The 71,488-nt window shown below is 37.0% G+C and overlaps 1 protein-coding gene across 1 annotated transcript; it reads left to right on the forward strand.

The window, feature by feature from the left end:
* Positions 1 to 37,098: 37,098 nt before the first annotated feature.
* On the forward strand, positions 37,099 to 60,493 carry LOC139710123 (uncharacterized). Its single transcript, XM_071622056.1, has 7 exons — positions 37,099 to 37,758; positions 40,386 to 40,443; positions 45,139 to 45,254; positions 56,663 to 56,752; positions 57,704 to 57,772; positions 59,397 to 59,489; positions 60,296 to 60,493. Exons 1-7 carry the CDS (start codon positions 37,687 to 37,689, stop codon positions 60,491 to 60,493), a joined length of 696 nt encoding a protein of 231 aa, XP_071478157.1. The 5' UTR covers positions 37,099 to 37,686.
* The last annotated feature ends 10,995 nt before the right edge of the window (positions 60,494 to 71,488 follow it).

The following is a 71,488-nucleotide window of genomic DNA, read 5'->3' on the forward strand; positions in this document are numbered from 1 at the left end:
TCTACACATGCGCAAGCTGCAACTCGGAGAGATGAAAAACGACTAGAAACTAGACTGGGGTCGATTACGGCTGGCACGGAAAATTACAACATAATCACAGTTTTTTGCAGTTATTTCATGAATAATTCCTCAACACACCGTAAAATCATGTATATATATGTTGTTAGAGATGTCAGCAAAACAATGGGATACATTGTAAGTTAAAATATTGTGCATGGTTACCATGGTAACCAGATGTATACAGGTGATTGATAATCAAAAAAATGCCTCCAACTGCTGCAAACTTTGGTATTTTTTGTTTAGTTTTTTTTTATGTAGATAGGTGAATTAAAAACAAACATTTCTATTGATTATTGTTCAAAAAAGTTTTTTTCCTGTTGCCATGGCAACCAGTAATATCCAATCAGGATTCAGCTGTCAATACTTAAGAACTAATGCCCATATTTTCAAAAAGCTCAATAAGCATGTCATTCTGCATAATTGTACCATTTACCGTACTTTTAACACATATTTGACTTCAAATTATAGGCAAATGTTGTTTCCAGCAATGTATGGACACAAAATTCCCTTCAAAATCTATGTTAATACAGAGAGCAAAGCCGACGATATTCTGACATTAGCTTTTTAGAGTATATGTGACAGTGCACCTCAAAACAAACAAAAAGTCGCCAGACATGAATTTTTAGTTAAGACCATATTCTGAAAGAGCAGACTTTAAGCTTTAAAATGATGTATAACTCAAATCAAATGGACTCTCCTAACCTATCTTAATATTGGAAAGAAAGCACAACCTCAGGAAAAGTGTGAACTGAGAAAAGAGGCTTTGAAGTACAGTGTCTATTCAAGCGCTTAATCTTTACCAAACCGTGCTGGCTGTGCGATGAACGGGACAAAAAACAGGAAGTAAACCACTGGAGTAACAACAATGAAGGGATTATCAGATTAAACTGAAATTAGGCATGCCTCATTAACACATTCTGTCCATAATTAATGCCAACTTTCAAAGCAGTAGCACTATTCTTTCAAAAGTTATTAGAGTTGAAAGTGAAGAGTGTGGACAAGGTTTTTCAGAAATGAAAAAGGGATTCTGAAGACACACCTAATCACACTATTCTATCAAAAATGTTCAATATATTTACAGAGAAATGGTTATTCCAAACAACCTTGGAAAAGAGCAGAAGAAAGCAATTGATTGTTCTTGTTCTTAAAGGAAATTTATTCAAGAATGCAGATAAATTCCTTTCTAAAGAAGGAATATACAAGTACACTGCATTATCCATCAATGGAATTAAAAGCGTACTTTTTCGTTGGTAATCTAGGGTTAAAAATAAAAAAAAAATAAAATGAAAAGTCATGACAAGTAAATTTGTATTAAAACGTGCAGTAATGAATTAATGCTATTAAGGAGAGAATGAGGGAAAATCTTAGGGGTCCTATCCGTTTTCTCCAGGTTAACTTTGTAGTGTTTAGGTGGGTAGTTTAACCCTATAAAGCCCAAGGGGAGGGGGGCACATTGTGCCCCCTACAATATCTTCATTTGCCGCTCCTAAACCCTTTACCCGATTTCAACCAAATTTGGTGGCTTTTCCTAAAATCTTATTACAAACATTTTGATATATAATTCAGGTATGTCCGATATTCCTGTTTGCTATGGCAACCGTAAACTGACAACCATGTTAGTCAGATTTTGTATGATTTTCTGTTTCAATTTCAGTTAACAATATAATTATGGATGAAATTGGGGTTTTCTTGGCCATAGTTTGCTAAAGGAAAAAAATGTGAAGTAATTATGGTTGAGAATTACCCTGAAATGGTCTTCTTATCATTTTCTTTATTTTCTATATAACATAGGCATCAAACAATATAGATATAATAGAAATAATCGAAAATACAGCGTTTTTCAAAGATTACCTTTTTATTTTGTGTTATCTTCACGCAAGCTTTGCCTGGAATATCATTTGTTTATCATAATATCAATCTGTAAACTTAAAATTTCAGTATTTTGGAAATATGAAATGTGATACAAATATATGCACCCATTCCAAGCAATACGTAATAGGTTTCATATATTTCTTTATATTGTAATGAATTACGCCCCCACATGTTGACCTTGAGAAATTTCAACCATAACAAGTAGTGAACATTGACTTGCTCTTCCTTTGTAGTAAATATGAAAATGATTAATATAAAATAACAACATATTTACTGGGGATAAAGAAATAGAAAGAAAAAACATGATTTTAGCATATTTTCTATGTATTTTTTATATTTTGGGAAATAGTGCCCTCAGTGGGTAACCTTGAGAAATGTTGGGTCATGTAGAGCATGAGTTGCTCTACCCATGTGCCAAATATGACGGTCATACATCATATAATAAAGAAGTTATGTAGTGGGCACAATGTGCCACCCCCCCCCCCCCCCCCTTGGGCCTGGAAGGGGTCAAAATAGCTTGGGCTTTATAGAGTTAAGACCCGACCTACAATGGGTGATCATGAGCACGTAAGGCAAAATAAACAAACGTGTCTGGATTCCAGATATTTTTTTTTCACTTTATCCTACTTTGTTGTGGCAAACTTATAAATGACTGTGGATAATAGAAAGCAATCTGAGCCCGAAATGTCCTTAAAATACCCTGATCCACAAATAAAATTGTCGAACAAAAAAGTTACAAAACTTGTACTGTAATGTATAACAAAGTACTGAAAGTCAGTCACACTGTGAGCTCTAGTAACAGGCATAACAAGAAATTCATATCTAACAAAGAACTGACGATTCGAACTTGGTTATGAAATATCACCATAAGTTGTCCAAATAATGATACCCTATATCGACAGAATGAATCAAATTTCGTGCACTTACAGTCCACGAAAAGCACAAAAAATGTATCTACACTTTAGATATAGCCTATAACAAACAGAATGATTCAAATTTCTTGCACTTACAGTCCACGAAAAGCACGAAAAAGTATTTACACTCGAGATATTTTTTGTTTCACTTTCATCGCACGCTGGTGTGGTACAAACATAAATGCTGATGGTATATTTGAGACAGAAAGTTGTCTGATTGTCTGAATTGTCTGACCCTGAGACGTCCTTTAAAATACCCTGATTCACAAATACCTCGATCCACAAGTACATAACATATTATGTAAAATGGGATTTCAAGTTCGAGACATTATAACTTCTGAACCAAATACAATACTGACCTCTTATTTTCTCCAAATATTGATTATATGGGAAAGATGTTAATTTCTGCATGGTTTTCATAAACATTTTTGATTTTTTTTTTTTTTTACTTTTTAGAGAAATATTCGTGGTACATTCTGAAAAATGTCTCCATAAAAACCTAAGATGGTTTGAAATGGCATTAAAATGTTCAGAGTACATAAAAACCATATGAATAGACAGCAAAACAGACAAAATTGTATCAAAATCGAAATGATACATTTACTTTGGCGCAATACACTATGTCAGCTTTGATGGCCTGCAATCTTGAATTTTTTGAGTGATTGACCCAACTTTTGTTTTAAACTTTCTATAGCAAGGTTGTTTCAAGCTTCTACCTCTATTTGAAAGATATGGTTTGCTTCATCTCATCTGCTTCAGAACAATCTACTTTGAAATAATAGCAATCAGCGTCACCTGAGCTACCACTTGGTATGAAAAGTTAGTTTGCAGGCACAAACCCTTGTTTGTCAAAGAAAAAGTCTGCGTTTGTCAAGACTACTACACGCACCACTGGCACTGCTACAGGTGCGTGTAGTAGTCTTGGCGCGCGCAGGTTTTTTTTTTTTTACGACCAACAAGGTCTTGTCACAACTAAAGTGGCCATTTTTACATAGTGAGTTTTCAAGTTTGAGACATTATAACTCCTGAACCGAAAACGGCACTGACCCCTAATTTTCTTCAAATATTATTCATATGTCAAACAAAATTCTTGAAACGTTTCAAGATAATCCTTCAGTCTTTCTTTGATTTATGCTGAATCAAGCATTTTCATGATTTTCCTTTTTTCAGAAAAATATCAAAAATGAGTGTTTTTTCCTTAAAATCTCAATCCAGTTATCACAATAACCCACAAAAATGGTAGCAACTTGTAGAAAATTTTATTCTCTTTCACATGACATCAAATTTGTTGAAATCTGATTTTTCAATCAAATTCTATCTTTCAAATAACAAATTCAGTAAATATGGCGGCCATCTTGGACACCATCTTGGATATGGAGGCTTTCGCAACAAATTTTTTGAGGTAGACCAGTGGAATGTTGTTTGTTACAATAAAAACTTGAAAATAAGCATGGTCTACTTAGTATGTAGAGAGAGTGCAACTCACTCGTTAACTAAGCGACTTTTTGGGGTTTGGCCCTCCGGTTATACGTGTGGGTGGAAATCACTGATCACTATGGAAGAGCAATATCATCGGTGGAAAGTAGCTGCTTAGCGGATGTCTGCGCTCTCAGGGTGTTTTTCTAGTTAGTAAATACGATACGGGGAAAATTGAAAGTCACGGAGTCACCAGCAGCTCTGTATATCCTCTCGTTGAGAAAGCATTATTTATTTACCATTGTGGCGTCAAGTCCTCTGATGTTGACTGCGAGCTTCATTTATTATCTATCAACCTTATTAGCATTTTGTATAAAATCAATTTATCATTGTGAACTAATCAGTGATGTAAAATTTTGAAATGCTTAGTGGCATCAAAGAGTTGGTATTGGTGGAGATGGGAACTGGGCATTTAACTTTTTTTTTGCGAGAGAACCACCGGGTGAAATCGTACAGAGCATCGCATTCTACGAGGAATGCAAAGTTTATTTGACGAAAATCGGTTTTGGAAAGGCTGAGACATCCAAAAACAAAGTAAAGCAATGTGACCATAATAAAAGGTGGGTCCCACCTTTTACTAGGATTGCTCTGTTTTGGGTATCTCAGCTATTTCAAAACCAATTTTCATAAAACGTTGAGTTCCTCTTGGAATTACATGCTCTTTCATATTTCATAAGAGGTTTCTCATTATAACACCAAGAAATGTTAGAAACCAGATATCAGGTCTCAACCAAAACTATACGATCCCATTAATTCTCTGATAAACAGCATTTACCAAATGTCAATACTTGAAAAAACACATGAAATGATTACTATGCTAACTTGAAAATTGAAAGGCGTAATAATATGGATGATATAAAGAACATGATTTCAAATAAAGAACAAATTTGGAGGCAAGAGTGTTATAGCACTTGTGAAGTGTTTTCACGACAGCGGACTGTGTTTCATCTCAGTAATGCACGGACGATGGTATAGAAATATGAAACAATAATCTGCTCTGCGCTTTACAGACGCTATAAACTTGTCCCTTGGAGTCGTAATACATTATTAAATCTTCATAGAGAAAGAGAGAGAGAGAAAGAGATAAACACACACACACACACACACACGCATACGTGTGTGTGTGTATATACGTGTATCGTCGCTACTAACATTTTACAAGCTTTTTAATGAAATTGACAGGGTGTCTTACAATTTCTTAAATTAGTCAAGGCGCTAATTCCTGTACGGGCCTTAATTAAGGAGTTCGTTCAACCCACCCCGCAGAAAAGGTTTGACCACACAGAGTGGTAGATGGGACCTCCAGGAACACCCCCAGGTAGTATGTGAGTCGAAATTGTGGTATCAATAAAATTTTACAGGCCATTTTAGTTGCGACAAGACCTTATTGTTCGAAAAAGAGTCTGCACACGCCAAGACTACTACACGCACCACTAGCACTGCTACAGGCGCCAGTGCCAGTGGTGCGTGTAGTAGTCTTAGCGCACGCAGACTTTTTCCTCGGCAAACAAGGGTTTTTGCCAGCAAACTCTCTAGCTGAGGTCAGTGTAGTTTAGTTTCTAGCCGTTTTTATTTCGTGTATATTTTTTCCGAGTTGCAGCAAGCAGAGTGAGGTTGCATACCCAGTGATTGTGACCCCAAACCGTTCGAGCGTCGCAATCACTTGGTATGCGCCTTCGCTCGGCTTAGCACAATAAAGTGGGCTTCTACACATGCGCAAGCTGCAACTCGGAGAGATGAAAAACGACTAGAAACTAGACTGGGGTCGATTACGGCTGGCACGGAAAATTACAACATAATCACAGTTTTTTGCAGTTATTTCATGAATAATTCCTCAAAACACCGTAAAATCATGTATATATATGTTGTTAGAGATGTCAGCAAAACAATGGGATACATTGTAAGTTAAAATATTGTGCATGGTTACCATGGTAACCAGATGTATACAGGTGATTGATAATCCAAAAAATGCCTCCAACTGCTGCAAACTTTGGTATTTTTTGTTTAGTTTTTTTTATGTAGATAGGTGAATTAAAAACAAACATTTCTATTGATTATTGTTCAAAAAAGTTTTTTTCCTGTTGCCATGGCAACCAGTAATATCCAATCAGGATGCAGCTGTCAATACTTAAGAACTAATGCCCATATTTTCAAAAAGCTCAATAAGCATGCCATTCTGCATAATTGTACCATTTACCGTACTTTTAACACATATTTGACTTCAAATTATAGGCAAATGTTGTTTCCAGCAATGTATGGACACAAAATTCCCTTCAAAATCTATGTTCATACAGAGAGCAAAGCCGACGATATTCTGATATTAGCTTTTTAGAGTATATATTTACAGAGAAATGGTTATTCCAAACAACCTTGGAAAAGAGCAGAAGAAAGCAATTGATTGTTCTTGTTCTTAAAGGAAATTTATTCAAGAATGCAGATAAATTCCTTTCTAAAGAAGGAATATACAAGTACACTGCATTATCCATCAATGGAATTAAAAGCGTACTTTTTCGTTGGTAATCTAGGGTTAAAAATAAAAAAAAATAAAATGAAAAGTCATGACATTTAAATTTGTATTAAAACGTGCAATAATGAATTAATGCTATTAAGGAGAGAATGAGGGAAAATCTTAGGGGTCCTATCCGTTTTCTCCAGGTTAACTTTGTAGTGTTTAGGTGGGTAGTTTAACCCTATAAAGCCCAAGGGGAGGGGGGCACATTGTGCCCCCTACAATATCTTCATTTGCCGCTCCTAAACCCTTTACCCGATTTCAACCAAATTTGGTGGCTTTTCCTAAAATCTTATTACAAACATTTTGATATATAATTCAGGTATGTCCGATATTCCTGTTTGCTATGGCAACCGTAAACTGACAACCATGTTAGTCAGATTTTGTATGATTTTCTGTTTCAATTTCAGTTAACAATATAATTATGGATGAAATTGGGGTTTTCTTGGCCATAGTTTGCTAAAGGAAAAAAATGTGAAGTAATTATGGTTGAGAATTACCCTGAAATGGTCTTCTTATTATTTCCTTTATTTTCTATATACCATAGGCATCAAACAATAAAGATATAATAGAAATAATCGAAAATACAGCATTTTTCAAAGATTACCTTTTTATTTTGTGTTATCTTCACGCAAGCTTTGCCTGGAATATCATTTGTTTATCATAATATCAATCTGTAAACTTAAAATTTCAGTATTTTGGAAATATGAAATGTGATACAAATATATGCACCCATTCCAAGCAATACGTAATAGGTTTCATATATTTCTTTATATTGTAATGAATTACGCCCCCACATGTTGACCTTGAGAAATTTCAACCATAACAAATAGTGAACATTGACTTGCTCTTCCTTTGTAGTAAATATGAACATGATTAATATAAAATAACAACATATTTACTGGGGATAAAGAAATAGAAAGAAAAAACATGATTTTAGCATATTTTCTATGTATTTTTTATATTTTGGGAAATAGTGCCCTCAGTGCGTAACCTTGAGAAATGTTGGGTCATGTAGAGCATGAGTTGTTCTACCCATGTGCCAAATATGACGGTCATACATCATATATAAAGAAGTTATGTAGTGGGCACAATGTGCGCCCCCCCCCCCTCCCCCCCCCCCCCCCCCCCCCCCTGGGCCTGGATGGGGTCAAAATAGCTTGGGCTTTATAGAGTTAAGACCCGACCTACAATGGGTGATCATGAGCACGTAAGGCAAAATAAACAAACGTGTCTGGATTCCAGATATTTTTTTTCACTTTATCCTACTTTGTTGTGGCAAACTTATAAATGACTGTGGAAAATAGAAAGTATCTGAGCCCGAAATGTCCTTAAAATACCCTGATCCACAAATTAAATTGTTTAACAAAAAAGTTACAAAACTTGTACTGTAATGTATAACAAAGTACTGAAAGTCAGTCACACTGTGAGCTCTAGTAACAGGCATAACAAGAAATTCATATCTAACAAAGAACTGACGATTCGAACTTGGTTATGAAATATCACCATAAGTTGTCCAAATAATGATACCCTATATCGACAGAATGAATCAAATTTCGTGCACTTACAGTCCACGAAAAGCACAAAAAATGTATCTACACTTTAGATATAGCCTATAACAAACAGAATGATTCAAATTTCTTGCACTTACAGTCCACGAAAAGCACGAAAAAGTATTTACACTCGAGATATTTTTTGTTTCACTTTCATCGCACGCTGGTGTGGTACAAACATAAATGCTGATGGTATATTTGAGACAGAAAGTTGTCTGATTGTCTGAATTGTCTGACCCTGAGACGTCCTTAAAATACCCTGATTCACAAATACCTCGATCCACAATTAAACTTGTTGAAAATAAAGCTAAAATACTTGTATATATATGTATATATATATATATATATATACACTGTATATATATATATATATATATATATATATATATAAAACGAAGTACTGAAAGTCAATCCATCACAATGTGAGCTCTAGTCAGGCTTAACAAGAAATGAAAAATTGAATTCATATTTAACAAAGAATTGGTAATTCGAACTTGAGTATGAAATATCACCACAAGTTGTCCAAATATATAGCTTACCAACGAAAAGTACGCTTTTAATTCTATTGATGGATAATGCAGTGTACGTGTATATTCCTTCTTTAGAAAGGAATTTATCTGCATTCTTGAATAAATTTCCTTTAAGAAAAAGAACAATAAATTGCTTTCTTCTGCTCTTTTCCAAGGTTGGTTCGAATAACCATTTCTCTGTAAATATATACTCTAAAAAGCTAATATCAGAATATCGTCGGCTTTGCTCTATGTATTAACATAGATTTTGAAGGGAATTTTGTGTCCATACATTGCTGGAAACAACATTTGCCTATAATTTGAAGTCAAATATGTGTTAAAAGTGCGGTAAATGGTACAATTATGCAGAATGACATGCTTATTGAGCTTTTTGAAAATATGGGCATTAGTTCTTAAGTATTGACAGCTGAATCCTGATTGGATATTACTGGTTGCCATGGCAACAGGAAAAAAAAACTATTTTGAACAATAATCAATAGAAATGTTTGTTTTAATTCACCTATCTACAAAAAAAACACTAAACAAAAAATACCAAAGTTTGCAGCAGTTGGAGGCATTTTTTGGTTTATCAATCACCTGTATACATCTGTATACAATTATTCATGAAATAACTGCAAAAAAACTGTGATTATGTTGTAATTTTCCGTGCCAGCCGTAACCGACCCCAGTCTAGTTTCTAGTCGTTTTTATTTCGTTTTCATCTCTCCGAGTTGCAGCTTGCGCATGTGTAGAAGCCCACTTTATTGTGCTAAGCCGAGCGAAGGTGCATACCAAGTGATTGCGACGCTCGAACGGTTTGGGGTCACAATCACTGGGTATGCAACCTCACTCGGCTTGCTGCAACTCGGAAAAAATATACACGAAATAAAAACGGCTAGAAACTAAACTACACTGACCTCAGCTAGTGAGTTTGCTGGCAAAAACCCTTGTTTGCCGAGGAAAAAGTCTGCGTGCGCTAAGACTACTACACGCACCACTGGCACTGGCGCCTGTAGCAGTGCTAGTGGTGCGTGTAGTAGTCTAGGCGAGTGCAGACTCTTTTTCGAACAATAAGGTCTTGTCGCAACTAAAATGGCCTGTAAAATTTTATTGATACCACAATTTCGAATCACATACTACCTAGGGGTGTTCCAGAGAGTCCAACCGACCACCCTATGCAGTCAAACCTTTTCTGCGGGGTGGGTTGAACGAAGTCATTTTTTCTGGGTCCCTGCGCCTGGACTAAATCATCAAGTACGCCAAGGAACAGAACGTGAGGAAAATGCCTTTTTGAGATTGTTCACTTCTGGTTTGTGGATTAAAGTGTTTTCAAAACCTCTTATTTCAATTATACATTGAGCAACACGAAGTGTGGAAACAGATAGGCGACGTCTCGCCTCCCTGGTAGAAGAGACCTCTATAAACTATAAAACGTTAATAATTTATATGTTTGACAGGTTGAAATGCTCTTGGACTTATGTTGAGTTGTTCAATTTATGATGGTGATGAAACTAATAACAGTGATAATAAGATACAAACAATAATAGTAGCAAGAGAAACTACAACCTAAGCCCCTACCCGTGCTCCCCATCCCCCTCCCCCCCCCCCCAAAAAAATAAAAAAACACACACACACACAAAAAAAAACATGGAGAAATTCGGGGAAATGCACTAAAACCTTCTTCCACATACAAACCTTCTGATGAAACTAAAGCTGTTGTCACAGCAATTATTGCACAGGCAACGAGTACAGATGACTTCTGAATAGAAAATGAGAAAAGTGAGGGTATAGTAGATTTTCGTTATCCCATTATGTCATTAATCTCTCGAAGAAAATATAAGTGAATAGGATTTGCAATATCATATACCGTATGTCCCCCCCCCAAAAAAAAAAAATTACAACGGTACCCTCCGCAACGATAACTTTAAGAATAATGAATAGATCCAAATACAATTTAGGGCATGAAACTATAACTCATTGTCCACATCTTACAAAAAACCTCATTCGATTTGCTTCAGTGGTCAAAGAGAAATGAGGAATTTTGTAGAGCATGTCAGAAATCTCTTTCCTCCAAGTTCTGTCTATTGTGTTCAACATTTATATAATAATAATAATAATAATAATAACTATTTCTTATTGAGCGCTTTTACAGGACCTGATCAAAGCGCTGTACATACATCAACAAACAACATTCACAAAGCATAGGAACATACTTAGTAGTTACAATTGAAATAGTTCAGTCTTGAGTTTCCTTCTAAACATTTCCTCTGAATCACATAGACGGAGTTGTTTTGTTAGAGTGTTCCAGACAACAGATCCAGCATATGAAAATGTACGTTCGAAAGCTTTGGTTTTTGCTTGTGGGATTTGAAAGACTGTCTTATCATTTTGTGACCGGAGTTGATATCTGGTGGCTGTAGGGGTGGTTAGTAGGTTGGATAGGTATTGAGGAGCGGTATTCATCATGCATTTATAGACAAGAAGGGCTAGTTTGAAATCGATACGCTCTTTGATGGGGAGCCAGTGTAACTGCTTCAGTAAAGGAGCACTCGGGGATCTTCTCTTTACACCAAGCACCAGGCGAGCCGCTCGATTTTGGACTTTTTGGAGTCTTTTCACATCACTGACATTCATATTTGCCAGCAGAGAATTTCCATAATCAAGCCTGCTCAGAACTAGAGAGCGCACTGCATAGTTACATGCATCTTCTGTAAGATACTTTCGAACATGAGATATGTTTCTCAGATGGAGGTTTGCTGTCTGGCACACTCTACTGACATGATCTGTCATCGACAGTATCTGGTCAAAATGAACACCTAGATTTTTTACAGTGTGTAGCCAATTATAAATGGGTCTCGACTTTTGAAAGCCAAGGATGATTTGAATTTGCATATTCTGTGTATAAAGAGGTGAGACATCATCTCATATTAAGTCTCACTTTGTCTGGAGACTGTATCGCAAATTAGTCTGGATTCAGACACACAGGGGATATAAGCCCAGACTGCATTGGCTAAAGGTTACAGCTAAGCCAGACCGTGCATGGTGATGGGCTCACACGGGTGTTTCCAAGCCGAATGCTTGTATCTCCCGTAGGGCGTAGTCTACTAGATGAGAAAACAATGCTTTGAGTTTTGTCCTCATTTAACTTCAGCATATTACTCGCCATCCAGTGCCTTAACTCATGGATGCATTCCTCCAGTTTAATCCGGGCTTCGTTCAGACTGGCAGGATTGCGTGGATCGAAAGTACAGTAAATTTGTGTATCGTCAGCGTACAGATGATATCGTAGGCCATGTCGTCTGATGATATTAGCGACAGGTCTGATGTACATTGTGAAGAGTTGAGGCCCAAGCACCGAGCCCTGAGGGACTCCGTATCTTACAGTATGAGGCTCAGAGAACTTTCCCCTAGTGACGACACGTAGAGAGCGTCCGGTAAGGTACGATGTGAACCATTGTAGAGCTGTGTCTCTGATCCCATAATCAGACTGAAGTCTTGCCAACAAGATCGAATGATCTAGGGTGTCGAATGCGGCACTTAGATCTAGCAGCACAAGTATGACTGCCTTCTTGTGATCAATCTCTTGCAGAATATCTTGCTTCACGCGAAGTAATGCCGTCTCAGTGCTGTGGAAGGACTTGTAAGCTGACTGAAAGTCCTCATGCAAATTGCAATCACGTAAATAAGATGTCAATCTAGAAGATACCACATGCTCAGTTACTTTCGACATGAAAGCGATGTTTGATACTAGCCTGTAGTTTTCCATGACTTTCTGGTCCAGTGACGGCTTTTTCAACCGAGGAAAGACAATAGCCTCCTTCAGTTTATCTGGGATTACACCGGAATTCATGGATGTGTTTACAATATGACTTATGACTGGTACGAAAACATCGACACATTCCTTTAGAAGCCAGGTGGGTAATGGGTCAAGATCACAAGATTTACTGGGAGCTCTCAAAATGATCTTCCTTATTTCACTGTCACTAACATAGCCAAACTCAGTCAGTGATGGCATATCCTCAGGACTATCTTGTAGGGTAGACATGATGGAACCAGTGGACGATGAGACACTTCCAGAGGTACTGGATTCAAGGGATTGTCTCATGCTAGATATCTTATCATCAAAATAGTCTGCAAATTCATTGCTCAGCTGAAGATCATCGTCTGAGGCATGTAGCTGTTGCTTATCTGCAGTTCCGAGCAGAGAATGGAGTGTTGTGTACAGACTCTTTGGATTTGACGAAAGAAATACATCAGTGTAGAAACTTCTCTTAGCTGTCTGGATAACTTGAGTGGCATGGTTTTTCTGTTTGACGAAGAGCTCGCGATCGCATGGTGCTCGTGTCTTCCGCCACTTTCGTTCAAGCTTCCGGCGTTTCTGTCGAGCTTCATGCACCATCGAATCATGCCAGGGAACGCAGGGTCGTTGCTTCCTTGTGCGCGTTGACGCTGGACAGTGAATATCGAGGACGCGTCTGATAGTTTGATTATATGAGTCTATGGCAGAACTGCTGTCATCTGTAGTCAAATCACTGATAGTCGTCACTAGATCTTGTCCAAATGACTTCCTGTCAAGTTGGCGGAAGTTACCAGAAGTTGTCGTTTTCTTCTGTGGATCTGGTTTCTCTCTCTTCAGGATGCAGCCCACATTGAAATGATCAGAAAGTGCTTTGTCACTCACTGAATATTTGGACACAAGACAACTTTCTTTTCGAGACATGATCAGATCTAATGTGTGGCCCATATTGTGGGTAGGTCCAGTTACATGCTGTTGCAGTCCTGCTGCTTTTACAGAACTCAGAAACTGCCTAGTTTCCCGATTTGGTAGAACATCAATGTGGACATTGAAGTCACCTACAACCAGTAGATCTCCAGTTAACATCGCTAAGCTGCCTAGGAAATCATCACTTTCTTCTAGGAAAGCCGTCACTGTGTAACCATTGGCTGCTGAAGGAGGTGGCCTGTAGACAGCAACAATGTTCAAGTTGTTTGAATCATCGCTGACACATACATATTCAAATGTAGTCGTGTGCTGATCTAGCTCCTTGATTTTGAGATGTAACTGTGACTTAAACAGGATGCCGATACCACCATGGCGGTCGCTTTCTCGAGGAAAGTTCATGAAGGAGTAGCCAGGAGGAGAAAACTCGCTAATGACAGCTGTATCTTTCTTCGTGAGCCAAGTCTCTGTAACCACCAGCATGTCGATGTCATTTTCCAGGACAAGGTCGTAAATTTCGAGAGTCTTGTTTCGCATAGAGTGGGCATTCCACAGACAAAATGACATGTCCGGTGTCTGTGTGGCGGTCCATTTGGTAATATACCTGAGATTGTCCCTGTTTGCACCATGCTGACCATTGACAGGTGTTCCACGAGGAGAGGAGAGAATTGGAATTTTCCTCTGCTTTCGGCTGCCAGCACGCTTGCCTCTGTGTGTTGGCAGGCATGAGCAAATACCAAGTTCTCTAACAGTTTTCCATAGATGCTCTGGTAATCGAGTCTTTCCATGCGGTTGAAGCTTAAGAATTTGGTCCGCATTGTTTGACCCACTTAATCCTCTCATGGCTGAAAAGAATGGCAGAGTACCAGTGCAACCATCAATGCCTGGGAGTGTATTGTCTAGTCCATGGTCAGGCAAGCCATGTCCCAGTACAACAGACTGAAGAAGCAACAGACCATGAAGTAGTGTAGACAGGATGGTAATGCCTACAGCCCAATGTACATGAGTAGCCATTTGGGAGACATTGAGAAAATCGCGAATATGAATCAAATTGCAGCAAGATTCATCTCAGCAATCGTCCAGGATGATCTATGAGTGATAACACAACTCCTGATACCAAAAACATGAAGACAGCTTTCCAAAGATTTGAGGTATATCACACAATCTCAGGAGCTCACAAACTTGTGTGGCAGCCTGTTAGGCGCTCACATCACACATATATGCATTTCCAAGAGCATCCAAGTGCTAAACTTGGAAGAATCAGACTTATGACATGCTTTGCAGCAATCCACATTTCTCTGTGACCGCTTGACCAAATTGAATGGGGTTTTCTTCAAAATAAAGCTAAGATGTTATATCTTAAGACCCTGAAGTAGCATTTAGACAGTTTAATCATATTGGGTGTTATCAATGCGAAAAGTGGATTGAAGTTTTTTTGAACGTACTGTACATGCACACACACACACACACACACACACACACACACACACATAAAATGAAATATGACACCTGGTTGAAAGAATCACGTTACAAAATTAGTTCATCATACGATCAGGGTAGCATTAGACTGTGTTTCGTCGATTGGATAACTAAATACCGGTACCAATTTTACTTTGAAATAAGGAGCTGTGTAGTATTGCAGCCAACCTTTTAAAACTCTTGAATGTATGATGTAGTCACACTGTGAAAACACTCAGGTTTTGACACCTGGGACAGGCCTATGCTTACATATGCCACCATCGCCTTCAAATATGTGTATACAGTTTGGACTTTGATCCAAAATCTAGCCAACTCCGCTATTGTTAGAATAATATGTTTGCAATTAAAGATTCTAAAAGACAAAGAAAACGAGAAAGCACTTCATATTTTGAATCACTACTTCAAAACAATCCTTGTTGCATTACAACTGAGATTTTAATGGAAAGGTTTAACTTATTTTGCTCTGCGGATGCTGATGGTGAACGTACTTAAGACTTTTTAATTAAAATGGCAGTTAGCCCATTTTTGGAAGAAAACACACAACAAAAAGCAATTCTATTTAAGGATGTTCAGTCAACTCTTTGAAACTGCAATTCAAATGAGATTTAATTTCCAATAGTACACTTTTGTTATTACAAGTTCAAGGAGAAAAAAAAGTACAATGTAATACATAAACGTGATACTTATGCTAAAAATAATTGTGTTGTTTAAAAAGAGAGGCCCACGTAAAAGACAAGCCTGAAGAAAGGTGGACCACTCGAAAAATCGAACTTGCAATACGAAAAAAAAATACAAAAAGGAACGAAATCACAAACACAGGTACAAGACGCTCATAGTAAACAAAGGCAAATGACAAACGACAATTTAAGGACAATGGGAAAGGGCAGGTTAGAGGGAGAAGGAAGGGAAGGAAAAAAAATACTTACCATATTGACACCGTCAAGTTTGCTTAAAAATCAGAAAAAAAAACACTTTTAAGTCTCAGTGCAAAACGGTTATCCGACATTCAACATCCCTTCCCGTCAGTAGAATCGGAACAGCTTCTAATTTCGCTCCGAAAGCCTGCGTTCGGATGATTACCACTGATTTAAACGAAATCCATGGCTAACTACACTATAGGTGGGCTCAGAAATTACGATTCAAGTACATGTAGTATGGTGTTCATGGAGACGAAGGTGACTGGATCGGGAAGATACACACGTTGATCTTTTTAGTCGGTATCATAATCATAACGCCTGAAGAGATCCTTGTCATTTGATTGGTTGTTTGACATTGATCATTTGGCCCATTTCACTATGACGTCATCATCCGCGCAATTGTGGCTCCATGTACTGTGCAATTTTGGATCCATACGATTTGCTCCACAGCACGCTCGCAGAGAGCCCGTCACACTACGCGTGTAAGACGCTTGCGTTTGCAGTGTGTGTATGCGACAGCGCGCTAGCGTAAAGCGCTCAGCGAGCACTTTCGCGATCTCTCTCTCTCTCTGTTTCTGAATTTGTAAAACATCAAATGACAAGGATCTATTGTAGGCGTTATATAAAACAAATAATAAATGTTCTTTTCATTCGCGCAATGGACAGAATATTTCATTCGGTGAAAGATGAAAATGTTTGATCCATTCAACTTGGCTACGCCTCGTTAGATGGGTCACTTCATCTTTCACCTCATGAAATATTTGGTCCATTGCACTCACAAACATTCATTATTTGTATACTGAGTAGTCCACGGGCAATATCAAGATTAAAAAAAAAAAAAAAAAAACTCTCCCTAACTTCAACTGAGCGTACACAGTAGACTGTATTCCGCGTGTTCCAATTTCCTTTCCCACACTGTGATCGCTCGCTCGTAAATCCAGCGCTAATAGCTTGGGTTTAAACGAAAGTAGCACTTTGATTCGTGCGTGGTGGATGCTTTGGTGTGATGATAGCAGGAAACTAGGCCCCATAGAAAGTGCGCCTAACCTTGTTTTTTGATATATACAATGCTTTTTGATGGTTTCTTGTCAATTCGAGGGTGCTGATTCCAAATCCGATTGATGCCACTTGCGTAACCTTGAGCATTTTTTGAATAGGCAAAATGCAAAAATCCAAAATGGCCGCCAGATATGCTTATTTGGCCGTGATAGTCCAAGTTATGTCAATTGTATAACCGGTTATATCATCAAACTTTTTAAAATATTTGCTCCTTAAATAATTCTTTTTGCACATGCAAGAAAATTTTCATTTGAAGTAGGTACATTCAGTATTTTGAGCTTATTTTCAATTCAAAATGGCCGCCACTCCTACACTCATGTACTATAATATGAATGGCAAAAAAATATGCATAGAAATAGCAGACGAATTTGCTGTATTTCCAGTCACATACCTATGCTGTTATCAAGTTTTGCATGTGGAATACAAATCTGATGAATGCCACTTGCAAAAAAAAACAACAAACAAACAGAAAATGTATCGTTTGTATCCTTATATTATATTCTTCTTTAAAATACAAAACTTCAAAATGGATGCAACTCAAAAACCCCTACACAATATGGACGGCAAAATGTACATGGAAATAAACACATTTTCTATTTTTTTTTTCTGATACGCAGCTACACAGTTTATTACTTTGGGTGCTGATCATACATCAGAAGGTTGTTACAAATAAAAAGCTGTTTTATTTGTGATGCAAACATCCAAATTTACTACCTCAATCTGGATTTTCCCTATAGGAATCGGGGGAAAAACCCACCAAAACTTGAATTGACGCCAACATCAAGATCTCTTATCAGAAATTATTAGATATGAACATTTGATGCTTATTTACCTTGAGATGTTCAGCATCATAATATTCACTCTGATTTAGTGAATCAAAAGACTGAATCTTAGATGATTACACAAATGAAATTTCAAAATAACTGTCCTGTTCTACATTATCTAAAAGCGATGTTATATACAATATTTTCAATCCCCTCATCCGAGAACGAACATGAGGCAGGGCGAAAGTGGAAAAAACAGGGACCATGCGATCTCACTTCCTCACATCTCACTTTCCCGTCAAATCTCTGAAATAAACAAAATGCCTTAAGGTTTTTCATGTTAAACCAGAATTTGATTTGCTTGAAAATGCAAATGACAGCCACCAATGACCACTGTATATCGTACATCAGATTTACCGCTGGTTCTGCGATTGCGTGATTTCACCTATTTGCTCAAGGCTGGTTAAAATGTAACAGCATGGACTTGTGTTTGGAGGATTACAAAGACTTTGGCAAAGTATTGATAGTAGTATCCACCATATTTTGTTTATTTTGTATGGAAACAGAAAGTCATCACACCACAGTAGTCTTATTTTGAATGCAGTCACTGTGCAATGGAGTTGACGCATATTTTGAATTGAATTGAACAGGTTTTATTAAAAATCATGTCTGGCAGCCAAAGGCTGAATTGCACATGTTTTACAATCACAGTTATAAAAATAGACAGATTATTTCGGTGCTCTGTACAAACAATGATATAACGACATGACATAAAAAAGAACAAATATTACAATGGTCACATGTGGTAAATCTCAAGAAGTGATCAATCTATGAGGGTACCATCCCAATCAATTCTAAAATTGCTCAAGCAAGTCCCCATGTGTTCAGCGTGTCTCTATGGGAAGATCACCCAGTGATCCCTAAATGTCTTGCATTATGTCTTGTGATGTCTTGTATTATGTCTTGTAATATGATGCTGAAAGACGCATAAGAGTGAGTCGTTGTCAGGAGCATTGCTACGTCCATCAGGAGAAAAGACAACTGTGGGAAGCGCCTAGTTACTCCTACTGAAACAGAAACATAAAATAGGCACCTATTATCACTCAACATGCTCAAAATACCATCAGGTACTCTTAATTCTGTGCTTGCCACTGTAAAATTGACACATTTTCTGTCTGGAGATGAGTACTTTGCTCACACCTTTCCTTCAATGATGAATTGTGGAATTATGGAATATTTACCAATGTTAGTACAGGTGATTCATGATGGATATACTTGTAATGGGATGGATCCATTTTAATCAAGAGGCTTATTTTACACCTGTTTGCCCCCACCTCTGCTGCTGCCCAGCCCTCGGTTCAGCGACCCCTGCAATCCTGCATTGCCTTACAATACATTTAGGGATCACTGGGTGATCTTCCCATAGAGACATGATGAACACATGGGGACTTGCTTGAGCACTCCTTTACAGATGATCCAAAGCCCAACCTTACCAGCAACCATCCACAGAGATGTCAAGGGAGCCTCTGAGATCTGTAAAGTGCTGCCTCATTCTGAAAGCAATGCTATAACAACTTCACACTGCCTTAATCTTTAATCTTCAGCACTTACAGATTCAGGATTGCTCGAGGGAGCCAAACCAGACCAGATGGCCTCCTCCAGGGTGGCTGTTATAAACTAACTCCACTCCTTTTTAACATATACATGGTGACATGACAATCACTTCATGAAGGATGTTTGCTCGTGCAGATTATCATGCCCTTACGTCTCATATAGAAGGTCCTTGGATGACATCGGCTGAGTTTTCTGACCCATCTCAAGACAACAGAGGAGTACTTCACCTTCTGGAGACTTTACCCCAACCTTTACAAGATTACCATCCGACCCATACCTTTCATTTTAGTAACTATCTTGCCAACGCTATGTTCAAGGTAGCCTTCTGTGGCAAGCCTTCCAAGTATAGGCTAGGGAAATCCACCCTTCTTCACTTGCTCTCGATCACTCTCCCTCCTCACGCTGGAAGGAAAGGATGGCAAGTGTCACCAGTGCCGTCAACGCACATCCTGACCTTCCAATCACGATAACCTGGGGCATTTCATAAAGCGTTTTGTCTGACAAATCCGTCTGCTCTCAGCCAATCAGATGCAAGGATTTTGATAGCTTATAACAGATTGTCAGAAAAAAAATCTGATGAAACGCTTCATGAAATGCCCTCCTAAACAACCTGCCATCAATGCGTCTGAAATCCCACAAGCCAACCTGAACTTCCCTCCCGTCATGGTCACTTAGAAGCTTTGACCCCAAAACAGGGTGGTGCAAATGCTGGTCTGATGTCATCTCTGATGCCTACCCAAGTTATCTACTTATCTAACACTGTCTCTGGCCTGGCAACAAAGCCAAAGGGCTTCAACGGGTGGTGAAGCAAGTCTTCATGTCTTCATCCTGTTTCTATGTCAAATAATCACCCTCTGACCCCTGAGGAAGTGCTGAACATATTCAGATGTGGTTGCAATTAAGGCAATTGCAGGACTGATATGCGTCTTCAGCCTGAGAATCCTATCACAGCCGAATTAGCATATCTGGCGGCCATTTTGGATTTTTGAATTTTGTCGAAAATGCTCAAGGTTACGCGAGTGGCATCAATCGAATTTGGAATCAGCACCCTAGAATTGACAAGAAACCATCAAAAAACATTGTATATATTAAAAAAACAAGGTTAGGTGCCTTCTAGCCTGGACAAGTACACATGTCATGATGTCGCATCACCTCCAACAAAGGTAAGGTTGAGTGGATGTATGTCGAAGTGACTAATAAGAAAGAGTACCACTGGATCCGCATTACTCTATAGTGCTGGCACGTGCAAATTCCATCTTCACCGAAACGCTTCTTATGCAAATTGATTTATAGATTTCAAAGTCATTCTTAAAGTACAAATAGCCGTTACATCATATACAGCAATTTCAGAGAAACGGCTGGGATTGATTGTTTGTTTGTTTATTATTCATTTGTATTATATGCAATTTGGATGCGAAGTAACTGTTCGATTTGCTATGTTTCTATAAACTGAAAAGTATATACGTGTATAATGAATGTTGTCATATCTCGTATTGTATTTTTGTCAAGCGCACCCACATCTTCAGAAGCTGATTGTGCAATCGATAAGAACATATTTATTTGTATTATAATAACCTTTTTCTGATTGATTGCTATCTAATCCTTGTTTTTTCGTTTAATATCGAATTTCAAATTTTCTTGAATTAGTCTTCTATCATTTTTCATACACCTATTCGGAGTCCATAGAAGGCTAAGCCAACTTACAAGTGTATAAAAAAAAAGTGATATTCTCTTGCTCTTTCTAGGTATAATACGTATTATTATGTAAACATTGGTTTTGATTTTGCACTAATATAACAACGATATCACAGTACCACCTGATCTCCTTATCTCATCCACGCAGTCTTACCACTCTACTGTTAGAATTCCTCTATTTGAGAGTGTTGCTTCTCCGTTACCATTATTTAAAGGGGCATTCCGGACAATTTTCATAATTTGACATCATGTAGTACATAAATCAACAGCTCCATGTATAGAATCGTGGAATTTATTGTGATCCTTGAGCAGAGAAACCAATAAACTGAAAATCTTAAACAAATTACACTGAACAGTGTTGATGACATCAGAGCCTCATATATTTCAGAAATGTAGCAATGTAATTCCATTACATTACCGCTTGCTCAACAAGTTCACCTGTGAAAAATCTATGCATGCCTTCTTCTTTTGTTCTGCTTCCTCGAGCCCGAACTCATGCATTCTTATGGTGAGGCTGTCATGTCATCATCCTTGTTCATTGCAATTTGTTGTAAATTTTGAGAACATTCTCATTCCTTATCCCAATCACTATAAATTCTGAAACTCTGTACTCAGTTTGACTAATTTGTAATTGTTCCAATGTAAAAGTCTGAAAATCATCCGGAGGTCCCCTTTAATCCCTGCTGTAGAGAACACAGTGTCCCACAGTGTGAACACAGCGTGAAATCTTTTCACACTGTCAGATTCAAGTGTTTTAACAGGGTGAACACCATGTCATGGGTCATCAATCCAAAGTGTAAAACAACGAACTGCATGTGAACACTCTGTGAAAAGCACACCACAGTGTGAAATCATCTTCACACTATCAATTTGAACGTTTTCACATAGTCGACTTTAGGCCGATTCTGTGACGCGCTATGTGTATTTTTGGCATGGGCAGCGCCATTACTGCGGTGTCTCAGCCGAACCCCCCACTCCCCCACCCCTCTCCCTACATTTACGCCATGGGGTGAGCTGGTTTTTTCGCTTGTTTCGTTCCGACAACTGCGGCACAGAAATTTCTCCACAGCTACATGTAAACAAATAACCAAAAAGGCTACAGGAAAAAGTTCGACACAAACCCTCCTGCAGTATTTTGGTAATTTAGGGGGAAACAGTGAACTTTTTTTGTCACTGAGGAGCTGAATATGTACACTTTGCCGCGTACGATATTCATTCGCGAACGATCATGTGATGTATGTTATCCAATCCGAATCGAGAATTATTGTTTACTAGTCAAAATGGCCGCCCCCTGTGAGCCTGTCGACGCGTCTACGTCGTCTGCTCTGCCGAAACTTTTAAGATGCGTTATTATGCATGTAACATCGATGAAGTTTGAAAATTTCACGGCTATGACAAACCTAAGATAGACGAAACCTATTTTGTGTGCCAAAGAGTGGATCAAATTGAGTGGGGGAGACCGTGAAATCGCAGACCAGAACGAAGTGATTCAGCTGCTCAGGGGGACTGACTGCAACCTATAACGTAGGATAATTTACAGGTTAGTTTACGTGCGTACAGTCGTAGCAGTCGACACTGCAGTGCAGTCTCTCTCATATGCATAATGTTAATGACCATGATGACTACAAGTACAACGTTAGCTATGTTATGAACGTTGCTTGTGTATGTTATAATGGGCGCTAATGCAGTAGCTTAGCCGTTAGCGTGTCTGTTACATTTTAGATAAATTATCTTGAATTTCACCTTGGCATGGCATAGCTCCGTTATAATGTAGCCTAGATGTAATTTTACATGTTGTTCTATGTACAGCCCAGGTTGTAGGTTGATGTAGCTGATCGGTGATATTGTTTTGTAAAAACCTTGACACACAGGACTGGATTGAAAAAGGTCTAAACTGCATGTAAATGTATATTTTCATAATCATGGCCATGGAGTATTAATATTAAATATCCATCCTGTTTCTCTCACCCCGAAATTGGCGAATCTCCCCTCAAAACACACATTTAGCATCTCATTAAATTAACTTATTAATATTTGATATAAATAGGTCTAAAAAACCAACAATGACAATAACATAATTTCAACAATTAAACTCCCTAAAACATATGATTACCATTATGTTGTGCCAAACTATAAAGCAGTGGGTGGTGGTGATAGTGAAAGGCCAAGGATTACTAGTATTAATGATGATAAGGCAGTTGTATTCATAATTATGATAATTGATATTGCATGTGATCAGGTGCTGAAAGCTGTAGATGTAATTTAAAATCAGTAATTGCACTGCAAGTACAAGTTGAAGTAGTTGATGATGACAATGATCATGAGGTGTTAATGATTACCTGGCATAGTACTAGGGCTTATTGGTAATTACAAGATTCAAATATATTTGCAGTCAATAGTCTACTGTACATTTAATGACATATTGAGTGTAATGTTCAACCCCTCCCTCTAGCGTTTAGCCTTTTTCCCCCTAACAAAATCCAACGGCTAATCATTGCTGTTCATTTCTCCATTGTATTAAATAGGATTCCATGAAACATGCTACAAGAGGTTTATAGATAGCAAACGCCTGAATCTCGCTAGGAAACGAAAGCTGAAGGAGGAGCCTGGTCCGTCAGCAGGAGCATCTGTTTCCTCCCCTAAGACGCTCACAGCAAGATCAAGATTTTCTTCTGGAAGCTGTTCAGGTTCTGCTGTGTTGCCTGTAAAATGCATCATTTGCAACAGAGTCAACCTGCTCATTACCGGTACTTGCCAAGGGAAATAGGTTAATATGATTGATATTGAAGCATGAAAACATTGTCATGTTACTATAAGTTGTCCTTGATAAAATGGAGCAATATATATATACACACCACTGAAACATTCACACACATACACAAAGAACTTCAGTGCAAAGTTCAGAAACAACAGAATGTACTGTATATGCACCAATGCTTTGGTCAATGTGATTGATATTCAAGAATTGACATCTTACCAAAGTTGTACATGATAAAATGTCTTTGTAATACAGATTGCTTCCTGTATTTTGAATGCCAATGTTTATGCAACATGTTTTGACTCCTTGCCTCAGTATGTGATTGTTCACCCTTTAGCAAACATTTCTGCCCACTATTATGATTTGATTAGGGTTGAATTATTCTAAGAACAAAGATGTTTTCCTAAGCGTGGTTTTTTCATAAAACTGAATGACTACGATTAAAATTTGTTTCTCCCACTCTGGGGAAAAAAATGTAACTATTATTAATACTGAAACAGAATGTTCATGTAGAAAGGTCAGTACAATGTAGGTGTGAGTACAAAATCAGTTTGCTAAAACTAATACCAGCCAAATGAAAATTGTGCATAAGTTGAGTCAGGTTTGCACAGATCCTCTGATATTGGAAGTTAATTGCAATGTTATCATAATTTTTAATGCCAAACCTGTTTTATTCTCTCCAAGATTTTCAGGTACACATTGCCTCCAATACAGAATCCAACGTGTTTCACTCATGAATGATTAAATTATAATTTTGCCTTTATTTTATATATTGGCATTTTTCAAAACTTTTACACCCTTTCAAGGATATTTGGACCATGGAATGTTCCAGGAAATTTATTAAAACTAGAAAATTTGACTGATTATCATTTTGAGCTATCTTACATGAAAGGAGGTAGTGTCCCACCATGTTGTAACCTAATAATAGCAATGGAAACTTCAGGAAATTTTATGAAGGTTAAATTTTCTAAAGTACTGTATAATATTTCATGAACAACGTGATTGCTATGTGATCTAAGTATATTAAAGCTTCTTAAGAAGAAGAAGAAGAAGAAGAAAATAAAAACATGTTTACTGATAAACAATATGATCTGTTTAATAGTAATGTCTCATGTGTGTAAATGAGTTTGTGTGTGTGCGTGTGAGTGTATATGATATGTCAGCGTTTTTATGCACCTGTGTATGTGTAATGCACTGATCAATACATGTATTATATCATTGTGTGTGTTCATGTTTATGATAATCTTTTTTATGATGCTGATGTGATAAATGGCAAAGGCATGTAGAATAATATTTTAATACACTTGGGTATATTGAATCTTCATAACTATGTGTGTGCGTATGTGTGTGTGCATGTGAGGGTGTGTGTGTGTGTGTACAATAAGATTCTCCCACATGCACGCGGACACACACACAAACAAACGCACTGATTTTTCTTTCTTTCTTTTTTTTGCCTTGAATGATTAGTCATTTGATTAATAACATGTCTTTGAACAGAATATAAGGCATTTGCCTTGACCTCTGACGGTCAGTCAGTGCTCTCTCTCTCATACGGTCTCGAACCACTTTGCTCTTGTCCTCCTTTGCATAGCCAGCATCAGGAAAAACTGAAACATGAGATATAATGCAACTATTAAACCAAAACTTCACTTTTTTTTTCTAGGTATATGGCTAAAAGCAGTGCTTTACAAATGTGCATATGTATTTCAGCTTAGAAACACTATGGGTACTATACTGCGGCTAGCAGCCCCATACGCATAACTGCGGCCAGCAGCCCCATACGCATAGCGTCATGGGGCTGTGAACTGTAGCATACAGGATCATGACGGATGTTTTATCCCGGACAAATATCAACTTAAAATCGGGAAAAAATCTTCAATTTGAAGACTTATTAATAAATTTGAAGTATTGATAACAGAGTTCGTGCAAGGTTTGCTTCTGCAAATAGTTCCTTTCTGTTCAAATTGATGACTAAATGTGACTCGGTCGAGAGGAAACTGGCAGAGCTACGCTGAATTGACGGCCAGCGCATGCACACACAGACATCTACATCCAGTCAATGGATTCGAAATTTGTGCGCAGTGATGTGTGCGCCTGCGCTGACCGTCAATTCTGCGTAGCTCTCCCAGATTCCTCTCGACCTAGTCATATTAAGTCATCAATTCGAACAGAAAATGACTATTTGTAGTACCAAACCTTGCACGAACCCTGTTGTCAATACTTCAACCTTACTTGTAAGTCTTCAAATTGAAGAATTTTTGTTCGATTTAAGGTTGACATTTGTCCGCGATACTATTCTGTCATAATCCTAAATGCTACAATCCGCAGCCCCATTACGATATGTGTATTGGGCTGCTGGTCGCAGTTTATAAAATATGGATTTTCGCAAAAACTACAGGATATTTCGAGGAGAACTTTTTACAGTATATTTAGGATGTACAAAACATCACATTTCCGCATTCAGAAAGTAGTGCCAGTGTTGCTGGAACGAAACCCATTTTCTAAGCCTCTTTTTCAGCTTCACCCCATGGCCTAATTAGCATGCGCACGGAATGAAAAAAACTGATGCATGGTTGCTTTAGCCAATAGGCGTCTCGTACTGAGCGCGCGAATGCTTGCTTAGTGCGCGAAGCTTTGTTACCAGTGCGCGATAAACATGTTGCCCGTTGGGTGGGGGAGAGGAGGGGGGGGGGGGGTCGGCTGGGACACCGCAAAATGAGCTAATGGCTGCGCCCAGTGCCACGAATTGTCTGCTGCCCTCAACGAACCCGAATCGGTCTATATGCACACCAGGATTATTGAGTTTCTATCACTTCTTCCTCTGCTCCTCCTCTATCTCTCAACGAACTCTCAGTTTCTCCTTCTTTCTCTCCCCTTCTATAATAACATTTTAGGCTTCATTTTTTTTTCTTAAAGATCCTATATGAAGGGAATAAATGTTCGTAAAATTCGTTTGTAGATGAAATATATGTTGGTAATTGACCAATTATGCAAAAAGTTTGGCTCAAATCCCCGCAAGCATCTAGATATCCGCTATTTGCAAGTCCCAAACATCCCCCTCCCTCCCCCTCGAAAACCAGCCACAGTACGGGACTCCAAAAGTTGTGACGTCACGCCAGGGTAGTTAGAGCCACGGGCCCCGGATGCTCTGTAGAAAAGCATTTGGCATCGGGAAAGAATTTCTGTCAATTTTTTTTCAAAGTCTGAAATCTCTGCTATTTATACTTTTGACACCAACTCTTTACTGTTTGTCTACACTTAATAGTATTATCATGAACTGCTTCTTCTCAAACAATTATTTTGTATTACTATGATCTGCAACAAGCCCAAATTTCACACAATTATCACAATTTTCTCCTCATAGTTTTGGTGCGAAAGTAGATCCGGTCGGCCGTCGGTCGGTATGACGTATCACCTCGCAGCTCGTATCGTATGCATTGTACGTACGTACGTGCGGTTCACATTTGTATCATCGTAACTTTTTCATAGCGGTTCGTTTCGAAATTTCGCGTCGATCAATTTTGAGCTTTCACTCCTTCCGAAAATGGCCGAGAACAGTGAGTTATCAGAGTGATCTTTTTATGGACTTTGAGGAGTACGTTAGTGAAGAGGAATGAAGCGACAAAAGCAGAGAAGGGGACGAGAATATAGACGAGGACGATGGAAGTTGGGAAGATGTAAGCTGGGGAGAGGACGATGGAGAAGTGGGAGAGCAAGGTGCTGTCGACGTCAATCCAGCCGGGGAAGCAGCGGCAGGGCCACGGGTGCCGCAACCCTATGAGCCGCTGCCTTTCGATGGAGATGGAATGGCAAACGACGGGGATGCTCCTCGTCTCGATTTTAGACATATTCATTAAGACATATTTCAAATTTCATGGCGAAATGATGTTTCTATCTTGAGAAATTTAACTTTGAAATCACAGCAATATCACCCCATTTTTTTACGAGCACGCATGAAAATGTGACCCAAATCATGTTTGCAAACAACGCCGAAAAGCTGCATTCGCGTGTGGATCTCCAGAGTCCAGCGATCAGATAATGAGCGTACAGCGGTTAGAAAATACGCGTAACAAGCGCAGAAGCCACTCCCCCTATGTGTTGTCATACCCTGTGTGCGCTGCGTGCGTACGTACGTGCTCGGTATTCAGTTTACATTCGATTCACATGTACCGTATTGAGCGCCCTACAACACGTACGAACCCCGCGTATGTATGCAGGCGCAGCTAGCTAGCAGCAGCTAGGCAGCCCCGCCGGTAAAATTCGGGGAGCCGAGCGGACGAGAGAGCATCGCGATTGCAAGCCAGGGCAGCCGGCATGGCGAGCATGGTTACGTTCGCACTTTGGCTAAGCGGACATGATTGTATTCACAACCGACTTCTCGGCTTTATAGTGCCAGTGACTCGAGCATCGCGAGTGCACTTTCGAAATATAAATGCCATATAAATGAACAACGATAAGATCATAACCAATCCACAAGTAAACTAATAATAGTAGACAGAAATTTAGTCTGGTTGTTTTGCAAGACGTACGTGATTTGTGAGCGTGACTGTATCCGATATGTACAGTACAGGGTGCGTGCTATGCTGTGATGCGTGTTGTAGGCCTATAGGAGCTATCGCAAGCGACACCAGCCCAGTTTCCTGCCTCGATATGCACATCATACACAACACATACACACACACACGTAGTGACACACACACACAGAGGTAGCTCTTTGCTGGCAGCATCTGGCGTCCGCACCGTACCGCGCGCTGGCACGTACAGAGTCGCATCACTCGCGGATTAATCTTTTACGCGGGACGTTATTTTTCCAACCAAAATAAAACTAAAAAAGTCCTCTCAAAATTCTAAATTTTCTGAATATTATGTGATGTATCAAAAAATCGTTCACTAGAACATTTTTTTCTAATAATTCTTAAACAAATTAGAACATAAAATCCATCATAAGAGAGCGATATGACGCAATTTTAAAGCTTTGACAGCACTGCATTTGCGTGGACATAAGAGGGAATACCCTTACGTGACATCATAATCTAGGGGTCTTGACTCAACGGGGAATAAGGCTTCGATATTTTGACGAAATTTGAACGCATATTCCTCAAAAACCAACCTTTTTAGGGGTTTGAAAGATGTGAGATAGGAAAGTATGGTTAATAAGCCTTTCAAAAACACAAACAGTCCAGTTTTTGGCGATCGGCTTCTTATGTGAACTTTAAAAGGTCCACGAGACCGACGCTACGCATACAAGGCTCACGAGACCGACATTACGCAAAAGAGGTTCACGAGACCGACACTAACCAAAGAAGGCCCACGAGACCGACAGGATGAACAGCGCCACCTATAGACCAATAAATATGTATAGGGTGCCCTGATAATAGCATAGGAAGATATGAGAGATGGAAAAGAAGAGTTGCCATCTTCGGCAGGGCGTAACCCCATCAGTTGCCCCCCCCCCCCCCCCCCCCCGAAATGATCAGGATCTTTAATTGTGTTTGCATGGGTGTTTGTTTGTGGAAAAAAAAAATGAACAAAGTACAGTTAAAGTGTGTAACAGATCTTTCCACAGTAATCCTGCGAGGGTGTTGAATTAGTATTAATTAAAAATAAAAAAATAACGTAATCGTCTATTAAGGTAGCGTTAGGGATTCGGAAAAAATTAGATGCATCCATGAAAACAGCTATTGTATTTCACGAAAAATGAAATGTTTGGAGGAGAATAACACAAGCCACAAATTGAGGTGAATCCCTGCGATATAAAATCAGTAGCATTACATTATAGTTACAGAGAAAATTACAAATAGATCTTACTGCAAAACTTCCAAGCAGGAGGGTAGAATATCTAAAATAGAATAAGTAACTAGTGAATCGGGAAAGAGAAGAAGTAAAAATTATATCCTGTCCATCTTCTAGCTAAAAACTGGTAAAGCCTATTAAAATAACACGATGGCATTATCAAAGCTCTAAAGTTAATCCATACATCGTTCTTGCCCTCTTTTTAATTCATTTGGTGTTTTTTTTTCTTTGGGGGGGGGGGGGAATGAAGAATACTAATTCTTCTATGTTTTTTTTTTTGGGGGGGGTGGGCATGAAGAATACAATTCTATTTTTCTACTAGATAACAATGTCGCTCCCTGACACACTTGCCCCCCTCCCCAAGTATATAGAAATACATGTTTGATGTCGTTCATAATTATGTAGATGGTCACCATCTTTCAATTGATAGCGTGACGAAATTACAACCGCCAGTATGTTATTTTTCCGTTCATGGAACACCCTGTACAGGTGATTGACATGTAGATGGCGCTGTTTATCCTGTCGGTCTCGTGGGCCTTCTTTGCCTACTGTCGGTCTCGTGGGCTTTCTTTGCTTAGTGTCGGTCTCATGAGCCTTTTTAGCTTAGTGTCGGTCTCGTGGGCCTTTTTTGCCTACTGTCGGTCTCATGGGCTTTCTTTGCTTAGTGTCGGTCTCATGAGCCTTTATTGCTTAGTGTCGGTCTCGTGGGCTATGTCTGCTTAGTGTCGGTCTCATGAGCCTTTTGTGCGTAGTGTCGAACTCATGGGCTGTATGACTCCTGAGCCGTATAACTCGTGGGCTGTATGACTCATGGACCTATTATTGATGTCGGTCTCGCGGACCGTATGACTCGTGGGTGTCGGTCTCGTGGGATGCCCCCATCTGTTCGGGGTTCACATAATAATGATTGAATGCAATCCAAATCATATCTTCTAACCTACAGTGACAGTTATTCAGTACAGTCCCTGACCCAGTTTTGATACAAAATAATGCATGCAATACAGGTAAAATTATTCATCGATTCAGTATTTCCATGAGAGAGTGTGGCTGCGTATCTTTTGTTGTTGTTGTTGTTGTTGTTGTTCAGATTGAAGCAGATTGAAGATATCAGAGCAGTATCTCAGAAAATCTCGGAATCTGTGTAGTGTAGCTGAGATGCTCATGTCTATATATGATTTATATATGTGTGTGTGTGTGTGGGTGTGTGTGTGCGTGTGCGTGTGCGTGTGCGTGCGTGTGTGTGTGTGTATAATCATAAGAAGAATGAGTCTCAAATACGCCATCATTTCTGTAGATCCAAGAAGAAAGTTTTTATTCACAAAATTTTCAACTCGCTTCGGGCCTTCGCCAGTATATAATATATAGTGTATACTATACAGAGCGTATCAAACAAAGGTAATCCAACTTTGGATTGATGGACTGATGATTTGACCACTTTCATTGACAGATCTCATCCATGCAGTCAAACATGCATTGTTCCTTTACAATAACACGCAAATTTGGAAAAAGTGCAATTTGTCATTGTTGTCTTTAAAGTCCATGTGCTCAGTCATGCTTGACAATTGTCAACATAATTAGGTATAGCAATGGAAAGAGGAAGAGTTCCTCTTTCCTTATAACCAACATTTTGCTCTTCATAACAGACAATTAAGAAATGGCAGCCCTCTAAAGTTGGATTACCTTTTTTTTTAATATTACGTTCTGTATATAGTACAATGATAACTCATCACTACCAGTTGTTGCCGAACATTTAAACTCAGGCAACCACTCAATTCAGGATCTGCAATTCTGCGTCATCGGCACTAATTTCAAAGACAGAGAAGCCAGAAAATTAGCGGAAATGAAATTCATCATCCAAACCAGGTCTTTTGGAACAGGACTCAACAAGGACCTTGGATGGCTTAGCAATTTCACCTTCTACAAGAAATGAAGCTCTAAGAATCTAAGACTGGACCTACTACGTATATTTTTTAATTTAATGGAACTTTAGATTATTTATTAGAGTTAATGTTGAGGTGACACTATATTTGCATTGACTGTTTTCACGCAATTACCTAGGAATCATGCTAATGGTGTCTTGATTATCCGCAAATTTGTCCTAATCTTTATCATCACAGTAAACACATGCTCTGATATTTTATTGCACCAATACTGCAACATTATCCTTAGCTCATTTCTTACGATCTCTTCTCTATTTGTAATTAATGCTTGATATGCGTCCTACCTCTATCTTTCGTCGATGTTTCTCTACACGAAAAAGTCTGATATTATATGAGCGTATAACAATGTTTGTATACTTGTATATAATTTGTATATAGTATATCGTATATATATATATATATATACATATATATATTATATATATACATATATATATACATATATATTCATATATATATATATATACATATATATACATATATATATATATATATATATATATATATATATATATAATACATTTACAAATATATACTCGGAACTTTTTGTTGAGTTTGAGTTGAGTTTTTGTTGAGATTATACTGTGCATCACTTGCGCATGACGCGCAGAGCATTGTTATGATGTTATTGAATTGAATTGAATAACTGAAACTGCACCGGTCTTACACTCAAGACACAGTAAACACTTCCAGCATATTTATTTTCATATTTCACTTGAGATACATTTCATCGAAATACATTAAAAAAGAATACAAACCAAGCAAGATACAAAATATGTAAATCGGGTCATGGACAGAAAGTGTGTCAGCGTATATAATGTCCATAAGACAATTCTCTATAACTTGTGAAATATGATGGAACCGCAAAAGCAAAGCTTGTAAACGCAGGTTCCAAGAAAATATACCAGTGTAAATTTGATATGCATTCGATGGAGATAGGACACAAAGTAATAATGACGAAACTATATAAAAACTAAATTATCAAGGTACAAAGGAAAAAGAAAATAAAAGAGATGAAAAAGAAAAGGAAAAAAACAAGAACTTAAGGAATAAGAACAGGGTAAAAAATTTAATATAGCATATAGATACACAGGTATACACACACACATTATCTAGAGTCAAATTCATAACGAGTTCAATATGTTACTACTGGTACGGATGCAGTGATTATAAACTGCAAGTTGATTCATCATACATTAAATGAGGATACTGCAGATAACATATCAAAGAAAAATTCTAATCAGGCAGGTTATATTCATTTATTAACTTTGATTTCCATTTTTGTTTGAATATAAACATATAGAGCAATTGATTAAGTCGGTGGGAAGATCATTCCAGAATTTAGGTCAGGTAAAAACAATTGTTTTTTTAGCAAGGAGTGTGCGAGTACGTGGAAGGTGAAATGAATCTCTTCGTCTTGTTGGGTAAGCATGGACGGCATAGTTTTTCTGAAACATGTGGGTAAATACGTCAGGCAAGCCGTTGGCTGATAACTGAAACATAAATGTGCCTAAGTTGTATAAAAACAAGTCAGCAACCTTAAGGAGTCTGTTCTCAAAGAAAAAATAATTCGTGTGACAATAAAAATCGGCTAAATTAACTGAACGAATAGCCCGTTTTTGTACTTTGAAAATTTTATCAATGTGTAATTTGGCACAATTGCCCCAGGCAAGTATACCGTAACTGAGATAGGGTAAAACAAGCGTTGAATATAAATTTTTTAAAATATACTTGGGAAAAAATGTTGTAGCTTATTTAAGATCCCAGTATCGAAAGCATCTTAGACATCTTAGACTGTTATGATTCATGTTTGCATGATTCATGTTTGCAAAGACTTATCGAATAAAAACCTTCTTGTTGGATAATATGGCATATTTGAGACTCATTCTTCTTATAATTATAACATTCGAAGTCCAACACGTGGAAAATGCCTAGATTAATATATATATATATATATATATATATATATATATATATACATACATATATATATATATATATACATTATAATATATATATATATATATATATATATATATATATATACACTCAGCAAAAAAAGTAAGTTCCCCCCTAGCATTTGTGGATATATCTCAAAAAGTATTCAACCGATTTTCATAATTCAAACGGAAATGGATAAAAAAATTTATTACTCAGAACATGAGTGGCAAATCATTGCCACCAGATATCATTATTGGTGTGAAAAAAATGCATTTTATGTCAAAATGCATGGAAACAAAAGTTGCACTTTAGTGATTTGCAATGACTTTTACACAAATAATCAAACAATCACTCATGATTCTGAACATTTAAGCATGGGTTATTGCATATTTCTCTATTTCTTTCTTTTCATGAGCATATATAGTGAAGTATTTGATAATTGATATGTCCACCACCCGCAATGACCAGCCGCCATCTCCTCCTCATACTGTTAACTAAAGTTTGTACTTGGCGCTGCTCAATGTTGGCCCATCACGCTCTCTGCAAGATGCGCTGAAATTCTTGCAGTGAAGTGTTATCTTTCAACTTCTTGCTCGCTTTCCACTTAATGATATCCCAAAGATTCTCTACTGGATTACAGTCAGGGGATCTTGCAGGCCACTCCATACGTTCGATGCTATTTCCCTCAGCAAACTGATCTTCAACTTGAGGGCATGATGCAAAATGCCCACAGGCACATTAATGTGATCAACCTAAATTGGAATTACAAATCACATGGCTTCTACCAATATTTTCATATTGAGAAGGCCTATTGTTCAAAAAGTACACATGCATACCATCTGTTTAATAGAGAAGCACATTGTACCTGAAAAAATTCCTGAGAATTACACAATTCTAAAAGATCATTTGATAACTTACATAGGAAATGATGCTTCCTATGGCCTAAAGTGCAACTTTTTTCCCATGCATTTTGACATAAAATGCGATTTTTTTACACCAATAATGATATCTTGTGGCGATGATATGCCATTCATGTTGTGAGTAATGAAATTCCCTATCCATTCTCGTTCGAATTATGAACATCCGTCAATTACTTTTTGAGATATATCAAAAAATGTTAGGGGGAACTTACTTTTTTTGCTGAGTGTATATGTATATATATATACATATAATATATATATATATATATATATATATATATATATAATATAAATTGTTACAAATCACAATCGGGTGACGGTACGGTATGAAGCAGTGCACAATGTCGGAATTGCTTGGCGATGTTACATTTTTTTTTCTTTGTCGTTGGAAATATTGTTTGATGATCAGAAAGATTTTACAATTTCTTTGGTGAAGGGACGAAGCAGGACGCGATGTCCGAATTGCATTGTGATGTCACAATTTTTTTTCGTTAGAATGATATTGTTACACATTTTACAGCGACGGAACGAAGCGGTGCGCAATGTCAAAATTGCTTCGTGATGTCACAATTGCCTTGTGACATCATTTTTAAAATGCAAAATTGCAAAATGCTTGTATAATTTCTGTTTCTGTTGCGTCGGTAAACTCAGAAGTAGCTGTGCTCCTCCAACGTGTCGTCACCGAAAGTGTCGTCATTTTGCAAATAGTACGCCGTATAGAGTGTCAAACATGCCAACATTCTGACATAGCTTAAAGGGATCGTCTAGTTTTGGTTGAGACCTCATTTCAGGTTTCTAACATTTTTTGTGTGTGTGTGAGATAATGAGAAACCTCTTAAGAATTATGAACGAGCATGTAATTCTTTGAGGAATTCAAAGTTTATTTGATGAAAATTGGTTTTGAAATGGCTGAGATATCCAAAAAAAAAAAAAAGAGCAATTCTAATAAAGTGTGGGACCCACTGTTGTATTTCGTTTTTGGATATTTCGGTCATTCCAAACCCGATTTTCATCAAATAAACTTTAAATTTCTCTAAAAATGGTATGCTGTGTACTAACTATAATTACGATCAAAAGTGTTTATTCGATATCTTGCCAAAAGTTAAAAGTCCAATTCTCATCTCCATCAATATTGTACCATCCTTTTAAAATACCTTTGATCACCTGAAACTCTTTCATCAACCACTATATAGAGGATAAATTTTTGATCCAAAAATACAAATAATATAATCATGTTATCATAGTGCAGTGAAACCCGTTATGACGAGTTCGCTTAAAACGAGGAACCAGTTTTAACGAGTTGATCACGTCGGTCCCATTTTTCTGTGAGTGTAAGCCCATGGTAAAACGGCCTCGGTTACAACGAGTTCGGCTATAATGAAATCCCGGTTATAACGAGGACATCTTCGGTGCGTCATGTTTTATCCGATCAAATTGATTATGTGTTTCTTGACCTGCTATGCCGCTTTCAAACACGCGACAGACGAAACATTGAAAACCGAAAGCCTTCTGTTCTCTTTCCTGTTCTGCAGAGTCATTCTGAACACATGTGCAGCTTATCATAATCCTTTTCATATTAGTTCCAACTTCCAGTTGTTTTGCTGGTTGGGAAACATTGATGTGTACACTACATAAGATTACAGCCGAAATAATTAATGAAATCATCTATGTTCATTATTATTTCACACTGTATTTTACAAAATGAATAATTTTGTTCTTTCAGAATGGTCCGTTATAATGAGGAAGAGATAGGCGTAGAAAGGATCACGAATTCAATCATGTCGTGTACCTTTTAAGAACGCATGTACAAAATGCGAAGAGATTTTGGGGAGAAAAATACAAAACGCATCCTGCTGGTGCAAACATCATGGAATACAGCCTAGCCTATGATTAATGTAATCATCACGATCCCGCTGGGCGCACACAGCGTTAAAATAACTTGAATAATGCATGTTGATACTCTGCTTGCACCCATGTTCAGAAAAAGTGATAACAAACGTTTTTAATACAATTTGATTTTGTTTATTAAAATTCTATATTGTGTTTCATAAACGATAATTTCATTCTTTCAGAATGGTTCAATACACGAGGAAGAGATAGGTGTAGAAAGGATTACGAATTCAACCCTGCCGTGCAGTTTTCAAGAACGCATGCATAACACACGCGAAGAGATTTTTCAAAAGAAAACAAAGAACGCGTTTTGAACCCCTTCTATTTTTATTCTTTCGGTATCAACTCACATATGATTCCTTTTTATTCTTTCTCAAAAATAATGATCCATTTACTTGTGTAATAACAACGCAAAGACTGCTCATAAGTTTGATTGCTTGGTATGTGACTCCATGCTTATTTTTACTTTGTTTTTAGTGCAGACGGTTATAACGAGGGTCGAGGAACCGGATATAACGAGGCAATAATATCGGTGGTCCCACGGATCTCGTAGTAACGGAGCTCGAGTTTCACTGTTGCGTTTTTCGCAGTGCCGTACTTTTTCGAAGAGAGAAGGCTACGACAGCTGCTTTTTCGGACGTACTGGCCCCCTCTATCGTCGTAGCTGGACCCATCGTAGCGTCTTAAAGAAAGAAAAAACGACAACAACAACAGAGACAACATCTGGGAGAAAGGAGGAAGGTGATTCGGCACGCTCCGCAGCAAAAGAGGAGACTGCGATCGTCGTCAGTAGTGATGATGTCACTGCGCAGTTTTAGTGCAGACGACATGACACGGATGTCACTTCCAAAAAACGAATTACGGTAACATTGACTGCCGGAGGTTCGCGCGCGTACGGTGCAGGTTGACTAGCTACGTCGTGAAGACGTTCTGCCGACTGGCTGCTATATTCGTGTTCACCCCGCTCTTTTCAGTTCAAATTTTATCAACTTCGAGAATTAGTTTACCAATCGACGTCGCGTCATCGACTATTTCAAGCAGCACAAGATCAAGAAGAATAGGCCCTGCAGACTGGCGATTGACCCGGCCCTGTGACTGTGTCTGACCTGTGCATAATATATCCATCCAGCTTGGACACCATTCATTCATATCCCTGTTGCACTGCGGCTGTAGTAGCTGTAGAGCCGTAGAACCCACCAAAATTTGTATAATAGAAGCAAAACGTTGCGTTGGTTACTGTTTCATTTCAGTTTGAGGCTTGCAAATATTTGTGTGTCTGAGTGGATCCAGACAGGAGCGCAAGATGCCACTAGTGACCAGGTGCTGCTGTTGCGACATTCGCACAGGGTCTATGGCCAGTGCGATATACTCAATGGTAAGACAGTATAATATGTTGTTGTCTTACCGAATGATATTGATATTTAAGTATAATGATATTAAATGTAGGAAAATAAGTATATATATGTCATTGCATGTCGGGGCCGCAATAAGGGGGGGGGGGGGGGGGGGAGGAAGAGGAGGGGTTGCAACCCCCATGCAGAGACTCCAACTCTCCTGCTTTCGACAGGAGATCTCCCGCCGAAAGCCAATTTTTGTAAAATCTCCCGTTCTCCCGATCAAGACTTAATTTCTCCCACCCTGGCTTTGTGTCTCCAGTTGGAAAGGATTTCTTACTTATTGCCATCATTTATGTTGAAAAATAAGCCTTATATAGCAAGAGAGAGCTGGACCCGGCCGCAATTCAAGGAACTTCGCGCTTTGGGCAAATCAAGTTGGAGTCTCCCGTTTGGTAGGGGTTTCAGGCGGGAGAATCTCCCGATCAGAAGGTTCTTGGGGTTGGAGTCTCTGCCCATGCCATGACAATATCTAACTGTGAGTGTTAGATTATTTGTTGCTAAATCTGTACAACTCTCATACAAATCTGAATCATGTAAGGTCTACATATATCTCGAATGCTCCAAATCAAAGAGCTCAGAATAGATCTGCCTGATCTAAAGTCGATAGACTCTTCTATAGATTGGATATTATGCACATTTTAATTGTAATCACTCTCATGAATTAGAGTAAAATTGAATGTTGAGACACTTGCATACCATTGATATGGACATAGACTTTTATGTCGTTGCTCGATCAGATCAACTTGCTTATTGCACGGCTCTCAGGATTGCGTTTAACTATATGTGACCCTGCACCACAAAACAAACAAAAAGTCGCCAGACATGAATTTTTAGTTAAGACCATATTCTGAAAGAGCAGACTTTAAGCTTTAAAATGATGTATAACTTATCAAATCAAATGGACTCTCCTAACTTAGACCTAACCTATCTAAATATTGGAAAGAAAGCACAAACTCAGGAAAAGTGTGAACTGAGAAAAGAGGCTCTGAGTGTCTATTCAAGCGCTTAATCTTTACCTAACCGTGCTGGCTGTGCGATGAATGGGACAAAAAACAAGAAGTAAACCACCAGAGTAACAACAATGAAGGGATTATCAGATTAAACTGAAATGAAGTGTGCCTCATTAACATATTCTGTCCATAATTAATGCCAACTGTGAAAGCAGTAGCACTATCCTTTCAAAAGTTATTAGAGTTCAAAGTGAAAAGTGTGTACAAGGTTTTTCAGAAATGAAAAAGAGACTCTAAAGACACACCTAATCACACTATTCTACCAAAAATGTTCGAGATAAACTGCTAAAAAACCCGTTTTATGATCCCAAATTTTAGCATAATGTAAAAGAGGACTTGCTCTTTGAGAAAATATGAAAAAGTCAAGATCAGCTAGGTTGACCCATTTCACCTATTTTCAGTCCTCATGCAAAATCAGTGTGTGCGACTTTTTGTTCGTTTTGTGATGCACGGTCAACCAGCCCTGTTGCTGATGTACACAAGTGTTATTGCATTGTATACGCTGCCAGCATAATCCAATGTTAAATTGAAGTAGGGGTCTAGCAATTCCATTTATATGCAATGTGTTTTTCAAGCAAACGGGAGCTTCCCTAAACCAAATTACATTATGTTTAAAGCCCCCTTTACCTATATGCAGGGCTCGACACTAACGGTGGCCCGGTGGCCCGGGGCCACCAAAAATGAAAGTCGGGCCACCAAATTTCAAAAAAGGGCAAATTTGGTGGCCCGCCTCGGGCCACCAAAATTTTTTGAAAAGTATGTCAATAAATTTGTAACTTTTTGCGCCGGAAATTAGCAGTTAAATTTGTTCAAAGGATGAATGAAAAGGACTGAATGAATGCCTGAGAGTGAGTGTTGCAAGTTTGTTGAAGTTTATTTATGAGTAGATATGTCCAACTTCTAATTCTTACTATCATAAATCTTAAATATTTGACTCATTAAAAAAAAGGACTTTTAATGTTTTTTATTGGGTTTTTTCGGGACACCAAATTTTTCTCTTGGGCCACCAAAAATTTGAAATTTAGGATTTTGGTGGCCCCATCGGGCCACCAAACAAAAAAGTTAGTGTCGAGCTATGCTATATGACAAGTTGAATGAAGTCAGATATCCTACATGCAATTCTTTGTACAGTGCACATGAACACACACAGGATACAGACAGACAGAGGCAGACAGACAAACACACACATATCAATGGACTTCATTCAACTTGCCATACTCATTGTACGTTTGATATTTTTAAATTCCTGATAAAAGATGATGTGTGTGTGCATATATATGCGTGACAAGTCTTTGAAGTTCAGTTTGAATAGATCAGGTAGATCTGTGAAGCTTAAAGTTATTTTGTGTTTGGATATGAATCATGGCCTAATATTCTATACAGAAGAAGTTCTGAATTCTCACTTTTCCACTTATGCCAGTCTTAATTCAATTAATATTATAATGTTCCTTTTTTGTTTGAAAACTAAAAGGATGATAAACTGGCAGTACTAAACCTACTGTAAGATTAAAGTGTTTGAAAGCTCTTCATGTTTCTGCCGTGGTTTGTCATTTTTGTTTTAAAGCTGGTTTTGATAACTGTATTTTGTCTGACAGATATATGCAGCTCTAGCACTCGGGGCGTCTGCTTTCAAGATTCATGTTGATATGCAATGTGAGTACACTTTTCTTGAATCTGCATGAAATTAAGTGAATTAGATGTTGCTATCTGACACAAACAGCAAGTAAACTGTTTTGTACGTATAATATCTTCTCATAAGCCCTTTCTACAACCATGGGATGTCAGTAGTGCAATGACCTGACACAGTTTATGATTTCTGTTGAAGTTAAAGAATGATAATCAAATGCTAATCAAAATAATATAGACCTGGTTTTTTAAATCTGTGCTAAAAGCGGAAGAAATGAAAGTATTGATAAGCAAAACAATATATTTTTTGTTCAAGTATAAAGACAATATATTCTTGTTACAAATACATGTTTTGTTATTGCATGTAATTGAATATTAGAGCTGTAGACTTTAAGAAGGGAAATATGAAAACAGTATATCATATGTCAACAAGAGATTTAAAGTGCAAGTTTATGATACGTACAATTCGTATGATAAATGACAGGTCAATGGAAAAAAGTTTTATATTTATTGCATTGATTGCTGTCATTGCTGATGTGACATATTGGCTAGTAAAGACATCTCGATACAATTGTATAACACTCAGTGAACATATCAGTGTGAATGGTTCTCCCCTTGTAGTTTATACTACAAAGTCATACTGTAAAAAAATCCTGATAGTCAGATTCTGCTCAAGATACTAACAATATATATGCGTTTTTTTTTTCTTCTTTTTTTTAGCCTTCCACGTCAGAGATTTTTACTCTATCAAAACTATGGGGTGATTGCACATACAGTGTAATTATGATACTGGTAGGAAAATGCATAATTAGTTTGTGGTATCTGTGGGTAGCAGCAATGAAAAAAACATGCTATCCAGTAAATTGGGTAAGAAATGCTTGGCCTGATACTACCTGATTTAATGCCCAGACTTCTGTACCTACTGAAATCCTAATGAAATGCAGTGAATTTCAGTAATTTCTTTTGTTCGATACATCACCCAAACAAAATTGCCGTAGCTGAGGTACACACATAAAATCAATAGAGATAAAATGGAAACAAAAACAAACTATGAAAAGAAAAGAAAAGAAAAGAAAACAAAAACAAAAACAAAAAGAAAGAATCCCAAATATAAATGTGACTGATGCTGTACCAGTATTTGTTTTGATAGTGACTCACTGACTAGAAAGTTCTTTCCTGAATTTTGAGGTAGCAGTCTCTCTATATAGGAATTGACTGTCTGGTTTCAGCCTTACTTACACAACAAAGTTGATCCATGGAGCTGTTGTAGCTCCATGGTTGATAACAAGACCATTGTTGGCATGTTGCCTTTCACAGCAGATGCACATTACAGTGTAATGGTGATTTGTGTCTTCAGTTAGGACCTACACTTGTACGTAGGTTGCTAGGACTGGTAATGAAATAGTTGGCTACACATTGTATCAATCCCCAGTTTTCCTGCTTACTGCAAACAGTAAACAAAATTAATGATAAAAGTTGAACATATGGAAAAAAAAAACTTGGATGTAATTTTAACTGACTATCATTTTAGAAAAAAAGGTTATCATACAGTGTTTTCCTTTTTCCTTTGTCTTTTTGAATGAGATGTGATTTATATTCTTTTTTAGTTCTATACTAGTAGTTGTGATGAGATATGAAAAAAATGCTTTCACAGAGTTCATTTCTGTGAAGAACAAAAGCAATCAGTGAAAATTACTGTAAAGGTGGATATTTTCGCGTGACTAATTTCTTGTGCTCGGCACGGTAAGAAGAGTTTCGCGTGTTTTTAATTCCACGGAAGCAAGACAGTAAGTACGGGAACATACGGCAAGCAAAAATATTTGTGTGCTTTTATTTTCATGCTAGTTTCTGGTTGCGTGAAATGCATGAAAATTTCAACACCGAAAATTTCAACTTTTACAGTAGCTATGCAGTGTTAAACTCTTGCTTCTAAAAAACCAATTCATCAGTGTGGGGTGGAAGTGCCACAGTGGCATTTATTTAGCCAATTTAGTTAAAAAATCACCTAAGCCCATCCCCCCCCCCCCCCCAAAAAAAAAAAGAAGAATATGGTCGGGCTCATATATTTGTATCATACACACACCATGCACACTGTTTCTGCAGGAAGTAGAGGTGAGAGAGAGAGAGAGAGATGGCCAATATCAAGTCACTCTTTTTACCCTCGTTATTTAAACAGACAACAAAACTATGACATAGGGCACCATTTAGGAAAAGGAGTGGGTAATTTGTACAAATTGCATCACCCATGACTTAGTTGCTGAAGACGGGTGGCTGTAGCAGTGCCAGAGACATGTCTTCTAGTTAGCTTTTGATCATATTATGTGGTATAGGGAGTATGAGTAATTCATTGTCATGTCTCTCGAGGTGGGATGTAGTTGCCATAGTGATAATCACCTGATGAAGAATCACAGGACGGTTTTTTACCGTTGACCAAATGATGCAGTGTGTATGCACCAGCTTTCTTTTGCAAGGTTCTGTCAGAGGTATTCACATTCATTAAATTTTTCTTGTCACATTATTTTTATTGCAATTGATTGACAAATTGCCGTACATTGAACTAAATCCTGTCCGAGCGTGCATGTCCATGATTTATTAATATGGCTTCTACTAAAACACCCGTAATTGGTGCTCATTTATGTCTGTAGATGTAGGGCAATTTGTCAATCAGCTGCAATGTCAGATACATAATCACCTTAAATGTTCAGCTCCTTCTTTCTGGCTGCACACTTGTACATCAATTCTGATTCTTTATAACAAATTAACTCTCTTTATCGTGGCATAAATCTATGATTTTCTCATGTTACACCTGTAGAATTGCAGTCAATATATCGTGAAAAATAAAGCTCTTGTAGTCCAGTACAATGTAGACATGTGAGTGTGTGATATTTGATTTCCTTATTCTTGCTACTGGTTTATACTGGATGAAAATATTGAGATGAGGAGCTAAACTTATAAATGACTAAAAGTTTCATTGCAAAAGACATTTTAAAAGTAAGCCCATCAGATAGAGCTAAATAAAACTTTTCTTGTAATACCTCATTTATGATATAACAAGGAATATTCATGAAGTTATAATTAAGAATATCCCATATGTTTAAATCATTTTCTTTTTTCAGGGACCTTTAATTGCAAATATTTCTTCTAAACAAGAGTGCAGTTAAAATGTAGCTTGTTTTGTGATAAAACTCTTCAAATATTTTAAAGTGTTTTACCAAGATAAATTCCTGCGGAGAACTGTTATCATCACTTTGAAATTTGACACTCATGTGTGCCATTCTAAATCTTATTTGGAAAATCTAACCCAGAGAATGTTATTATCAACTTGCAAATATAACTGCATATTATGTTGCTTTTAAAGTTAAAAAACTTTGCTAAATAAGGACCACAGAATAGCAGATTTTAAGTTAATCAGAGTAAATTGTCAGAACTATTGTACAACTAGATGATATTTAAGAGAAAAGGCACATAAGTCTGAACAAAACAACACAAATTACACAAATGTTTGTTTGTGTATGTGTGATTTGTAATTGTCACTCTTTACAAAAAAATTAATAATTGGCCTTTCTTGGCTTCTATATTAATGTCATATTGTCATCTATGTTGTGAACTAAAATATGCTCCTCATTTATACTGTGCATTTACTTGCAGAAAAACAAACCGACCTGTAATTCAAATCTATAGTATAAACTTGTACACTGTAAGCAGTGGAGGAACTGTTGACATTGTAATGCATTTTGCGGTCAGATGTTCTGTATCATTTTGTTCTTTTCTGTTGCAAGGTCTCAAAGAAGCAAACAAGAAAAAAAAGAGAGAAAGAAAGAAGGAAAAGAACTATGATGTAAAACAAGTTGCTGATACTGCCATGACAATTTTGTGCCATAGTAAATGTTTGACTATTAATTAAAGCAGATTTAGAAATACAATTTTTTCCTCTGATACAATATGATTTTGGATGAGCATAACACATATGGTCACCTTTACAATCATGAATATGAGCTTTACAGGGCTCAATTTGGCCACCAGTGCCAATGCCAGTATATTTTGATAGTCCCACAAACTACATCCTGTTGCTCAGCAGCAAATGATTAGAATACCTTATTGGCAAAATTGGATTGAAAGTTACCGGTCTGATGACAAAATGAAATCCCTGTGATTATTTCTCTGGCATTGATTATCAATTTAAGACATTAATGAGGTTCAGTTGAAGTGCTGCAGCCAAAGCATGCCCCAATAATATGTGCTGTGACTCGAATGAAAATAACACATACAGTGTAAAATCTGTCTTACCCTGGTACTTTGAATTTTATTGTGCTTTATAAGTAGTGTTCGTGCTGAAGCAGTTCCGGGTTATTATTCCAATTACGTGAGCACTTGATTTGCATTCGAACTGTAAGAATTCTCTTAAGGCAATTCTCATGCAAATTAGTCTAAGGTTGCCTCCATTAACACTTCTAAGAGTTTTGAAGAAGAACTTAACAGTTCATTGAAAATGTATTATAGTGTTCATGCTCTTGAACATATACACAGTATACAAAGAGTTAAAAGTTAGGGTAGAAGTACTTTGGAGCGTTGAGAAATGACATGTTTTCAGTGGCCATGAACATGGACAGGACTTTCATATTTTCACCTTTTGGATGTATAATCAGTCATGATTTTGATCTACAAATTTGTTTGAAGTTTTCTGACTGAAACATCAGTTAACTTTTCCTTTGCCTTGTATAGCTGCATCACATCTGTCACAGGAGGAACGTGCCTTCTTCATCGCAACCTGCGTTGATGTGGCATTCTTCTCTCTCATATTTCTGTCTGCGATAATCTTGCTGTATGGCGTGAAAAACGTAAGTTCTGGAAATTCTTGAATCTTGATTGCACCTTTCATCTGCATTTCCTGTTTCCTTCAATTCCTTTCCGGTATTACAAAATGTATCTTCCTTCTTTTTTTTTTCTTCTTGGTATCATTTTGTGCTATTGTAGCATTGGCAGTATTGTGAGTGGGTTTTTTTGGCACCTATTATAAAATATGACATATCATGATTTTGATATTTGTTTCATTACGTATAGTATTATTGTTATGGACTTTTATATCTTGATATATTCTATCACTCTACATTGGCATGGGTGATCTGTAAAATGTGTGACATATAAATTGCATTATGTACATTGATATTTCATTTGGTTGTTTTTTTACATCATGCATTGTCTGTATCAAGGATGAATGCTGGCAGAGTAAAGTGACAGTGAACCAGGGTGATTTATTAAACCAAGAAACAAAAAGAAAAGAATAGAAAACATGGAGGCTTGGACTCATTAGACTATATCGAATGCCAAAATTCTCTGTGAAAAAAAAAATATGACAAGTTCTTACGATCACATTTTAAAGCAGTTAAAACTACCTGGCGCAAGATGAAGCAATGGCAAGGACACCATTTGCTGTTGTAGCAGAATGGCCATTTATCCCTTTTTTTCCATCTTTCATTAAACCTGTGCAAACTGCAGTTTGTTATCTTGCCTTCAAATTATCAGGAAGTGATTGCTCAAGGAAAAGAAGATTCTGCTAGAAATTGTATCGTTGTTAAAATTTACTCATTCTGTTGAACTGAGCAAATTATTCTTGTTTCCATATATAACCAAAAGGGTGTGATTCACTGCAAGTCTTGTAGATCCAATCCAAGCACTGTCTGAAATGCATCTTATATATCACAGCTTCAAAGCATGTTTATAGTTTGCATTACAGTATCTGTGTCATAAATGCATTTTGCTTTGCATAAAGAGTATTTCATGACTTTCACCATTATAGGAATTATTGTCTAGAATAAAACTGCAGATGTATGTCATTTGAACCACAACAGCACTTTTCAAAATACTTTTGCACTTATTGATCAAACTCCTTGTTGGTTAACCCATTGAGGATGATTTGATTTTGCTATTTACAACATAAATTTCCCATCTAGACACTTGCCCGAGTATACTCGGGATTCGTCCTCAACGGGTTAACCATCATATGTGGCTGTACTATTTAGATTGTTTTACAACTTTAAAAGTGAATAAAATTGAGTATTTATTCTGCCATCATGTTCCTTGTCTATAAACATGCATGCTCTGACCTTATGCAGGGCTCGACACTAGCGGTGGCCCAGTGGCCCAGGGCCACCAAAAACGCAAGTCGCGCCACCAAAATTTCAGAAATGAAGAATTTGGTGGGTTGATTGGACCACCAAAAAAGGTTGGATGTTTGCCTTTGGGCCGCCAAAAATAAAAGTTATTGTGGAGTCCTGCCTTATGGCATTTACATGTACAGTATATACTAATACTGTACAGTAAATTGGCATTCCTACATACAAACTTGCTTATTTAAATATATGATGTATGAACCGTTAAACAGATGCTCAGCGTATATCACCAAGTCCGGTTTTATATCTGTGAAGTTAATAAAAAATAGCATTCCATGTTTATTCACCCAACATTCCACCACGCATGCACTTACGTACTCTTATCAGAATCTGATGATCTGATATGCCTTTACAATGTTGTGTGAAGTATCTCCATTTTACAGGTAAACTAGACATACATGACCCCACAATTAATACACTTTTTATCACGCTGTCAGTAAAATTTTGTTTATTTTTGAAACTTTCCATTTCATGTGAGCTGACAGACACCCATCAATTTGGGTTGATTACTAGATCTGACTGAAAAAAAAACAGCTTTCCCTCAGACATCCACACTTGGTTGTTCCAGATGAGGCATTGTATGTTTTCCTGCCTAACTTGCATAAATCAAATGACTGTAGTATCTTTAAATGAGTGAAAAAATGACAATTACAGTGTTTACCAGAAAGTGACATCCTTCTGACGTTGCTCTGTGAAACAGGCAATACAAGGGAAGTAGGTCTAAAAGCATGCACCGTTGAAATCTCATGATCTCTTAACAAGAGACAGCCTGTTTGAATATCCCCTGTGATAACACAAAGATTTATGCACAATATTTCATCTTGGACAAGCATACAAGTACAAATGTGTAATTACCCACATGAAAAAAGTTTGCCATCACTTTTGCTTGATTTCACTCAAATTTCAACCAATCTCTCCTTGTCACACAAATTCCGTTTCCTCGCTAGAGCAAATTGCACTTTAGTGAGTAGTTCAGTGGAACCAGTCTATCTGACATCATGGTTCTAGTGTTTTTCTTGGTGCAAAACAGTAGTTGTCACGAGCAGCAGATGTGCTGACGTCGTGGGGTGATGTCTGCATAAATTTATCACCTAGTCTCGAGGGGTACATTTTTAAAGTGCTAAATATGGGTGATGGTCCTTGGAGGCTCTCGACTGCATCAATGGTATGATACATGTGAGTTATGAGACTGATACAATGTGTATGATTGCCAATATCACATTAGGGGCAAGTCCAAGATAACGCGCACGTTACGTATGGGACATTCAGAGACTTTTATGACCTGAAAAATAGTGTTAATGGCCTTTGATCATATTGAACTTCATCATGGTGATTGATATCTAGAAGAAGTATAATCATGTAAAAAATTGAGAAAAATGACCTTGACAATTATATTCTAGAAGAGAAAATATGTGCCGTTACGTATGGGACCAGAAAAATTTTGTTTTTTTGAACATTTTTTTCAACCTCAAAACTCTCTGAAAGTATTTCATTCTACAACTTGTAACTCACTGTGATGAAAGTCACAACACTCAAGATTATCACAGGTAAGTTTCATGTCATTAGGCAAAAAGCTCTAATTACAGGTTCTAATTAAAGACAGACATGACGTGTTACGTATGGGACAGTTACGTATGGGACAGTTTGTCCCCCATTCATTTAGTGTGTGAAAACCATGTTTATGGGTATTTAGCATAATTATTGAAGTAAAATCAGTTGAAACTACTCAAATACTGATCCAGATTGTCAAGGAAACAATATTCCCCAAATATTCACCATCATAATCATATTCAATCATATTTTTATATTTTTGTGACCAACCTGGGTATGCATGCCCTTTGTTCCCCATTCGTTTAGTGTGTGGAGAACCATGTTTATGGGTATTTTGCAAAATAATTTTGCAAAATACCCATTTAAACAAATTTTTGCATAATTATTGAGGTGGAATCAGTTGAAATTACTCAAATACTGATCCAGATTGACAAGGGACAATATTCCCCAGATATTTACCATCATAATCACATTCAATCATATTCTATATTTTCTATGACCAACTTGAGTATATGTACAAGTATGCCCTATTTTTATCAGGATAGTTACTACTGAAAAATTGAATAGTTTAAAGTGTTTACTTGCATTGATGATGGGCAGTTTGCCATTTAGTTTCAATAAAAAACAACTTGACACAAGAAATATTAAGTTTAATAAATAAGCAATACCTGCTGCGTGGAACCCCAGTGATCGAGTAGATATATGATGTCTGTCTAGCAGTCAGGTCATTGATTCGAGTCACAACTCAGTATGTATACCCATGAATTTTGTTGTGGCTACTACTGAAAACTGAATAAGGACAATTTGTGTATCACTTGCAATAAAAAAAAAAAATCATTTTACTCTTTTTTCTTCTATACTATCACAACCATTTCAAATTGGATCTCCATCACATAAACTTTGAATTCCTCTAGTCTTAGGATTTTATGCTCTTAAGTAATTCGTACAATTGGTTTCCAATCATCCCTTTAAATGTTGAAAACTGAATCCCAATTTCTACAAAAAACTATACCATCCCTTTAATGCTGATTTTTCATTGTGTAATAATTTTGCCATTTTCCCCTCCCCTTTCTGAAAATTGTTCGGTCAAGTTCATGTATTGTTTCAAGTGTCTATAACTCAAAAAGTAGCTACAATGTTGGGATGCTTTCTTCAGGATGATTGACCATTTGTGTACTGAGGGACCTTCCCAGCTAGCTACATGCATTCACATGCAATATGTATGAGGATGTCCCATACGTAACGCATTTGTCCCAAACGTAACATTATTTCAATGCCTAATAAAAAGTATTTCTTTTACTTTTTTTTCTTTTTTCTCTGGTATTTAATTTCTCTAAACAATAAATTAGAACTTTCCAAAAGGGCATTAAAATAACCTTAGCAATTTCAGAAAAAACCTAAAAAAATGACCTCATTTTGTTACGTATGGGACATCTCATGATAGGACACGAGCTAATTTGCATAATCATTTGCATAATCCCTAAATTTTCGTACGAAGTTAAACTATGTGATGAACTTCTTATGTCCACATATTAATCAATTATTATTTGCTTTCCTTCAAATTAATATGAATTTTTATAAATGTCCCATACGTAACGCTGTGTTTCACATTTATGCAAATGAAGCCCTTGAAATTTGCATAAATTTACATAATATCATTTTTTCCTTCACGGAAACCAAAACTTCAACTCATAAGCTTTAAAATGATACCAAACATGTCAATATTGAGCAAAGATGAAATTTTGCCTTCTGAGGGGACCTTATCTTGGACTTGCCCTTAGACAAACATCGTCTGGATTAAAAAGTCCCATATTTCTTATGTTTTCGACCTCCCTCCCCCCCCCCCTCCATTTTCCAGTCAACAGTAATATTGTCACCATTTGTGTTGGCATGTTATGGTGCTCCCCTTTCTTTCTGCAGCCAAGTGTATAAATTGATGCATCTAAGCACATGGAAACTGAATCATGTCTGGTACTGTTGTAGCATGTTGTTGAAATATCCATACTCTTTTCATGAAGATTCATAACCAAGGGCTGAAACTTCTAGGTCACCAGATGGCAGAATTATTGAAAGTTAGCATGAGATCTTTGTTTGAATACATAGGGTGTTTTTCAGTATCCTTGCAGTGAATATGACAACGTTACTTTGAATTTTCTAGTGTGATGCATACCTGTACATACTTATGTTATCCTTAGAATTTGCTGGTACAAATATACAGGGCACTTCAGAGAGATATGCTGAGTATGTGCTATGTAATTACAGCTAGGTCGAGGCAGGGGAAGGGGATTTATTACTTTCAAGAGCTAAATCCTGTTTGTCTGTGTGTCAACAGTGTGACACATTTAGGGCGTATGACGTCAAACAGTGTCGTAATGTAGTAGTGTTGATACAACGTACATTCTAACAGAAACAAACCACAATATAATGCAACATTATATGGTCCTTGACTTTGTTGCATTATTGCTAATTTCAGTTTTAAAAGAAAAAAAACACAATGCCTTTTAGATTTCATTGCATATATTTTGCATATATGTTATTATATATTAGAGACATAAATGAAAGCAAGTTACATTTCCATAAAGTATTTAGCATAATTTGCAAAGTCGAAAATGTTGTCTTCATATATTGAATTCTTGTACAAGTGATCATGTACAACCATTGTATGTCTGAAGCAAATATTAACAGTGTTTTGTTGTACAGTACTGAATCTGGCAATTGGTTCATCTTTCATGGTCATGTTGAGGTCATGTTGAGACCAAAAAAAAAAAAAAACCCAACATGTACAGCCCGTCAGCTTTATACAAGTTAGTTCCTTTCCCATCTTCTTGACTAGACCTCATGGTACAGTTCTTACACGTAGATCAGTACTTAAACCTGTTGAGGACGAGTCCTGAGTATACTCGGGCAAGCGTCTATGGGAAATGCATGTTGTAGCAAAATCAAACTGTCCTCAACAGGTTGAAAAAGAAATCCACTCCAAAATTGTATCAATTTCGTAGGAAGAGGAAAAAAATCCCTGCAGAACAGTGCAAAAACGATCAAAAATCGGGTAAGAAATATGGGAATTATGATGTTCTAATCTTTAATTTTGATTTTTTTTTGGAAAACACTTCTTGACTAGTCGTTATGAATATTCAAATCGGCAGGTTGATGATGTCATGCTCTCACAATTTCTTATTCATTTTATATACAAAAATGGCAAAACAAATGTTACTTTACAATAAAGCTGATATACCCACTTATACACAAAATGTATAAGGGGGTATATAGGAATTAGCGTGTGGTACACAGTAGGTCAGCTGGTTGGACATTATTGCAGTGAGGTATAGATGTGGAGATTTTATTTTTGTGTTTGCCATGATAACCACAATTTTACTAAAACTTGTGAATTGTAAATTATGTACTTCCACCGCATTCAAGCAATTTAATAAAGTCAAATTTGTATGATCGTGTTGGTATGCAAGACACCATAAGAGTCTGAGTTGCTGGAACCGGGATATTAGTCACCTTCAGTAAGGACTGGTCAAGAAATGTTTTCCGAAAAAATATGAAAGTTCAAAATGTCATATCTTCCTTATTTCTTATTCAATTTTTGTCATATTTTAAAGTGTTCTGTAGGGATTTTTTTTTTTTTTTGTCTCTTTCTTTTGGACTTAATTTAGTTTTGGGGTATATTTCCTCTTAAGAACTGATGATTTGCTGCACAAATGCTTTCACAAGTTTTTCTGCAAGTTAATTGAAACACTCTCAATCGTCACTCACATTGTATTGCCTGAATAGATAGATATAAAAAAAAATACCTGCTCTTAAAATACAGGACTAGTCAATTTTGATCCCCACCCAGAGCAGAGCAATTGTCTCAATCTAACTCTCAATGTGTGAGGAGTGGCCTGTACATTAAACTGGATCCCTGAAAAGCTTCATATTATGCACATAAGCCAGTTTTGTGCACGTAAATATGCAGAACTCTGTGCCAACTTGGCATGGAGTCAACCAAGAGGAGTGGGAATAGCGCTTGTAGACGGTTGAAGACCTGCGTCTTTCCTGTGGAGTGCTGTGCATGATAATACAGGCCTGTTGGGAATTGAAAAAGAAAAAAACAACAACAAAATTCAAAGGATGTGAGCAACAAGAGTTCTGACAGAGTGTGAAATGAACCGAGAAGAATATCCCGAGACATTGGAACTGAGAGAGAATAACCATGCAGAGCAAGAAGTGTTCCAGCATTTTAAAGGGACTCTACAGTACTCAAGTTGAGCTGGGGATTCATGTTTTGAACATTCCTAGATGAGATAATGAGAAACCTCTTATGAAATATGAAAGAGCGTGTAATTTTAAGAAGGATTCAACATTTATTTGATGAAATTTGTTTTCAAATGGCTGAGATATCCTAAAAAGTGATAATAATAAAAGTCTACAGGCCACGCCTTTTATTAGGATCTTGTTGTCTCACCTTGTTTTCGGATATCTCAGCCATTTCAAAACCGATTTTCATCAAATAAACTTTTGATACCCCTTAGAATTGCATGCTCTTTGACATCTCATAGAGTGGTTTCTGAATATCTCGGAAAAAGTTAAATGGACCTCATCTCAACCAGAACTGTACACACCCTTTAAACTTGTATCTACTCAGCAAAAGGAGTCAAATCAAACAAAGAAGTCAAAATTCAGTAAATATGAGATAATACAGAAAAGTTTCGAAGTTTGAAGTTCATGTGTCTTTTTGATAGAATGAATCACTTGGTGAATCAAATGAGGTATAAAGATGTCATTGTATCACAGCTCTCTCATTGACTTGCACAGTACATGTACATTATATTTGTAAATCACTCATATAAAATGAAATCAAAAGGAAGAAACATTATCCTAAGTTGCATAAAGGAGGAGTTGTAACAACTGAGCTGTGTTGTTCAAAGGAGAGGGACTGTGTAATTGTAACTATATAAATTTAAATGGCCAAGCCAAACGTCATTATTTTTCTGTATATTTTTAGATTTAACAGTATATTTGTAGACTGACCAATCATTGATTGTGAGAGGATCATGTTATCACTTCTTACTTTTGTAACTGGCTTCTCAGTTTCATTGAGAGGTACATATGAATATCCAATGTAAAACTTTAAGAAAATGTCACTACCTTGATGCCAGTTTTAATTAAGTCCTACTGATATGTTTGTTCTAATGTAATGAATCCCTGACTCTTCTACAAAAATGGGCAGCTTCGCATCAGGCATGAATTATGCATGGCATGACAATACATTATTGAAATCAATTCAAATTTTATTTCATTTTTCGACAAGAACATACATGTACTCATTTCACTTTCTTTGGTAACAGAGAATAAGGTTTCATAAACAAAAGAAAGCAAACCGATCAGAGTATACAATAATTGTGGAACCATATGGTAATCGTACATTGCTATGAAAACTGAAGTGATGAAAATAAAATATCAATATGCAATCTGCACAAAATGGAGGGACCTGCTAAAAGGGCAAAGCTTGTAGAATGTGGACCCCTCAACTTACATGTTGTGCTAAATATTTATTCACTATTCATTATTTGCAATGCATTCTAATCATTTGCCTTTATACTTCAAAGACCTGAAGAAGTTGAAAAAGTCTTCTGATAAGTTGCTTGATATTGCCCATTATGAAGAGATTTGTAATTTGCATCTGTGTAAACAATTATTTGAATATATTGTACATGTAGGATTGATTTTGTACTTCAGGAGTACAAGACAGTCAGGTGACAATATATATATATATTGTTTTTATTTATTTATTTCTTTTTACCAACAATGAAATGAGTATCAGTATCCCATTTAGTGATGATCTTTCTTTGAAGGGCCTGACATGCTACCAAAGGAAGACTTGGAAGAGTTTGAATGCAAAAAAAGATACTGTAAAACCAGAAATTTTCATGTGCATTTTAATTTTGCAAATTTCGAGAGAGCCAAGATTTGCAAAATCAAAATGCATGCGAAAGGTCTTGTCTACTTGACTACACTATATGCATTGAATGCCATTGGCAATTCATGAAAAGCTTCATACCAGGAAAAAGGCCATCCGTTCCAATTCAGTGAAAATTTCATGCCGCAAATATTTCTGGTTTACCAGTAAACACCATATTTTACACTATATCTTCAAAGTTTCAAATCAAGTCAAATAAAAACAAAATCTTTCCAATGATGCTGCACTCATTGTGTAAAGAATATTTGTAAATATATCAAAATCATCACATAGATATATTTTGATAATTTTCTGTGTTTTTAGCAGATTATTCTTGAATATCTCAAGTTGATAAAAATGGATTTATTTTTGCATTTGAAAAACTTGTCAAGCTTGTTTTCTGTTGTTTGCTTAAAAAATGCATGCCACTGAAATATCTGTAGCATGGCTATGATTTTTCTGAAGAAAAAAAAGTAGAATATGAAAGAAAATGGCTCTTATGGAAGTTATTGAGTGTGTTTATGCAAGATTTTTGTCTGTTTTTTTTTTTTTTTTTTGGTGGGGGGGGGGGGTTAATGATATACATGTGTTTTATTGCTTCCAGATTATCAGGTTTACTTTGTATCAGTAAAGATTGATTAGAATCAGTGGATCCATTCAAAAGTTTTGAAGTAAAATGTGGGCTAATAGAAAAGTCATGTGCTGTTGTTGATGGATGAGAAATCTATAGCAGTTTGTGATGTTGCAGTAGTGAAATACAATACATACATGTAGCATAAAGAAAATTGAAGGAATATTCCACATGATTTATTTTTTTTTCTAGTGTAATGAAAGAGCATTTAATGCAGGAGGAATAACACTACCCATAAAAAAAGAATAGTAACTTTATTGGTGTCATAATATTTCTATGTTCACTGAATCCATGTGTATGTTTAGGGTTAATGGCCTTGAGTTGAATGAGTTGAGGCAGTGACATTGAGTTGCAGTTATCTCCGCTTGGCACCATTGCTCCAAATTGCCTCCAATATATTTCATGCTCCTAGAACTGTGCCAAGTATCTCCAATACTGAGTAGTTGTGACTCTGCTGTTTCCTGTCGGATGTCATTCCAGAGCATGATGTGAGAGATGAGCCCATACAAGTCATGTGGTTGTGCACTTTTTTCATGTGCATTTCCAGAGCTGCAAGAAAGTGCATTACAGGACTCTTAATAGCTATAGAAATTGTACAGGTGTTTCAACTGTGTGGCTTCTTTTTCCTTGCATTTAAAAAGGTTAAGATTTTCAATTATATGTGTTTGATGCACAGCTTCTTGCCTTGAAATTTACTTTTATAATGAAATTCTTCTTTCTATCATTCTTTTTTTTTAAAAATCAAGTATTTGTGTGGTAAATTTCGACTTTGACTGTTTAGTGACAGATTATTTTAAAGAAAGAAAGACAAAATTGGGACTTTTCTGGAGCTTTGACTTGGCCAAGTTTTTTGACTTAGTCAAGGTTGACTGTATACCCTATTACTAGTCGCGCTCTATGAAAACTGCAATCTACAATTGTATGTACTCCAAATTGTTGACCACTTGTGATGTCAAATTAGACTTTGTTATCCATGAGTGCCCAAGTTGTATTTAGTGCCCCCCCCCCATCAATTTTGAAGTGCTCCTTCAACATAATGACATGTTCTGACAAAGCTATACTGACCTGTGATTCCATTTTGAGGGTTATTTTTATGCAGAGTGTATAGTAGTGAAGGAAGAACGTTGTTATTTATCCATCACTGAAAGCAAATTAATTGAAATTCTTGGAAATCCATATTGAGTAACTTTGAGACACAATTGTTATACCATCAAATCAGTGAAGAACACAGTCACTCTGGTCAAATGACATTTTCTCCTTACCAAATAGCTACCATGTAGTTGTGAATAATATGTAAGCAAAAAAAAGATAGAAGATCCCTCAGAGTTAGAATCATTTTAATACTTGCAGTCACACTACTTATGAATTACATGTTCATGTTATTTTCGTGTGATAAATAAGTGTTGTGCAAGTTCTCCAAGCAAGCGATACAATTTGACTGTGCTCAATTGGCACATATATTAGAGACATAAATGTCTAGGCATATCCTCCAAGCCTGAGTAAATTATTGACTCAGATACAAATGCAACAGAGTGAAAAATGTATACAGCTGTAATTTTCATTGAGTTTGTGTATTATGCAAGATAATGAGTGTCACACTAGACTTGTACATGTAAAGGATACTGTAGAAATCATTTTCTTCCTTTTTTTTTTGCCCATGGATGCCCTATTGGATGATTATTTTTCCATTTTGTATCAATTGTCATATTATTATTTCGTTCACATTTTCAAGAATATCCAGTTTTGTGTGATAAATTTCATTTGAGTTACTGTTTGTGTAGGCAAATAATTCTGTAACTGCGGAAGTGCAACGTGTATATGTAAAAGTATATATTTGATATTGCATTTAATATTTCATGTTAAAATATACCATAATGATCACAAATGTCTTTGTATGTCTCTCTCTCTTTATTTTTCTCTAATGATGATTTTCTCCCAATCTCTCAGTACCGACGCTACCTGTTCATACCATTCATCATCTGCATGTCTGTCCTGGTGGTTCTTCAGATTCTCTTGATGTTTCTTCTTATTTTCATTGTAAGTTTCTATTTAGTACATTTTCTCTTCAAACTAAATCATCAGTTGTCAGTGTGTAAGCACATTTACTTGTATGCATTAATGTCATACATAGAGGGGCATTGAATATTAGAAAGAGAGGCAAGGAAAAAGAATTAATGTTTGTTTTTTCCCACTCTGGCTTGCTACCGGTAAAGCACTTTTCAGCAGCAACAGCAGCCCAGAAAGTAGCAGGTAGCAATGAAGTTGTCATGACTGCAGTGAAATGATGATGGTAATAGTAATAATAATAAAAATGAGAATAATAATGGTTATAAAAGCACAAGCCAATGAAGTGCACAAAGCACTAAAAAGAAGTGAAAATAGACAATTATACAAATAGGGAACAATGCACAACAAACAATCAGTATAGGAAAATAATAATGCCTGTTTTATGTACACATCACAGAATGTTGAGATTAAGCACTTTACAAGTGTATTCCACCAATGATATCAAGAAGATCACTGTATTAATCAACCCATGTGTCTTTTTTAGAGTCATTCGCAATTCACTCTTTCAAGGCATGGATCGTTCTTCGAGAAAGAAATTTTCAACACGTCATGAGATATTTATTGACCGGCCAATAAATCTGTCTTGTGCGGAGGGTGTGTAGTCTCGTTATTATTTTGTGCCACGGCACTATTAAAGCAGGCATCACAGTACACATTTGTGTATGTGTGTGTGTGTGTGTGTGTGTACGTGTGTCTTTGTAGAACAAAGAGGAGATATGCGGGGATCACACCACAGAATTATCTCCAAGTTAATTGCCTTCTCTGAAGTGGCTTCCACAATTTCTCTGCAGTCGTTGAGTGAGAGAGGTGGGATTGGGAATATAATGGGTGGCTTTTTTACTGGAGATCAGCTCTTTGTGCATGGTGTATGCTGCAGGTCTTGTTTATATTTAGCAATTCTGTCATGTGTTTGTCCAACAGATGGCCGTCGGTGTATCCACGTCAGGTATCATTGAACTTCTGGTCATCGGTCTGGTCACTTTCCTTAATGTAAGTAGTACAACCCAAGTCTGCACCAGCAATCTCATTTTTTCATAAACCTGACCATGGTATCCAGCTCTTGACTGTTCAGTAACCTGAATATGGTTTCCAGTAAGAAATCTGATTTTGATGTTGTTTGTAAGATGGAGGCATTATTGACCATGTGCATTTTGTAGAGAGAAAAATCATCACAGTTTTGGTCATGCACATGAGATATCAGAATTATCTTTATTCTTAATTCTTTTTTTTTTTTGCTGTTTCAAAGACAGATGAAAATATGAGCAATATTTGCAATTTATTACTAAACCCATTCCGTGCCGAATTCTAAAATCCCCATAGATTTAATACACAGACTGCCAGGTTCCCATAGGGAAGGGGTTAATGCAAACTGTTGGATGGGAATTTGATGCAAAGTCTGGCATGAGGATGTTCTGAAATGAATGACGAAGTTAATACAAAAAGAGCAAGAAACAGTTGCCAAGGTTTGGATATCAGTATCACGTATGAGAAGGAAATGGAATGGTACAGATTGTAGCCCTGGCAGTTTTGATGTCTGCGGAACCAAGGAGGTACAGTGTACTAAGGCGAGCCTAGTGTGTACCTCCTTGGTGGAACTAGGAGCATGCCAACACATCCCTTGCCAGTGCCCTTTGCCAGTAAAGATTTATTATTAGTAGCGGCAAGGGACATGGTTGTTGTTCCTGTCTTGATCAAGAATTCAGCACATAAATAGATACTTTTTATGGGCTGTTTTCGTTTTGCTTTCAGGCAGGCCTTTCATAAAGGGACTATCATGTAAAACATTGTCACCATCCAGTTGTTATTGATAATTATCATTGAAATTATGATTATCATCATCGCTATCATTCATTTGGCAGTGAGATATATCATAATTCATAAGCAAATAAGAAGTGATAAAGGCATGACAGCATAACAATTAATGCACTACATGTTCTTTTATTTTTCTAATAAAAGTATCCTGTATACACATTATGGAAGTTAAAGTACCAGGAAAGTTGTGTTTGTATGTAATGATTATCATGTGATAAATTCAGCCGAAGTCATAACATCAAAACATAATGATATAAGAGTGGAATTTTATTTTGAGCTCAAGTAATGATGTGCAGATGACAGTTTATACAATATTGGCCTGTTTATAACGCTTTCTGTGCCCCACGCCGTTGATGTACCAAGTATGAAATGTTCAGAGGAGAAACAACTGCTGGCAAAAGGAGATTTCTAGGCAAAATGGAGAATAAAAACAAAAGAGATTTCAACACATACTGAGCAATATACTTTCCTCAACTGGAGTTAAAAAAAAAAGAAAGAAAAAAGACAGCAGTAGAGGAGAAGAGTCAAAGTGTACGTTAGTTGGTCTACATGACAGACATTACAATAGTATGTAATGCTTTCATTTAACAATTAAGACACGAATTCATCCAAACCCTTCAGTGGTTGTGGTATTTCATTTTCAACCCTGTTAGTTTCCATTGCCCAGTTTAATGCTGTGTTACATAGTTTATTATAGTCTGCATTTAATTGTATTGAACATTGTATATTCGTATTGAACATACATTTCTCCTACTTTTTAACAGGATGTAAATGAAAAATTTCATTGACATGTTTTTCCCAGCTCTACTGTGTGCTGTGTGTATACTCGTACTACCAGGATCTACGTGATGGCCGAGGGAACATGAGGGCCATTTACCGGGCCCAGGGCACAACGGTAAGTGGGGTAAGGGGATTATGATACAGACTTTCTGGTGCTTTGCTACCGAGGGTGCTTTCATCATCCGTGGCTGTTATGATTGTGCATCACACATGGGGCAAGAATTCCATCCACAAAAATAGTACAGTTTTGTGTGTTCAACATTAAAAAAAATACCCTGTATACTTTTGAAAGGGAAATTAACATTAGGAAGTACACTGACCTTATTGATTTTTTTTTTTGTGTGTGTGTGTGTGTGTGTGTATGCATAACTTTATTTCCATATGCCTTCTGTGTGAAAAGGTTAATCAAGATCATGCTTGTGTGTAGGGGAGGGAAGCAAGCCAGGACAAGTGAGAGACTCACAAGGGGATGATTAAAATTAGGTTAGATTTGCAAATAGTTGTGTGCTTGTTTCAGTACATTGACCGCAAGACTGCCTTTTTTTTTATCAAAGTGACTGTATGAGACATTCTTTGACCATTCTCTTAATTGAATGTCCCTTCATGTTCTATTCAGAATGAATCTAGAAAATATGTTCGCATGTTTTTGCCAGTAAACCATGCCATTTCTGTGTCTTGGTCTAAATTCAGATTTAATCTGCCATTTATATCAATATGTTATTGCCATCAAACTGTCATTTCTTAGTCTTGGTTTACAGACATAGGCAAAGATTGCTTTAAATAAGCAGGGCTAGCTTATGATTGCTTAATTGCATAAATGAACTGTACTTTGACAAGGCTGAAACAACGTCATCCTTCAGTGGTAAGGCACCTGCTGTCCTTGGTGTATACTGTTTGAGTTGTGTTCTTGACTTTCTACAGCTTCCCCGCACTGAAGCCCCACCAGAGAAGTCGGGAGATATTAACCAACTGGAAAATGCCAACTTCGTGCCCCCATACCCTGGCCCGCCCATGATGAACCTTTACCCTGGGGAACCAGTGGTTGCCCCACCCCCTTACCAGCCCCCAGTCGACCCACAAGCCTTTGAGAACAAGGAGCTGTACACGCCACAGGTGTAAATGATATGTTTACAGCTGCAAGAAGTCTGTAGACTATACTTTCTACAACCTTTTACCACAGGAGAGGTAGGCCTAGGCATGGGCGATAATACTTCACGCTTATTATATTCACATGTAATGAGATGACTCTTACAATGACTCATCAGCCCTGAACATCTTTTTGCACCATTTAGCTCATAGCCTTCCATTTAGTGTAGGCTTTGTCTTGCCAACAAAGGTCGTAGGCCTCCATACTGTAAAAGTGGATATTTTCGAATGAGTGATGTTTTGTGCTCGGCCATGTAAGATGAATTTCACATGTTTTTGCGATCAAACAGACAGTTGCATCTGCAGCTAAAGTATATCATGGAATGTTTTGCCCATGCTGCCCCCCCCCCCCCAACACGTACATAGGCAATGCATTCAGGCATTCGGAGGTGCATAGAGCTGTACGCTATAACACTGTTAACAGTGCAATCTGACTAACCACATGACATACACGCTTTCCTTTATAGACGACCGAATGTCAGAGTATTTGTCGTAAGGCCATCCTCCCCTCAATACTTTGTGTACCTGAAAGCAGTCACATATGATATCAAAGTCTCTCAAATTCTTGTGGGGGTAAAACTACTCACCCACTTTTAGAGAGATTTAATGTGACCTGAGATTCCTGCCTTCAATGTACATATAGTCTCTCTATACGTTGGGAACGATATGTGTCGCTGACCTAATTTCACCATTTCACCAAACATAATGAAAGCACACTGTGTTGTACCTTAAATAAAAAAGAAAAGTATTTTCACTACTTGAATGCCATTTAAATGATAGAAGGTCATTTCTCACTGTTCCAAAGGGACCCATCAGCAAATCTCTTTGGGCTCTCAGCAAATCTTGTCAGCTGGACTTATCACACACTTTCTTGTAATGTTCTCCATTGTGATATAAAGTTGTATGTATGACCTTTTTCGGATTTTTGGGTAGTTTGGTAAATATGTGGGAAGAGAGACAATGCTGTATAAAAATGTATGTAAAATATGTAAAACACTGAGCACATATATTTATCGTCGCTGAGGTGACAAGACCTTGTATCTGAAATTTTGATGAAAATGACTGTTTTGTATTAATGGTGCCAAAATTCTAGCTGTCTTTATACCAAAAAAAAAAAATGCCACCACAGCATGTCAAAAGAAAGGCTGTGCCATTTGATATAGTGCTTTGGCTGCCATGTTTGTTTGTTTATTGTTGTTGTTTTTTTGCTCTCCTGAACATATTCATTTTTAGATATGAGGTCTTGTCCCCCAGCTACGGTATGCATGTTTTTGAGTTTGTATTACTCTGAAATTGTAACATTGTGGTGTATGTGTCAATCTGTATGCAATGTCTATGACACTGTAAATATTACTTGGTTGATTTGCAACTTTTCAATGTGACCAGCAAGTAAACTTTTCTCAACAAGCTAAAACTGTGCATGTGTAATGTAGCATTGGTCACTACCAGCAGTCAGTGGGAAGATGACCATGATGCTTGTACTGTTATCTTCATTGCTAATAGTGTGTGTGTGTGTGTGTGTGTGTGCATCTAAATGAGAATTTGCAATTTGGAAGCATGTTTTGCAGGGTACGTTTGCATTAGCATAAACATTTTGGGTATTATTCTATGAGATCGTGTAATCCCCCACACCCTTTTTTATATGCACTTGATGCATGTTTTGCAGGGTACATTTGCATTAAAATTATAGCATAAACATTTTGGGTATTATTCTATGAGATTGTGTAATCTCCCCCCCCCCCCCCCCCCCACACACACACACCTTTTTTTTTAATTGTTCTTTGGGGTATTCTGAAGCAACTTTTTAGTGTGGTATGGACATTAAAATTTTTACCTTTCTTTTGTATCATATATGTAGGATGTATTCAGGAAAAGTGCTTGCTTTGCAGTAACCAGTTATTTTTTGCTGTTTTATGCAGTGCATTAGCTTGAAAGCTGTGTCAAAAATGTTAAAACAATACTGAATAGATAACCTAGTTTTCTCTGGTAAAGTAAATCACTGCCATCCAAAATTTTGTTTTGAAACATGAAATCATGGGCACATACTTAATCCAGTTTGTATTAAAATTGTATTTTTCACCTTGTCTGATCTTGTGCACTTTTTAAATCAACTTTGAATATATGTTTTAACACCCCATTTTGTCAGATTTTGATCTGTTTTACGAAGAGGTTGGGTGAATAATGTTTATTTCATCATTCCTGCTCAAAATCATTGCACTGAAATATGACACTAAGACATCAGTGGGTGTTTGTGGTATCTTGTAATTATATGTTTGAATTGACAGTACAGTTTATGAAGTATAGCACCCAAAAGAATATATTGAAACAGTAATCATGAATATGAAAGGGGGAAGTAGGTGGGCCCTTTTCAGGCCACCCAAGAAAGAATGCATGGTGCACCGGGAAGCCTTCTACTGCTCAGTATGACATTTGTTGAAATTGCTTCTGACAGCAAATGAAGAGAAGTAAGAATTATCTGGGGTATTATCTGCTCATAATGCATGCTTGTAACCTGGAAATGGTGCTATATATTAATCAGACACATTGTATTTCATCACATTGGGCTGTGCTCAGAATTCAGTTCATTATGCAGTGGAAAATTTTGCTTTGACATTGCACCCTAAGTGGTGGTAAAGATAAATCAGAGCAACAGAGTGTCTTGAGTGCCCAACTGCATGCAATCTGTCTAGCATTTTAACCCAGCTCAGACCATGGAGCTACCCTGTTAGTAGCTCCATGCTCAGACTATGGGAATTAAGCATGTGAAAGTGTTTGTGAGATAAAGGTTTGAATAGTGAGTCAGTAATAAGACCTTGTGTTCATTACCCCTCTGTGATCCCTGGTGAAGGACACAATAGACAGCTGGGGTTTCAAGTAGGCCTTGCTCTCCTCTGTGTCATACCAATTCTGCTATGCTCAGATTCTCAGCTCAAGGTGGCTACTAGCAGCAGACTATCATTAAAAACACCACCAAATCTTTGATATTTTGAGCTCTATCTGGACATGTAAGGGGGAGGGGGAAGGAAAACCTAAACATTTCCATTTCCTGTCTTTCCTGTCTAGCACTCAGCCAGTCTGGACCCATTTTGAAACAGTGCCAAAATGCTAAATCATGCTTTTAGCAAGTGTTATTTCACACACACGCCGACAAAGAGAAAAAAAACGGTTTCAATGTATGTTACTTGCAGCTGGAAACAAGTTTCCCTAATAGCGTGGAAGAATACATTTGGAGTATTTCTGGTGATATTGCTTTTTGAGAAGCAATATAACAGAATTAGGGAGTATTTCTTCACAAATTTGGATAGAGCATACTGAGGTCAAGATTCAAATACACCCTTGCCCTGTTGTAGCAGAAAGTTCCACGTGGGAAAAGTAGGATATGGTATTCAAGTTTTTATTATATCATGTTGATAAGTGTTTATAGGTGACTGGCATCATCTTATCAATGTCGTTCTGAGGTTCATATCCCATTTAAAAGCATATCTTATCAGAGTGTGTCAAAGTGATTGTTGATACAATCAATTTACCTCTTGCTAGTGTTTCTTTGAAATTGGGTACATGGCAGTTTGCATGCAACATTTTGAAACATGGGTACCTTTCAGTCTTGCAAAATTAAATCAGTGCTGCCTTCATGAAATATGCAGAAGATGGTAATGGACAGTTGGCAAGTGGAGAAGAATATTTTGGGGGGTTTTGTGCAATGTCCTATGAATAAGGATTTCTTGCCGTTGCTTTATGTCTGCCACTTAATGGTGGCTTGTATATAATAAGAATTTGCCATAAACATATGTCAGTCATGTTGTGTTTTGTTTTGAGTTTTATGTTGAGTTTTGTATCCTTCACAATTTAATCATTAACTCCAGTACCAAGTTGGCATGTTATTTTGAATGAATTATGTTATAAGGTTAACTTCAAATATTTTGTCATTTATTACAGGACTACATTTGTCAGGTATATGTTACATGATGCACTGAGCTAATTTCAAAGTTTGTGTTCATGGTCATACTGTAGGGAGATGAAAATGTGTGAAAACTTATTCCTATCAATGCTAGAGCACATACAGTATACAAAAGTACATGTAGTCACACGAGATAAAGTTGGCTGATGGATGTACATAATGCTGTAAAACGAGGAATGTTCGCGTGCATTTTAATTTTGTGAATTTCGCAATAGCCAAGATTCGTGAAATTAAAATGCATGATGTGAAAGTTCTTGGTTACACTATATACATTGAATGTAAGAGGCAACTCGTGAGAAAGTCCGTTGGCTCCAATGCGTGAAAATTTCATGGGGCAAAAATATCATGTTTTACAGTAGTCGACCTACTATTCTGGCCATGATCACTAAGACGTGATTTTCCATGCTTACTGCACATGTAGGTTACATTGTTTATTTAGTGTGTGTAACAAAGCAAGATCCTACATTGTAAAGAGCATGAGATAGTAATAATGATGACAATAATAATAATAATAATAATAATAATAATAATAATAATAATAATAATAATAAAAAGATGATAATGAAAATATCAATAATAATAAAGATGATAATGATAATAATAATATTGATAATAATAATAATAATAATAATAATGATAATAATAATAATGAGGATATTAATGATTACAATAATAAAACAAGGATAAAAAATAATGATAATAATTACATTTATATGACGCTTTATACGGGTGTTTCTACGTGCACTGGTGCTATTAATTATACAAGAAAACTAGAAACATGAGGAGAATGTAAAACCCAAATAACAGTAATGAAAAGAAGAAGCAGAAAAAAATACAAACGATACAGTGATCCAGAAAAAAATAATACAACTAATTAAATAGATGATTTTTGAGAAGAATTTTAAATGATTCACTAGATGAGGCATTCTGAGTATGAAGAGGGAGTTTATGCCAAACTGTGGGAGCAATGGAGGAGAAGGTTAGGTCACCATAACGGGTTTTGTACATGGGTTGTGAAGTAATACTGGAGAGAGGAAGATGAACGGAAGGGTCTGGCGGAAGAGGAGGAATGAATCAGCTAACTGATTTTCATTGTGATTATTATGGACAGTTATGTAAGCACTGCGTCATCTTTTGTAAATAACATCAGTTTCATTTAAATAAAAGCATTTGTTTATTTAGGGTTATTCCAGTGTGCATGGTATCACTTCTTTCTGTTTGCAGGTACTGAATATTTCAGAGCTCTTTTTCTGTTTGGTTTTTGTGAGTGAGTGTGTGTGTGTGTGTGTGTATGTGTATGTGTGTGTCTTTTCTCTTCACTACTTTTGATAGAATTGTTACATAGGATGTATGCAACAAATCCTTCCACTTATGTGACAAGAGGTCAGGCTTCTTTTTAGACAAAGGAAGAAAAGAGTTGTTCACACTTTACATATTCCAATCTTCTTACCTTCTGTAGAAGACGAGGAGTCCCACCCTTCTGCATTCTCTTATCCAGAGTAATCATGTTCAGCCTTGAAATACTCAATTGGAGATCTCTCACGGTAGCTCTAGTGCCTATATAAGGCTATAAAGTAGACAATGCATCTCATCCATATTGCGTACTCTATACCAGCTGTAGTCTGGCTTCCAGATCCTCTGCCCATACTATTTCGCTATTCAGGATATTGATGCCCTCAACGTCGAAAACTAGTACAATTGTTAAGTTTAAGGTGATTTTGTCCTTTGCCTTTGGCAAAGGCGGCGACTTTGTCGCCGCGGAGTCCAGTTGGCAAAGGGTCTGGAAACCAGACTATACCAGCTGCTGTGCAGGGCTGAGTATCGCAGAGTGTGCAGAAAATTTCCAGACTGCACAAATTTCCACTTTTACAGTAGATGTCCCCTGCTTCTGAAAAGGCATTTGTATTTACTTTAAACAGTGACTTAGAAACTAACTGCAGAATTATGATACAAGAGAAATTAGACTGGCCATGAAAATGACAGAAAACAGTCTTTATAACATGATTGCCTTTGTAATGTGACTGTGAATTGCTTGTTGGTATGCACCTAATCCACCAGTATCATGTAATCAGAATGTTTTATTGTGAAAAGACACATAACAATAATCTATTTTGATAATGATTGACATTGTAAGTGTGACTGTGACTGCTCTTGCAGTTGTAATAATCATCAGAATGGACAAGAGAGTTGAATTGTGATTGTGTCTGTGATTGCAAATGTGATTTTGAATGTTCTTATGGTTGTGATTGTGAGTGTAATTATGATTATGATTCGGCTGTGTTTGTTATTATGTTATGAATTGATATGATAGTGATTTTGTTGATTGCCTTCAGAATGTATTCTATATTAGCAGGAATGTAAAGTGATTACAAGTGAGATCACAGAGAAATGCATTTCAAGTCCATTTGGAATTGTGTCACCCACTTAAATGTTTTCTTTATTTTTTTTCGGTACAACAAACCTAACCCTTGAGCAATAAGAATACCATAAATTATATTCCTGTTTGGTCTTTTCTCATGTGGAAAATATTACCATAGCTTTTTTCACTGGTCTTTGACTTTCTACATGTCCATATCCCTGAACAATCAAACTGTACCAGACCTATAGTGCATTCATACTGGCATTTCATTCAATTCTGGTAATCCATGCACATTATAGAAGTAGTATTTCTCTCATTTGTTATCAATTTTATTTCTCTCATTTGTTAAAAAAGTTTTATTTCTGTCATTTGTTATCAATGGGCACTTTACTCCTTCTTATCCATTTATTCTCTACCAACATTAGCAAAGCATAATTGTATTTTACTTTATTAGAACATGTACATGAATATGCCTATTGGTAATCACTTGAATTCTGTTGTGATGCGATATGGTTCATAGTAAAAAATAAATTTAAAAAACCCCAACAAAGTACTGCATGATACAATTTTTTGTATTGTGAAAGAAAAAATAGTGCATAACTTCCTGTAGCTAATTCACGGTATAGTGTGGGAAAACCAGGGTGAGACTCGAAATGAGAATTACCTTCCCCCATGGAAAAAAACAAACAGACAAACAAACAAAACAAAGATGTTGGCCCCTATGAAGGGAAAGGGGATGGGGTGAGGCTAGCTATTATCTTTGCTTTTATGTGACCCCAAGCACATGCCCTTTACCCTTCACCACTCCCCCCCCCCCCCCCCCCATCCACCCTTGCACAAATGTGTACACTGCTCTTTTAATTTTGGTCTGGAAAAAAAAAAATTATTGTCTCCCCCCCCCCCCCCTAAAAAAATGCTAATATCAGTAGGCCCTATCCTACATCAATGAAATGCTTTAAAATGTCTAGATAGCAATGGATGACATACTTTTTCCCCATTTTTGAAAAAAAAAAATGCTTGTTTAATATCTTGTCGCGCAAGTTACACTACAAATCCAGTTTCCTTTGCCTCGTTTGTTGTGAGTTGTTTTTTGTTTTGTTTGGTTTTTTCTGTATCCCTATTCCACCTTATAGGCCTATCGTTAGTTCCGGTACATGTGTACAAAAAAAAAAAAGACTGTAGAAATATTCAACCTGTTTGCATGTATATTATCAATGAGCTTTAAACACAAGCAGAAGCTCCTTAAAGTTAATCATAAACAATGTAGTCCAGTCAAAATACGAAAAAAAAAATGGGTTAACCCACAACTAATTGCAACAGAAACGATTCCACTTGCATTTGACCCGGAAGAGCTATTAAAATAACATATTAAAAGTTCCCTAAAATTCGAGTGGTGGATCAGTGTCTAATTTGCATAAATTCAAAATGGCCACCATACAACCTGTTTATGCCTATATCTCGGGATAAGTAACCCACAGAAAGTAAATTCCGATGTCTAAACCTATGGTTTTTAGGTCAAGGAATACAATTATGTTATCTGTAGCAACTTTCAAGCATCCCTTTATATAGTTTTTGCATATATTTGCATATAATTACATGCAAAATGGCCGCCATATTGCCTGTGCAAGCCCATATCTTCGTATACCGACCATTAATGTAGTACACTCAGGAATAAGTCGCTATATATCTGGACATAAAACCCGCAGAAAATTGATTCTGGTGTCTAAACCTATGTTTTTTAGGTCAGGGAATACAATTATGATATAAGCAGTAACTTTCAAGCTTCCATTTATACATTTTTTGCATATATTTGCATTTAATAAATGCAAAATGGCCGCCATAATGCCTTTACAGGCTTATTTCTCTATCTGTAAAAGGTACCCATGAAGTGGTGGTGTCCATGGTCTTAATTTTACTGCTGAAAATCACTGTTGTAGGATACGTTCCACTCAGGAATAATTACCTATATTTCACTAAAAATTTGCATATATTCATACATAAATCTATTCAAATTAAGAGTTGCTTATATCCGTAGGCTACTCTACAAAAGTTTCATGAGTTTGGACATTTGTTTAGAGAATGTTCTTGTCATATCAGGATACAATGTCACTCACTCACTTTCTGAATAAAAGACCCAGGGGTCCTGCCCTCACTCGAGTATCTCAAGTTCACCTTCCATGCATTCTTACAGACTTTTACTTGGGAGAGAGGAAATTGGAAGACTTTGAGAACCTCTAGGGCCATATCTAGAAGCCTTTAGGGACCTCCATGGCCCAGGGAGGCATGATGTTCATATATTCATGACACTAGCGATAAATGCACCTACAGTGCTAAGTTTGTTGAAAATTTGGCCATATGTTTTCAAAAAGAGGATCAAAAATCAAAAGTGGCCCCTAATAATTTGGTCCCAGCCCCAAGGCGTCCGCACCTAGATACCACCGGTAATATATTAGGTGCCTTTGGGCATCCTGTGGCCTAGGGGGGGGGGGGGGGGGGGGTTGGGGTAAATGGTACCCGTAATTATATACTTGTATACAACTGTATATGTATAAAAGATGACGAAGTATGGTGGTAATGCATTTCAGTTCAACAGTGCTATTTATTCAGACCAAATTTTCGACGGATACATTCGTCTTCCTCAGGATCGACAATGACAATTGTGAAGAAAGAATGTTTTCGTCGAAAATTGGTCTGACTAAATAGCACTGTTGGACTGAAATGCATTACTACCCTAATTCGTCATCTTTTTTGTACTGGTACCAACACGCGGATTACAAGTATCATATATATATATATATATATATATATATATATATATATATATATATAATGTGTAATATTTCGAAAACAAGTTAAACGGCGAAAGTAAACTTAAATCTATATGCAATCTCCAAGATATTCACCTTTGTACTCCTGGTTCTACTGTGTGTGTGTGTGTGTGAGGGTGTGTGTGTGTGTGTGAGGGGAGATTTTTTTTTTCTTAATAGATTCCTTAATTTCGGGGTTCTGGGACCTTTTGGACATGGTGTCTATTTAAACACCTTGAAAGTCTATTATCCTTGGGATGCTACTTGCCTAGTTTGTTGAAAATCTGTCATTACATGGTTTTTTTGAAGAGAACCTGGAAATGGAAAATATATGCATGACCGACGACCGGACGGTAGAAGATAAATGATGGCTATTTGCAATATTAGCTTGAACCTTTTTTGCTGTCTTGAACCTTTGGCTAAGATGAGTTTGAAAATCTAATGGATCAAAGTCACTTGATTTCAAGAAAACTTTTTTTCGTTTCCTGTACATCATTTTCATTTTCTAGCTTGTGATAATACAGATACTAAGGTATGTAATGTGATCTCTGAAAATAGAGATCAATGATAAAAGTGGAAAACGAGTATACAAAACTATAGCTTAAACTCACAGCGTTTTATGCGTTTACCACAAATTCTGGACTAGGATGGTGTGAAATAGTTGATTAATTTGAAGCAAACAGGTTCTCGGCTCCATTTCATACTGAAGCGTGGTAAGTCTCACGTTTGTTGTAAACTGTGTCGATGTCTTTCGAGAATGCTTCTTATTCCTAGTCACCAATTAGAACAGCATCATCTCACTCCTCACATATTTTAAAAATACAACATTACGAGTGTCTGATAATACCACGGCCCGCATCTGACACTGGTTTGGGTTGTGTGCAGTCAAATCTGTTTGCCCTGCAAATATACACTGCCAGCCTGACTGCCAGTTGCTAACAATCCTGTCTTGCGGTTGCATCAGACTTTCTTCAGGAGTTCCTTAATAGCTGCAGCTTTGTCTGTAGTGATCAGATTCAGAACATCTATTTTTGATTAAACATCTTCCTCAAATCTTCCCAATTCCAATGATTGTATGTCATTTCCCTTCCACTATTTAACTTGAAGAAAAGCTGCTACTGAGGTGGAGGGAAGGGACCTTTTTGAAGGGTTATAGGAACAGAAAATGATGTTATGTACTTTGTTTTTTATCTGACTTAAGACTGCTTTTTCGCCAGCAAAATTGAATTCAGCCTTCATGCTGCTCGCATTTCTGAAAAAAAAACTGTGTTAGTGCGAAGCCTCAATGCAATAGGAAACATTTCTTTTAATACAGCTGCAGATATAACACGAAAAATGGTAAAAGTAAGACTTATAAGAATTTATGTGTGTTGTATGAGCGTGAAGCCAATGAGATGGATGCTGTTTGTATTGATCGACTGATGAATCCAGAGTACTAGTAATAGGAATGTTAAGGCATTTCCTTTTTTTTTCTTTTTCTTTGTATCTGGCTGTAAATCACAATGTTTTACATATTCAGTAAGTCACTGGGTGAAACCGGGCAAAATATGACAAAATCCACTTCCATGCAAATTATCACGGTCATATGTTGCTCATTGATAAACATGCCTTTACCCAAAGTTTTTGCAACAAAGGACACAAGTATATATCGACTAAACATGGATGTAGATCATCGCAGGTAAGAAAAAAATATGTTTGCCGGAAAAAAGTCTGCTGAATGATTTAAGACCAGTTTTTGTGTACCGTAAGCACACTTTGAAAGCTGTATGAGATATGTCCAAACTCATGAAACTTTTGTAGAGTAGCTTATGGATAATCATGAACTTGATGACATGCCCCCCCCC

This window comes from Diadema antillarum, unplaced genomic scaffold (genome assembly GCF_040938485.1).
Source record: "Diadema antillarum isolate AM-2024a unplaced genomic scaffold, OU_Dant_1.0 seq00001502_RagTag, whole genome shotgun sequence".
NCBI classification, from domain to species: domain Eukaryota; kingdom Metazoa; phylum Echinodermata; class Echinoidea; order Diadematoida; family Diadematidae; genus Diadema; species Diadema antillarum.

What these genes read in the sequence shown, in the direction of transcription:
- LOC139710123 (XM_071622056.1), top strand. Translation starts at nt 37,687, where the DNA reads ATGCCACTAGTGACCAGGTGCTGCTGTTGCGACATTCGCACAGGGTCT. An exon ending in CCAGTGCGATATACTCAATG is followed by an intron (nt 37,759 to 40,385) that starts GTAAGACAGTAT and finishes TTTGTCTGACAG; the next exon opens with ATATATGCAGCTCTAGCACT. An exon ending in GTCTGGTCACTTTCCTTAAT is followed by an intron (nt 57,773 to 59,396) that starts GTAAGTAGTACA and finishes TGTTTTTCCCAG; the next exon opens with CTCTACTGTGTGCTGTGTGT.